General features: G+C 50.0%; 5 protein-coding genes across 10 annotated transcripts; 1 reads left to right on the forward strand and 4 right to left on the reverse strand.

Moving 5' to 3' along the window:
• Positions 1 to 5,939: 5,939 nt before the first annotated feature.
• On the forward strand, positions 5,940 to 19,158 carry FCER2 (Fc epsilon receptor II). Of its 3 annotated transcripts, none has more exons than XM_084763432.1 (12): positions 5,944 to 6,206; positions 9,000 to 9,116; positions 10,300 to 10,419; positions 10,622 to 10,675; positions 11,879 to 11,941; positions 12,144 to 12,206; positions 12,400 to 12,462; positions 12,571 to 12,633; positions 12,762 to 12,851; positions 16,792 to 16,943; positions 17,081 to 17,187; positions 17,586 to 19,154. In XM_084763432.1, the coding sequence occupies exons 2-12, from the start codon at positions 9,095 to 9,097 to the stop codon at positions 17,785 to 17,787; spliced, it is 999 nt and encodes a 332-aa protein (XP_084619558.1). In that variant the 5' UTR covers positions 5,944 to 6,206; positions 9,000 to 9,094; the 3' UTR covers positions 17,788 to 19,154. The 3 variants fall into 3 exon arrangements, with proteins under 3 accessions (XP_084619559.1, XP_084619558.1, XP_084619557.1); XM_084763431.1 differs by having other exon boundaries at positions 9,004 to 9,116; XM_084763433.1 differs by lacking the exon at positions 12,762 to 12,851 and having other exon boundaries at positions 5,940 to 6,206; positions 9,004 to 9,116; positions 17,586 to 19,158.
• Positions 19,159 to 19,513: 355 nt separating this feature from the next.
• On the reverse strand, positions 19,514 to 24,487 carry TRAPPC5 (trafficking protein particle complex subunit 5). Of its 2 annotated transcripts, none has more exons than XM_084763434.1 (2): positions 24,357 to 24,487; positions 19,514 to 21,476 (listed from the first exon to the last, which is right to left on the reverse strand). In XM_084763434.1, exon 2 carries the CDS (start codon positions 21,465 to 21,467, stop codon positions 20,901 to 20,903), a length of 567 nt encoding a protein of 188 aa, XP_084619560.1. In that variant the 5' UTR covers positions 21,468 to 21,476; positions 24,357 to 24,487; the 3' UTR covers positions 19,514 to 20,900. The 2 variants fall into 2 exon arrangements, with proteins under 2 accessions (XP_084619560.1, XP_084619561.1); XM_084763435.1 differs by lacking the exon at positions 24,357 to 24,487 and adding an exon at positions 22,077 to 22,864.
• Positions 24,488 to 30,814: 6,327 nt separating this feature from the next.
• Positions 30,815 to 34,891, reverse strand: MCEMP1 (mast cell expressed membrane protein 1). The gene is made up of 7 exons (XM_084763003.1): positions 34,732 to 34,891; positions 34,455 to 34,544; positions 33,371 to 33,502; positions 33,195 to 33,245; positions 32,955 to 33,101; positions 31,487 to 31,540; positions 30,815 to 31,398 (listed from the first exon to the last, which is right to left on the reverse strand). The coding sequence occupies exons 1-7, from the start codon at positions 34,784 to 34,786 to the stop codon at positions 31,385 to 31,387; spliced, it is 543 nt and encodes a 180-aa protein (XP_084619129.1). The 5' UTR covers positions 34,787 to 34,891; the 3' UTR covers positions 30,815 to 31,384.
• A 5,956-nt stretch (positions 34,892 to 40,847) lies between these two features.
• Positions 40,848 to 42,699, reverse strand: RETN (resistin). Its single transcript, XM_084761716.1, has 4 exons — positions 42,545 to 42,699; positions 42,267 to 42,403; positions 41,387 to 41,464; positions 40,848 to 41,121 (listed from the first exon to the last, which is right to left on the reverse strand). Exons 1-4 carry the CDS (start codon positions 42,682 to 42,684, stop codon positions 40,976 to 40,978), a joined length of 501 nt encoding a protein of 166 aa, XP_084617842.1. The 5' UTR covers positions 42,685 to 42,699; the 3' UTR covers positions 40,848 to 40,975.
• A 13,067-nt stretch (positions 42,700 to 55,766) lies between these two features.
• STXBP2 (syntaxin binding protein 2) lies at positions 55,767 to 68,195 on the reverse strand. 3 transcript variants are annotated; one of them, XM_084763187.1, is made up of 19 exons: positions 68,071 to 68,194; positions 66,971 to 67,020; positions 66,688 to 66,769; positions 65,827 to 65,903; positions 65,229 to 65,307; positions 65,036 to 65,139; positions 64,509 to 64,657; positions 63,530 to 63,614; positions 63,288 to 63,418; positions 63,097 to 63,204; positions 62,809 to 62,866; positions 62,621 to 62,686; positions 62,456 to 62,536; positions 61,529 to 61,667; positions 58,560 to 58,669; positions 57,376 to 57,471; positions 56,755 to 56,840; positions 56,520 to 56,677; positions 55,767 to 55,919 (listed from the first exon to the last, which is right to left on the reverse strand). In XM_084763187.1, the coding sequence occupies exons 1-19, from the start codon at positions 68,171 to 68,173 to the stop codon at positions 55,834 to 55,836; spliced, it is 1,848 nt and encodes a 615-aa protein (XP_084619313.1). In that variant the 5' UTR covers positions 68,174 to 68,194; the 3' UTR covers positions 55,767 to 55,833. The 3 variants fall into 3 exon arrangements, with proteins under 3 accessions (XP_084619313.1, XP_084619312.1, XP_084619314.1); XM_084763186.1 differs by having other exon boundaries at positions 56,520 to 56,680; XM_084763188.1 differs by lacking the exons at positions 55,767 to 55,919; positions 56,520 to 56,677; positions 56,755 to 56,840; positions 57,376 to 57,471 and adding an exon at positions 57,498 to 57,759 and having other exon boundaries at positions 68,071 to 68,195.
• Between the last annotated feature and the right edge of the window lie 262 nt (positions 68,196 to 68,457).

Raw genomic sequence — 68,457 nt, forward strand, 5'->3', positions numbered from 1 at the left:
CTCTGTTGGCTCCCTGATTGTGAACTGGGTGAGCTGTGGAGCAGGCAGAAAGATCAGAGAACTGCTCCAGTGGATCTGCTTGCCTCCAGGGGTCAGACAGCAATGTACAACCCTAATAATTTAGGAGCCCACAACTCTCTCTGGGCTCCAGGGGTCAGCAAATTGTGCTCTTCTCAGGCAACCCATAGTCAGATCCTGGAGCATGAGAGTATTTGAAGGAAGCAGGGAAGTTTCTGTAAATTTTCCTGGGGACCTGAGATCACAACCACCTCTTTTCTATGCTATGGGTTCTTTTATTGTCAAGCAGCCCCAGACACTGGAGTTCACACAGTCTACGGCTCTCTCTGGGTCCTGGTGGCCAGAAGCTGCACTTCTGCCTGGTTAGCCTCTGCCACACCCTGGAGCACAAATGCTGGCAGGGGCCAGGGAACTTTCTGTGAATTGGCCTAGGGACCTGAGTTCAGGTCTGCTTGTTTTCTAGGCTATGGGGGGCTCTGCGGTCCAGCAACCTCAAATGCTGGAGTTCCAGAAGTCTACAGCTGTCTCTGAGTCCTGGTGTCCAGGAGCTGCACTCCTGCCTGTCTAGCCATGGCCAGACCCTAGAGGATGCATGTGCCTGACAACAGGCACTAGGAAAGTTTTTGTGAGTTAAGCTGGGGACCTGAGGCCAGAACCACTTGTTTTCTAGCCTGTGGGGTCTTCTGTGGTCCAGCAACCACAAACACTGGAGTTCCAGCAGTCTACCACTCTCTCTGGGACCTGGTGGCCAGAATCCATGCTCCTGCCAGGCTGGCCGAGGCCAGATCCTGGAGCATGGGCATGTGCAGACCAGGGATCTTTCTGTGGGTTATCTGGGTGACCTGAGTCCAGACCCCAACCATGCTCTGCACAGTTTGCACCCCTGGGGTACAACAACACTGGTGTTTTGTATTTCTCAAATCAGCCCCTAGGTTGCTGTACAGTCACTGCTGTCCTGCTGACCAAACAAAGTGTGAACTCATCTCGGCCATCTTGGATCTGCAGCCCACTTTGATATTTTATACCTTTTCAAATGGCTAAATACAAGTGACAGCTTATGCTGGAGAGGATGTAGAGTAAAAGCGAAATACTTCTCTATTGCTGGTGAGACTGCAACCTTGTGCAACCACTGTGGAAATCAATGTAGTAGCTTCCTAAGGAAGCTGGGAATGGGTCTGCCTCAAAAGCAAGCTTTACCAGTCTTGATATTGCCTTAGACACTGTTCTATTGCTGTGAAGAGACACTGTGACCAAGGCAACTCTTATTAAAGAAAGCATTTAATTGGGGGGAGGGGTGTCCTTACAGTTTCAGAGGTTTAGCCCATTATCATCATGGCAGGAAATATGGAGTTAGGCAGGAGACAGTGGAGCAGTAACTAAAAGCTATGTCCTGATCCATAGGCAGAGAGAGAGAGAGAGAGAGAGAGAGAGAGAGAGAGAGAGAGAGAGAGACTCCGGGCTTGGCATGGGCTTTTGAAACCCCAAAGCCCATACCCAATGACAAACTTCCTCCAGCAAGGCCACACCCCCTAATCCTTTTAATTTTCTTCAAATAGTGCCACTCCCTAGTGGCTAAGAATTCAAATATATAAGCCTATGGGAGCAATTTTTATTCAAACCACCACAAGCATATACCCATCCTACTACAGAGACACTCCTTCGGCTATGTTTATTGCTGCTCTACTCAGAATAGCCAGAAATTAGAAACAACCCTAGATGTCCATCAACAAATAAATAAATGAATGAGGCTTGGCAACCTACGCTATTGCCAAGGCTATTGGTTGCTCTCTACAAACTGATCGTAAGGCCCCATTGCTGAAGACAACACCTACATAACTCACTGGACACGGGGAATTCAAGCTGGTGTCAAACTAGAACCTTCAGCCGCACTGACTAGTGTTCATGGTACTGGAAGATACTTCTGCACACTGCCAGAAGAGAAGGGAAACCACCAGCTCAGCTACAAGCCCTGTGGCCCACAGTGGTGACCTTTCTGAAAGAGATGCTGGTGCCATAGGTGGCACAAAGTTTGTGGGAGTAACAACCACTGTGTGTACTTAAGTCCAAGGTGCACTCTGTGAGATGGAACCCATGCCTAACACTGTTTGTTTAACCAAGAACCTGAGACTGGATACACCAGAGGACTATGGAAAAACTAAATGATAGTGTTCTACTAAAGGAACATGGCAATAAAATGACTCCTAAAAACATTCTTCTGTGCTCATAAATCGATGCGTTGCTCGCCCACCATCAGAGACGCTTCTTGCAACATGTTGGAATGAATACAGAGATTCACAACTAGACAGTGCGCAGGGCATGAGAGACCTTGGAGCACGCAGGCTTAAGTGGGATGTCTTCATCAAACCTCTTCCCCACTATACAGAAGAGGAAGAGAAAGGTTTTTAAGAATGGGAGGTGTATGGATGACTACAAAGAAGTAATGTCTTCCAGACACAAAAGAACTGATGCACACATGAACTCACAGAGACTGTGGCAGCACACGCGGGACCTGTGCGGGTTCAAACCAGGAGTCTCAGCACTGAAAGTGGGAAACTGACACGGATTCCCACGCCCACAAAGAAGCCATCTGAAATTGATACTCACTAGCAAAGGAAAAGTTTGTTTTCTCCAATGGCGTCTCACTGGGTATATGAACCATACATACTTCAGAGCAGGCCCCACGGCCTGGAGCAGTTGGGCAACACACAATAGACTCAATCGTATTTTTGTAGTCTTTTTGTCTCATGTTGCTTTGTTTGGGTATTTTTTTTTTCTTATTAGGCTTTTGCTTAAATATTTTTGGTTTCTATTTTGTGGGTTTGTGGGATGGGGTTTGCAAGTGTGTGTGTGTGAGTGCATGTGTGTGTGCGTGTGTGAGCGTGTGTGTGTGTGTATGTGTGTGTGCATGTGTGTGTATGTGCGTGTGTGTGCATGTGTGTGCCCGTGTGTGTGTGTGTGTGTGTGTGTGTGTGTGTGTGTGTGTTTGCAGGGGTCCAGCCCTGAGTGATGACAAGGTCGAAAACAAGGTGGATGCAAGGCTGGTGAGGGAGGAGGCACGGGGGATGGGAAGAGTTTTGCGGCCTGACTTCCTGGCAGTCAGGGTGCTTCTTCATTTATACAGAACTCAGTCATCAGGGATAGATTCATATTGTTCCAAAATACAGATTATATCATTTTTGTCCCCAGACACATGTTTCAACTTCCTCTTGGTCATAAGTACAGTCATCATTGATAAACTAGGACAGAACAAAATTATCTTGTTCAGTCGTTTCCCTTCATCAACCCCACAACTCAACTTTTAACATTCTTAATGTTTCAAGGACATTAGACAGAAAGAAACTCTCCAAGCCATCCTGGGCAGATTGCTAATTGTCATTAGGCCCAGGAAAAGTCTTCATCCCAAAGGCGCTGCAGTTATTACTCAGTTTCTGCCATAACACAATGTTTATTTTTTAATATATCTGTAAATGTTATTTATATGTCTAATCTTGGTATTCTTTTGCTCCTTGGCCACAGTTTATTTTTTATATATCTGTAAATGTTATTTATATGTCTAATCTTGGTATTCTTTTGCCCCTTGGTCACAGCGGGCCTGTATGAGTTAACTTTTTCTAAGAAAAGGGAGGTCTTAATACTTTATTTTTTTTATCATTTGTCCACCCCATTCTTTGTCCATCAGTAGGAATAGGAAGAAGCTTTTGATTTGATCGGCTGCCAGTTTCTCCAGCCCACTGAATCTTGTTTGCCTTCTTAGGTTTACTTTGTTCTTGTTATCTTGTTCCTCAGTTAACGCGGGCGCAGATGTTCCGAGAGCATCTTGGAATCAGAGGAACCGTGAGAAGGTCTCTGGCATCTTTGAGTCACAACCTCCAGGGTGTAAGGAAGACCTTCAGGTAGACCCAGAGAAGGATCTCTCCTTTAGAAGCAGTACCCGTGGAATAAGGTGTAAATGACTGCGTTTCCATCGATCCAATACCCCCAAGTTGTACAAATAATAAAAGTCCCCCAACAAGGCAACATGTGGCGATCAAGACCAAAAAGGCGGGAGATGACACTATAGCAATTGCATCACTTGGATCAGCTTGGCAGGACCTTTGTCAAGGAGCCGTGCTGGCTTGATGACTTTCGCTGCTTCCAAAGATATGGCTGCGCCGTTTGTCTTTCAAGAAGGAGAACGGGCATGGAGTTGGGTAGATGAGGAGGTGAGGAAGATCTGGGAAGCTGTAGGGTAGGAAAAGCATGATCACAATATTTTCCATTTAAAAAAAATATCTTGACAAAAAAATTAAATCGAGCCGGGCATCATGTTACATGTCTTTCATCGCAGCAATTGTGAGGCAGAGGCAGGCCTATCTCTGTGAGTTCAAGGCCAGCCTGGTCTATGTAGCAAGTTCCAGGATAACCAGGGCTACGTAGAAAGACCTTGTCTCAAAAAAAGGAAGGGAGGGAGGGAGGGAGGGTGGAGGGAGGGAGGGCAGAATGGGCTGAATCTATCTGCATCAAATAGCAATCAAGACAATTCCCCAAAGACATTCCCATAGGCCCATCTGATGTAGCTAAGTCCTCACTAAGACTCTTTTCCCAGGTGTCTCTAGGCTGTGTCAAATTGGCATTTGAAACTCACCATCATAGCAAGAATGACAGGCCGGGTGAAGTGTCATGAAGTACGCGTTAGTGGAAGGCTTGGTAGTAAGTGCCAATATTAGGGATATAGGTGTCCTGCCCACCCTGCCTAGGTTCACATGCCAGCTACACAAGTCACTAAGAATTTTCCCAGTCTTAAGTTTGCTTCTAAATTACGTGGGTGGCCACATGATTGTCAATATTGGTTGTTTTATTGTCTTAACTTAGAGCTTTCATTTGCACTGTGATAAGTTCTTCTATGTACCCAGGCTATCCTTAGATTTACTGTGTAACTCAGGCTAGCCTTGAACTCACAATCCTTCTGCCTCAGACTTCAAGTACAGGGATTATAGACCTGCATCACCACACCTCTGTCTGTGTGTGTGTGTGTGTGTGTGTGTGTGTGTGTGTGTGCATGTGTGTGGTATATGTATATTTGCATGTGTGTGTGTGTGTATGTGTGTGTGCATATGTGGTGTGTGTATGTCTGTATGCGTGCAATGTGTGTGTATGTGTGTATATTTATGTGTGCATGTGTGCCCGTGTGGTGTGTGTATATGTGCATGTGGTATGTGTATATGTTTATGTGTGGTGTGTGTGTGTGTGTGGTGTGTATACTAGTGTGTAAGTAGTATGTGTGTGTGTGTTTTACATCTCCTCTTCCTTCTGTCTCTGTCCCCCTCCACAGCATGCCCTTCTCTTCTCTTACCTCTTCCTTTTATGCTTCCTCTTCTATCCTTGTCCCTCCTCTCTTTTCTCTTTCTTCTGTCTCTTTCTGTCCTGTGTCTTTCTCACTTATCTCTTCTCTTCCTCCATCCTGTCTTCTTTCTCTTTGTTTACATCTCCATTGTAGCTCTCTGTCTCTCACACTCCTCTCTTCCTCTTTCCTCCTCTCTTTCCCTCTCCCTCTGTCTCTCCTTTTTCTTGTTCTCTGGCACTCTTCTATTTCTCATATATATATATATATATATATATATATATATATATATATATATATGAATATATATATTCCCATATCCTCCCTTTCTCTCCTTCATGTCTGTCTCACGTGCTCCTTCCCCCCCCCCCGCCCCTGTCTCCCTCTTTCACTAGCTCTCTTCCGTCTTTCCTATCCACTCCTCTCTCTCTTCTCCTTCCCTCTCCCTCCTCCTCCTCTGCGTCTCCCCCCATTGTCGCTCTATCTATCTCTGTCTCCGTCTCTCCTCTCTCTCCCCTCACACTGTGATTCAGCCCATCGTAGGTTTGGTTCATATCTAGGCTGGGCCACTTCCTTCCTTCTGCATTTCAAGAGTGCTGGCTGCCGTCGCTGGGTCTCTCTTACAGTTCGTTTACCTGAGAAATAAAGGTAATAATAGCCCGGACTTCCCCCGGGTTCCGCAGAGCACCAAAAAAAGGCCTTTATGTGCTGAGGTTGCCCAGGCGGTGAGCCCGTAATTAGATCTATGAAAAGAGAAAGCCGCCAGTGAGCTGCTCACAGAAGAAAAGTGTCTCTCCCACCCTGGCCCTGCTGCCCTCTCCAGCTGGCCCTCATACACCAGGAGGACAAGGACAGCCTCCAAGTTCAAGTGAGTTTGTATCTATATGTGGATTGTGTGTTTGTATGTGTGAGAGTGTGTGTGCGTGCATTTGAGTGCACATATGTCTGTTTGTCCATGCATGTACATATGTGTATTTGTCTTTAAGTGTGTCCACATATGGGAATGCTTGTCCATGTGTGTGCATATATGTGTGCGCATATGTCTGTGTTTGTCTGGGTGTGTGTGTTTGTATGTGTGTGTGTGTGGTGTCTTGTTTGTCTCTTTCTATTAGAAGCTACTTGTGGGTACTAGATAGAAAAGGCTCCTTGAAAGAAACTACCGTTGACTAAGCCAGGAATGACCAACAACAGAGCCCCGTTGGCAAGCAGAGGCAATAGTGTAGAAAGAATCAAGAACCATATAGGCCTCAGCTTTGGAGATGAGCCCAGGCCTCAGGGATCCAGACCTGGGCCTGAACTAGGCTTCTCCTTAGGTGAGCAAATTGGTTTACTTATTTACAAATGGAGTAAGCAGCAATTTGACTCTATTGTATGAAAAACACAGTACACCCACTGATTGGTACCGGGAGGTTGTTACTTATCTAATAAGATACTGCAATCTAGCATGGCCGAGCAAAGAAGATGAGACGGGTAAGCTAGAGGCTCATCAGTGAAAGCTATGGGGAGCCATAGAAAGTTTTGTCTAAGAGCAAGATTTTCTCAGGTCAGAGAAACACTCCGGGTGATGAGGTTCTGGTACTCTGACTGTTAGCAGCAGCCTCCCTCATAAGGCCAAGTTATCAGACAGTGGAGAGACAGGGACACAAGATTCAGTGTTCCACTTTCACCATGTGTGAGGTGGGCAGATGGCTCACACTCTGACACTTTTGATTGCATGAGTAAGGCTAGACTCCTCCCAGTATCAATCAATCAGTGGTGTACTGAGCACCCAGTATTTGCTATGTATACAAATGAGAGTCAAATTGCTGCTCAGCCATTCTGTAGATGAATTGGAGAAGCTGGTTCATTCCAGCCCAAGTCCGGCCCCTAGGGCCTCAGCTCCAACTGCCCAGAAGCAGTGATGCCTCTGGCCTCTTCCTCAAATGGCAGAATCAATCTAGGATGCTTTAAAGCAAAGAATGGCTACCCCATGCCATTATGTCCCTAAGACTCAGAAGACAACAGGCAGTCTGCCCATAGTCACACAGCAAAAGCAGTAAGTACAGTTGTTGACTGCCAGGCTTGCTTGTGGCGTGTACTGCTTGCTTTAAAGTCAACGTGTAAAGAACCAGGGCTAAAGCTCGGTTGGTAGAGTGCTTACCTTCATGCATGTGTGAAGCTCTAGATTCCATCTCAAGTGCTACATAGACTGGACATGGTGGTACACACTGGAGATCCCATCACTTGAGAGATAGAGACAAAAAGGTCAGAAGTGTAATGGTCTCGGTTACATGAGACATTAAAAAAACAAACAAACAAAAAAACACTGTCAACAAGAATTGAATTCAAACTGTGTTTTAAATGTAAGAGCCAAAAACTCGGGAGAAGTGCTGAAAATGCTCTCTGGCCGTGACACAAACAGAACCCTTAAGCAAGACTTTAGTCAGATGCAGTGGCGTTTAGAGTGCTAACCATGGATGTTGTTCAAATGGGCTTCCCACAGCCCCATGGCATTGCTAAGTGTGCCGGGCCAGGCTGGGAGGATGGTTCAGTGGGTAGTTCTCATGCCCTTCAAGCATGAGAGCCTGAGTCCAGATCCCTAGCACCTACATAAATCCAGGCCTAGTTGTGCATGCCTGGAGTCCGAGAACCAGGGAGGTGAGCACAGAGGAAGCCTGAGACTTTCTGGACTTCCTGCCTTGCCCAGTCCACAAACTCCAGGGCACTGAGAGATCCTGTCTCAAAAAAAAATAAACAAACAAACCCTCTAGGGTAAGGACTGAAAGCAAGGCTCAGTGGGTAAGTGCTCTCACTGGGCAAGCAGCCCCCACAGATAGATGGATAGACAGACAGGCAGACAGGCAGATGGATGGATAGACAGATGGATGCCTGGATGATGGATGGATGGGTGGATGATGGATGGATAGATAGATGGATAGATAGATAGATAGATAGATAGATAGATAGATAGATGAAGGTAAGCAAGCCAGGTATGGTCATATACAAACATGAAAGTGTGCCTGTAATCCTAATGCTGAGGTCAGAAGGTGGAGAAGAGGATTGCTGGGCTTGCTGGGTGCTAACCTAGCTCCAGGCTCAGGGAGAGAAAGTGATAGAGCCAGACCATGATGTCCTCCTCTGGCCTCTGCCCTAGCTCCAGGCTCAGTGAGAGAAAGTGATAGAGCCAGACCATGATGTCCTCCTCTGGCCTCTGCCCTAGCTCCAGGCTCAGGGAGAGAAAGTGATAGAGCCGGACCATGATGATGTCCTCCTCTGGCCTCTGCACACACGTGCACAGTCATGTACACTAACACACAGGCACAAGCTTACGATGCACACACGCATGCACTACAGGTGCACATATACATGCCCACCTGCACACACACATGTTCCTGAATGCACACGTGCATACACACAGACGCAACCTCCCGTTTTACTGTTAAGGAAGGCATTTCTAGCTTCAGTCAGCAGCTGACACTGCACACGTGTGGAACACCTGTGGGATATGTTCTGGGTATTCAGTTTGTAGTCCCCGGCTTCTGAGACTGCGTCTATTTCCCAAGATCATCACCACATTCATTTTTTAACTTCTGAACTGAACAAAATCAGCCAATGCTCCTGGAATCTGTTCTACACCCATAACGAAAGCTTGACACCTTCCTTACCCTAATGTCCTCTGAAGCCAGGTCACTCCGGAGCTGTGACGACCTGTGGAGTGAAAACTACCTTAGCAGGTAGTGTGTGCCCCGTCACAGAAAGAACACAAGCAGGATTGCCATGGAGGAGAATGAATATTCGGGTAAGAAGGTGCTGCTGATGACACTCATTTTCCCCGAGGAGAGGTGGGGGCCTCTTCAGTCCCTCTTTACCCAAGAGGGTGAATTTCCAAGAAAGTCCAGGATGTAGGGTAAATTGGGGAGGTGAGAACTGACTGGTGCCAGAGGCACAGAGCCAGGTGGAACAGGGAAACTCAGGGACCCTCCCTTCTGTGACTCAACACCTTCCCAGCAAAACTCTACCCTAGCTGGAGATCTGGGGCTCAGAGAGAGTTGAAGGCCAATTTGAGCAGGAACTCGGAATTCAGAATGAGTTCTCAAGACCAGGGTAAGGAAGAGCTGGGGGCCCTGCATGGGGAAACATCAAGATAGAGTTGGGGGGGGGGCGCTTGGGTATTGGGGTGAAATTTGGAAAGTGTGGTGTCTGGGGATTGGGCTTCAATATGAGGCAAGAATTGGGGTGTGGTGTCTTGTAACTAGGGAGGGGCTCAGAGTTGGGGAAAATTGCCAGAGTAGCTAGGACGTGAGGATCAAAGTGTAAGCTTAAGGAGTTAGAAGTCAGAGCAAACTAGGGAAAAAAAAATCCGAGCCCGCTAGAAGTGAGGCTGGGAGAGCCAGGCACTGCAAGAGGGAAGGGTGAGTCTCAGCTCCTGGCTTTAAGTCTAACTCTCTGGAAATGACCTGGACTGAAGTCAGACCTATTGCTTGCTGGAGTGTGGACAGACTCTGGCTGTCCAGGCCCAGAGAGGTAGACTCAGAGGTACACAGATAAGACATAGATAGAGCAAGCTCAGGAGGACTGATAGATGTGCACCATACAAGTAGACACAGTGAGGAGCAGTTTGCACATGGAGAAAAATGAGAAAGGAGAAGCCTGGGGTCAAGAAGAAACTTATATCCTAGCATCATACTCAAGGGGAGGAGGTCCCCCATCAGTCACAGTCATAGGGAAGGGGAATGAGGTGAAAGCAGGGTGGGGGGAGGAATGGGAGGATGCACAGGATGGGATAGCAATTGAGATGTAATATGAATGATTTTATTTTTTCAATAAAAGGAAAAAAAAGAAGCCTGGGGTCCACCGAGACCCTCTGCTTCAGGTAGGGCTCCAGATAAGCTCCTTAGATGTTGAGACTGTGAGTTATGGGGGGACAAGGGAGGAGCCCACAGTCTCCTGTACCCATCAATACTCCTGCATGCTGCCAACAGGATACTGGGAGCCTCCTAGGAAGCGCTGCTGCTGTGCAAGACGGGGGACACAGCTCGTGCTGGTGGGGCTGCTGAGCACAGCAATGTGTGCCGGCCTGCTGACCCTGCTTCTTCTATGGCGTAAGGACATCCCCAGCCCGCGTAGCTCTCCAGCCCACCGAGCCACTCAGCTCCCATCCCATCCCACCTGATCTCCTGATCCTCTGTTCCATCCGAGCATCCCTAGTTCACCTACACCGCCACGCCCAGCTGTCAGGTGTGAGGAGGCAAATAACTGTTCTTCTTGTCTGCTCCTCTTCCTGATGATCCCCCCCCCCTCTAGACTGGGAGACAGAGAAGACTCTGAAACAGCTGGGAGACACTGCCATCCAGAATGGTATGAAGGGGTCAAAACGGGATAGCGGAGGTGCAAGGTTGGGGTGGCCTGCTATTGTCATCTTCTTGCCAGTGACCACTGTGGGGGCTGCCTCAATGCCACCCTCTCCCCGGGGGAACCAAATGGGCAGGCTGCAATACCTCTCTCCCGGTAGGAGACTTTTTCAAAGTCTAGAGAAGCAGCATTGTCTGTTACCTGATTTCTGTTCGGATTTCAGGGTTCACAGAATCCCTTGGGCCTCCCTTTGCCCCTTCTGTAACATGGGTGCGAGCTAACAAGTAAAGAAAGATTAAAGCCTCCAAGGCTGGGGGGTGTAGTTCAGCTGGTGGAGGGCTTGCCCTGGGTCCCATCCCCAGAGCTACATACAGTGGCCGCTGCATACCTGGCAATCCCAGCACTTGAAATGTCGAGGCAGAAGAGTCAGAAGTTCAAGGTCATCCTTGGCTATATAGTGAATCCCAGACCATCCTGAACTACATGAGACTCTGTCCAAGAAAAAGAAAGAAAGAAAGAAAGAAAGAAAGAAAGAAAGAAAGAAAGAAAGAAAGAAAGAAAGAAAGAAAGAAAGAAAGAAAGAAAGAAAGAAAGAAAGAAAGAAAGAAAGAAAAAGAAGGGAAGGAAGGAAGGAAGAGGAAGCAAGGTGGAGAAGAAAGTCCTCAGAAAATATGGTCACTGTTCTCACATTTACATATACAATGCTCTGCCTGCATGTACGCCTACATACCAGAAGAGGGCAGCAGATCTCACTATAGCCACCGTGTGGTTGTTGGGAACAGCCGCTGCTGTTCACCCCTGAGCCACCTCTCCAGCCTCTGTTCTCATATTTAATCCTGGAGAACACGCCTGATTATTCAGTTCTAGCCTGTACCTCCTATGTTCTAGCTCTCCCCTGCTCCACCCAAAATACATACTCTTTAAAGCCGCAGTTGTTGTGATGAGGTGAAAGAGGCCCCTGCACTGAGGACCGGGGTGAAATACGATGATACACCTTAACTGGGGAGGGTGTGCGTGTTGGCCTGTGGGGGTCAGGAGTCGGAAGCAAGACAGCTGTGAGAGTGATACGAGCCGCATATCAAGGGAAGGGGAAAGGATGGGAGGGGAGGAGGGAAGGGAAGGGAGGAAGAGCAAGGGAAAGGGAAAGGGTGGACTGAACGTGGGGCTTCGTGATTAAAAACTCCTCTCTTCTTCCTCCCTCTGTCCCAGTCTCTCGTGTTTCCAAGGACTTACAAAGGTACCAGAGTAATCAACTGGCCCAGGAATCCCAGGGTGAGCACGTCACCTCCTGTCAGTCTGGGATGGGGAAGGAGAAAAAGACTGTGGAGGCCTTGGATAGTTAGTGGTGCCCAGCCATGCCCTGCTGCAAACCATACAGGAAGCAGGGAGCCCAATGGAGAGAAAGGGAGGGGGGAGGGGGGAACGGACTCTCCAGGAAGCTTCTTACCACCAAGCTCTTCTGTTCTATGGGCAGCTGCTCAGATGTCACAAAGCATGCAAGAGCTCCAAGCCGAACAGAAGCAAATGAAAACTCAGGGTAAGACAGCGGGGAACGAAGCAGGAAGTCGTCCCCCCTCCCCCACGCTGCCCCAAGAACCACAGGGACACATGAAGCTGGAGGCCAAACTCGGGAATGGGGGTGGGGAATGAAAGGAAGAAGGGGGGGGAAGAGGGGAAGGGAAGGGATGACCCATATGCATCATCACTGAGGCCCGACATACCCCTTTCAGACTCTCAACTGTCCCAGAACCTGAACAGAATCCAAGAGGACCTAACCAACATCGAATCCCAGAGTGAGACTCGGAGCGGCCAGGGGAAACGGGCAAACCGAGCAGGGAGGGGGTGGCGCTGGGAGATGCCAGTCAGTCTCTGAACGCTGCACCCGTCTCCACGCCTTTCAGACTCTGAGCTCTCCCAGAACCTGAACAGACTCCAGGAGGATGTAATCAATGTCAAATCCCTGGGTGAGACCCGGGAAGGGCCAGGAGAAGTGGGCAAACTGAGCGGGAACGGGGGGGGGGGGGGGGGGTGCTGGGAGGTGCCAGGCAGTCACTGAATGCTGCACCCTATCCCTGGTCCCCCCCTCCCCAAGGCTTGAATGAGAAGCGCACAGCCTCAGATTCTCTGGAGAAACTCCAGGAAGAGGTGGCGAAATTATGGATAGAGGTACTAATGTCGAAGGGTGAGTCTGACCTACCTTCCATGGTGGCCCGTAACCACATACTGTGACTTCCTGTGTGTGCCATGTAAGGTGGCTGACCTGACACGACTGTGTGGCATCGTGTGACTGAGGTTCTGTGTGATGTGCATGGATCCCAGTCTATGTTGGGACCAAGACAGATGGGGACATAGAACACCCTTTGTTGAAGCGGACAGAGTCCACGCTGGTTCCCTCCTCCAGGGGTAACACTAGCCACCACTAGCTTCCCTCCGTTCCTGTTGTGTGCCCAGTCAGACTTAGTGGGAGATGTCGTCATCAGAAACCGTATCGGGGTAGTAGGGACAAAGAGACAACTCCATGCGGTGAACCCCAGGAGCAGCTGGGGAGTTTCCCTAACCCTCTAGGGATCTCAACTAAGATAAAACAGAATCTTTGTCTTCGATTCAGAGAATTTCAGGACAAGCCGACATGAAGCAGAATTGGAGTTTGTCCAGAAAGATTTTAACGTGCATTGCAAAAATTATTTTTATATTTTATTTCTTTTGTCTGCGATATGTAACACAAAATGGATATTTTTTTTTTTTATATTTTGGATGGAGCAAGTGAGAGGCAGAACACATAAGGCACAGGCTAGAACTGAACCATCAAGTATGTGTTCCTTTTCCTCCAGGATTAAAAATGAGCACAGTAGCCATATTTTCTGAGGACTTTCCTCTCCACCTCCCTTTCTCTTTTCTTCTTCTCCTTCTTTTCTTTTTTTTAAGACAGAGTCTCGTGTAGCTCAGGATGGTCTGGTACTCACTGTGGAGCCAGGATGACCCTGAACTTCTGATTCTCCTGCCTCCGCTTTTCAAGTGCTGGGATGCAGGCATGCCCTGCAGTGCCCAGTGTATGCAGCGCTGAGGATGGGACCCAGGGCAAGCAAGCCCTCCACCAGCTGAACTACGTCCCCGTTTTGTGGTGGGGGGTATACAGGCCATGGCACATGTGTGGCGGTCAGAGGGCAACTTTCAGGAGTTGGCTCTCTCCCTCTATGCGTAGGTTCTGTGACTTGAACTCAGGTCTTCAGACTTGGCAGCAGGCTCCTTTAGCCGCTGAGCCATCTCATTAACCCTAATGTAGGTTTAAGCACAGGTGGGATTTGGTGGGGTTTGAGGTTATCTCAGAGGCCTGCTAAAGATAGATCTCTTTTTTAAGTGTGTGTGTGTGTGTGTGTGTGTGTGTGTGTGTGTGTGTGTGTGTGTTGGCAGTGACAGGGTGGAGTGGGGGTTTGTAGTGTAAATGGTATCTGTATGGGTGTGTGTGTGTGTGTGTGTGTGTGTGTGTTGGCAATGACAGGGTGGGGGTGGGGGTGCACATGTGCCATGGTACATGTGTGGAAGTCAGAGGACAACCTCATCTCTTGCTGTTAGCCACTGCCTATGCCAGGCTATAAGGATGCTGAGATTACAGGTGCAAGCTGCCAGGTCCATCTTTAGTTGTTCTGGGGATCCAAACCGAGGTCCTCATGATCAATGAGATCACAGGGCAGCTCCCAAGAGGGTTACAACTGGTCACAGGGGTGTAGGAAGCCAGGACATTCTTACTGTAAACAGAACCAGCGGTCATGTTTGATAGTCCTAGACCATAGCTGGGCGAGGAAGGAAGTACCACCTGAGAGCGCTGTTCAGTGTTGTTTTAATATAAAGTATCCCCGTGTGGAAAGAATACAGTGATATCCATGTCACCGTCTCTATGCAGGCAGCCTTCAAAGCAAATGCTAACTGTGCTGAAACGCTTGCCTCTCTGCTGTTGAGAGGCTCCTCCCAGACTCCAGCATGAGGGGACCTTTTCCTTGTTCGTGTCCCACCACAGCAGCCTGCATAGACTGCCCCACTCAATGCTCAGGGCCATGACATCTCCACCGGGGATGGCACAGATGGAAATAACGTTGATCCCAGGAGGCCAACAAGCGTGCAGCAAGAGCCACTGTGGTGCCTGTAGCATGGGATATCAGTGAGATTGCAGGGCGGCCCTCTTGGCACCAGTGCCTCACTGCCCTTGACTCCTTTGCCTTCCACATCTGGAAAGTCCCAACTGCCCCAAAGGGATAAGATTAGAGGAAGGAACTTTGCTTGGTCAGAAGGAGTCCCCATCCCCTGGGACGTGCAGCTCTGGGGATCCCAGCAGAAAACCCCTGGGGTTTCTTGTGGTAGACAATGAGGGGACTCTAGGGCGTGTTCAGTGCCCACAGATTTCTAACCTCTTACCCTTTCTCTGAGCGTACACATGATACACACCACACATAACTCACATATACACACATATATACCATGGGCACATCACACATACATATCAACACACCATACACACAAACAGCACACTTCACATATACACACATACATCACACTACACACACATACCTCATACACAAACATACTACATACACTCCCACACGTATATACACACACAAAACCTACACACACCACATACACACATACCACATACACAAACAACCTACACACACACACACCACATACACAGGCCAACTACACACCCATCAATACACAGACCACATTCACACCACCAAATATACACACCACATACACACACACCACATAGACACACCACAGACATGCCACATGCACACACATCATATACACAGACCAAATACACACAGACCACATACACAAATGCATAATACACGCACACACATCAGATACACACCCTGGTCACACACACACCACATGCACACACACACATACACAGACCAAATACACACATGTCACATTACACACACCACATACACAGACCAAATACGCACATGCCACATGTACACACACTCTACTTCTCACGTTACCACAGAACTAGAAGTGCAGATGCATTCATCCACAAGATCCAAATTCAGGCCCTGCTGCTTGCTCAGTGCTTTACTCACTGAGACATCTTCCACATGCAAATCTGGCCCCACACCCTGGGGTCTAAGCTCAGCTCTGGGACTGTCCCTAGGTATGACATCCAGGAAATTTTCCCCGTGTGTCTGTCTGTCTGTCTGTGTCTGTCTGTCTGTGTCTGTGTCTGTCTGTCTGTCTGTCTGTCTGTCTGTCTGTCTGTCTCTCTCTCTCTCTCTCTCTCTCTCTCTCTCTCTCTCTCTCTCTCTCTCCCTCTCTCCCTCCCTTACTCTTTCATTTCTCTTAATACCTACTTTAAATTATGGGGGGGGGGGTACTGTGCAAGTGAGTTCAGTGTGCCTGCAGAGACCAGATGCATAGAGCTGCAGTTACAAACAGTTGTGAGCCAACTAATGTGAGTGCTAAGGAACAGAATTTGGGTGTTCTGCCAAAGCCATACATTGCTTTTAATCTCTGCTTTGACTGGAGGGGGTGCTGCAGTGTCTATAGGGGTGCTGCTGTGCTGAGGTATCTGTTGGGGGTAGCTGAAGTATCTGTGTGGGTGGGAGTAGCTGAGGTACCTGCGAGGGTGGGGCTAGTTGAACTGTATACGGGGCTGGGGTAGCTGAAGGGTCTGTGGGGAGTAGCTGAGGTGTCTGTGCTGGTGGGGTGGCTGAGCTGTCTTTGGTGATGCTTCTGGTAGCTGAGGTATTGCTAGCCATGGGGGTGTTTGTTAGATGCTAGTAACTTTGGAACTGGGAATGTTTCACATGTTGGTGGCTTGTTGTGGCTGGCCTTGGCTGTTTCTTGCTGGCCCTAACAGTTGAGGTATTAATAATGAGGTTAGTGGCAACCGTCATTCTGCTAACCGCTGAGGTTTTTGTGGTGATTAATGTTGGTGGCTGAGAAGGCCCCACCAAGGAACTGGCCAGTTTAGGGGATCCCATGCAGAAAGCAATCTGCAGACTGGCACTGTTGGGCTCTAAGCTCAGAGGATCAGGACAGTTCTTCCAGCCCAGATCCCCGGATGACAGCGGGAGAGACATTACACACCACAGCACTCCTGAGCCTTTCTTTATGTGTGGCCCCAGGAATTTCATGCAACACGTGCCCCAAGGGCTGGCTCCATTTCCAACAGAAGTGCTACTATTTTGGCAAAGGCTCCAAGCAGTGGATCCAGGCCCGGTACACCTGCAGTGACCTGGAAGGGCGGCTAGTCAGCATTCACAGCCAGGAGGAGCAGGTGGCTTGAGCTCCATATAGACTATGGGCGGCAGGGGGGAGTCGGTGGGGGTTAGGGGGGCATGGGGGGGAATTGGAGGGTAGATATCCCACTCTGGCCATGGACGGACAGGAAGGACCATACACATCTCCTTCTAGGATTTCCTGATGAAACACATCAACAAAAGGGATTCCTGGATTGGCCTCCAGGATCTCCATATGGAGGGACAGTTCACATGGATGGATGAGAGCCCTGTGGTTTACAGGTAAGGGGGCCTCTGGGAAACAAGTGAGGTGGGAGAAACACCAAGGAGGGAACAGGCTCCTGAGTACCTCGTGGCAGAGTCCAGGGCTCAAGGAAAGGTGCTACAGGCTACCGATGAAGGAGAGCCCTGGGTTCTGGACTTCTTACCCTTCTTAGCCACAGGGAAAGGATGAAGGGCCAAGGATGTGAGCAGCAAGCACAGACTGGAACGGTGGGCCTTGGGCTGCATGGGTAGGAGGAGGCGGCCCAGGTACAAATGGCCAAAGGCTATGAAAGGAGGAATGGGCGGGGCGGGGCGGCGGGGCGGGGCGGGGCTCGCATCGCTCAGGATTGAAAGACCTGCAGAGAAGGGAAGCCTCCCTCATCACATCCTATGGCTGGAAGTGTTTCTTGTTCCAGCAACTGGAGTCCAGGGGAGCCCAACAACTCGGGCCAGGGTGAGGACTGTGTGATGATGCGGGGATCCTCCGGCCGGTGGAACGACGTCTTCTGCCGTGACTACCTGGATGCCTGGGTGTGTGAGCAGCTGGCCACGTGCGAGCTAGCTGGCCTCTTAGCCTCTCCGAGTCCAACAGGAACCACTCCAGGAAACGAACCCTGACAAACCTCTTCCCATCTGCTTCTAAATCTCCTCCTACATTCATCGTGGAAACAGCCTGGCCCCGAGGACACCCCTACCAAAGCCTGGGCCCCTCTCTGTGACTAAAGGCCTCTGTGCTTATGCCCCTACCCACATTAAAGCAGCTGGTGGATGCCAGCTCCTGCTGGATCCCCAGAAAGCCTCTATTGCTCTCAGCTAAGGTGAGCATCCTATTCCCTCTGCCCTCCCCTACCGCCATGCATGTGGGCAGCTGAGCAGGGCAGGGAGCTGATGAGAAGACAGATTTCTCAGGCTTCTTCTGCACACCCCACCTCCTCTCAATTTTTCCCCTTCCTCCAACACCAGAGAACAGTGTGTGGTCCCCCTGCCCCCCTCCCCCCGCCTCCAGGTCTGGGAGTGAGTCCTCCCATCAAACTTGCTTGCATCAATGAAATGGGATCATGGCTGCTCCCCACGACCCTCCTTGGAGGCTACACCAGGTGTGCTCCTGGCGCGGCAGGCATTGAAAGGACCCTGGCGAGCTGGGCTCTGAGAGGTCTTGCCCTTCTTTCTCATGCCCTCTGCCTTGCTAAAAACTGTTAGATCACATCCCTAAAACTAGCCACCAAGGTCTAGCCCCTTATTTGGCCACTTCCTCCTCCTGAGGCTGACTACCAAGGTTCAGCTATTAAAAGTATTGAAGTCCAGCAATCAAAAGCCCCCTTGGTTCACCTAGTTAACATGCCCACTCAAAATATACCAACTGCATCCTAGCCCTTTCTAACACAGCCCTTCCCTTTTCTGTTTAAAAAAAAAAAAAAAAAAAAAAAAAAAAAAAAAGATCACACCTGCAAGGTCACTGGCTGCTATTTTTCTGAGTCAGAAAGCAGACACTTTAACTTTTCTTTCCTCCTCCCCTCCCTGCTTAATAAAGGATCACTGGGTGGAAGCAGGTGTTTGGGTGTGGTTTGTGACTAACCCGGGGTCTGGGAGGGAACCCCCGCTGTGGAAGGGTGTTCCCCTTTAGGTATAAGCTGACAGTATCAGGGACCTGGTGCCCTCTTTGAGAATGCAGCATAACTGATAAGGAACTTACACTTGGTTATTTCTCTTTCTGCATCATTTTAACATGCTAGGTAGGGGTGGGAGTGACGCTCAGAAGCATGTGATCTCAGCCAGGTGGGTTGGTGCTTGCTTATAACCCAAGTAAGCTTGGACTCCACGGCTTTAGGCAAGCCTGGCCAAATCCATGAGAGCAGAGTAAAAGTAAGAGGAGGGTCAATCCCTGAATCTCCTGAGTCTACGTATGTAGTGGAAGGAAAAAACCAAGTGCCCAAAGCCAGCCTCTCGCTTCCACACTACCCTGTGGCACGTGCAGCACCACACACTTAAATAACATAAACACATTTTTTAAAAAAGATGTTTAAGGTGAAATGCAACTGAGGAAGACATCTCACGTACACCTCTGGCTCTACAGGCACACACAAGACAAATAAATATAATTTTTAAAGATAAAGTAAAGGGGCTGGAGCGATGGCTCAGCAGTTAAGAACTCACTGCTCTCCCTAAGGATGGGAGTTCTGACCGCAACACTCACACCAGACGGCTCTCCACCTGCAAGGGCACTAGGGGGTCTGATGCCCACTTCCGGCCTCCAGTCACCTGCATTCAAGTCCACAAGCCCACATACAAACAGACACATAAATAGAAAGTCTTTTTTTTTTTTAAATAATAATAATAGCCTGGGTGGTGGTGCACAACTTTAATCTCAGCACTAGGGAGGTAAGCAGACCTCGGTATGTTTGGGGCCAGCCTGGTCTACACAGTGAGTTCCAGGTCAGCCAGGACAACATAGTTGAGACTCTGCCGAAAATAGTAATGATGTTAGTAATATAATAATGAGCCACTAAGTTAAACACCTAACCTAAGGTAGAGTCATCAGGGTTAGGAATTCACCGTCATCCTTAAATATGGAGCAAGGCTGAAGCTGGCCTGGGCTGACAGCAATCTGTCGCAGAATAAAATTTTTAAATGTCAACCTTAAAACCCTCCAAGCTTCCAGATGATTCTGGGCCCTTCCCATTTTGAGAGGCTGGTGTGCCACTGTTCTCAGTGTGATCCCTGGAGCACGTGGCAGCTCTCCACAACGTACCAGAAACAAATTCTTAGGCATACCCCAAAACTCCAGAATCTGACCGTAGGAGTAAAACCTACAGTGTTTTGGTTCGTTTGGTTTTTGGTCGTTTTTAAGTACCTGAGTTTTAAAAAGTCCTCCAGGTGACTCTGATGCCCTGAAGTACCCGCTTCTCAAAATGAGACCCATGGACACCTCTGGGATGGGGCTGGGATGCAAACTCTCGTCCAGTAACTCTGCATGTTGGACAATGATGCTGACACTTATAATGATGCTGGTGTTGGTGCTGATGCTGACAGGAATGATGCTGGCATCACTGCTGATGCTGACAGGCCACAGGCCACTTTGAGCAGGAAAAGTCTAAAGTCTCCATGATTTAGGCACAGCCACGCCAGCTACTTTACTATCCAATTTTTTTTTCTTTTTTAAAGAGCAAAGGTGGATTAAGGAAAAGTGAGTTTCAAAGGACGAGTACCCCTGCCTGACACTTGTTTAACAAAGAGTCCGATCCTGTCAAAACTGGTCTCAAACTTGCTAGGTAGCAGAGGGTGGCCCTGAGCTTCTGATCCCACCCCACCCCCTCTCTATTCCTAGTGTTGTGATGGGCAATTGGACCACTATGCCCAGTTTCTGTGGTTGAAGGAATCAAACACAGGGCACTCTAACAACCAGGCTGCAGCACTGGCACTTTGCCAGGCCCTGGTCCTTCTTAACCTCATATCCCTGCCCTCCCCCTCCAGCCTGCAGGCTCCAACGATAATCCCACAGATGCCCTATGTCCCCAGTACACCCAAGCCTCTAACCTCATCTGAATGGCAGAAGCCAGCTCAGCCAACTGTCCACTTCTCCGCGCTTTACCTATGCCTGGCAAGCTTGCCTCCATACTCTCTCGTCCTGGGACATAGGGCCAGGATCAGGGTGTGGGCAGATCTGACACCCCTACACAAGACACAACACAGGCTTGGGAACGGGATCTGCTCATCCTTTATCTCCTATGGGGTCAGCGTCCCTCCAAGGCCCGATCTCGGGCAATAACAGCCTCTTCGAACTTGATCATGAGTGTGGTCCCCTTGTGCCAGTGTGCTGTAACCTTGGCGGGGAAGCCGCTGTGCGTGAGCACTGCCTCCACGATGCCCGCTGTGAAGCTGGCACAGTTGAGCGTGCTGTTCTCCTTGGGCACCGAGATGTACGTGTTGATGAGCGGCTCCCTCTCAATGATGTAGAAAGTGCGGGCATCATCATTGGCCTGCTCCAGCTTATCCGCCTCCTTGCCGAACAGAGCCTTCCACACCGGGCCCTTGACGAACAGCAGTGCACCCAGCACCTTGGTCTCGCGCCGGGCACCCTTTTCGCGGGCCACCAGGGCATCTAGGACCCGAGCGCCCACCTGGCGGCCCAAGGCAGCCAGTCGGGCCTGAAGTTCGGCCACGGAGAAGACACGACTCTGACAGTGCTGCACCAGCTCAGAGAAGAGAAGGGCAAAGGCGCTCAGGCTCACCTCGGTGCGCGGCCGCACCAGCGCACGCTCGAGCAGCGCGGACTTCCCGCGCGTGAATCGAGCCTCCATGCCGCAAGCCTGCGGGGAGAACAAAAGGCAGGGCGATGGATGAACGGATGAGGCTTAGCAGCAAGGACCAGAAGGAGAAGCAGGAGGGAACTCCGGGACACCCACACAACCCACCTGTCCCAGCGCCGAGTACTATAGCGCCAAACAGATGACAAGGAAAGCGGACACTCAAAGTGCTGGTACAACACACGCAATAAGGGTTGGCAAAAAAAAAAAAAAAAAAAAAAAAAGCACAAGTACTCGAGAACTTTACAATCTTGCCTGCCAGCGGAAGAGAGAAGAGGACTAGAGAAGACAGAGAGCTGGCTCAGCACTTCAGAGCATGTACTGCTCTCGCGGAGCACTTGAGATCAGTTCCCAGCACCCACTTGAGGTGGCTCACAACCGCGCGTAACTCCAGCACCAGCAGACATCAATGCTTCTGGCCTCTGCTGGCACTGCAAATCCCATGCATAAACCCACACCGAGGCACGCATGTGTATACGTAATTAAAAATAAAAACGGAAAAGAAATCTTGAAAGGGGACTAACAGGGAGCAATGGAAGCCACCCCAAAGTTGGAGACCCAAGAGATTTCTTGGGGATACGGCTCAGTCGGTACACCGCTCACCTAGCACGCATGAAATCCTGGGTTTGAGTCCCAGCACTGCACAAAGTCATGTACACTGGCACACGTCTGTAATCTCGGGACTCAGGAGGTGGAGGCCGAAGGAGAAGGATCACGAGGCCATCCTCTGCTACATGTGGAGTTTGAGACCAACTGTCTCAAAAAAAAAAAAAAATAGCCGGGCTTGATGGCGCACACCTTTAATCCCAGCACTCAGGAGGCAGAGGCAGGTAGATCTCTGTGAGTTCGAGGCCAGCCTGGTCTACAAAGCAAGTCCGGGACAGCCAAGGCCACACGGAGAAACCCTGTCTCGAAAACCCTCCAACAAAAAAAATAAAAAATAAAAATAAAAAGAGCTGGAAAGGTGGCTCAGCAGTTAAGATCATGTTTTGCTCTTAGAGGGAGATCGGGTTTAAATTCCAGCACCCACAAGGTGATTCACAACCATTTGTAACTAGTTCTAGGAGACCCTCTGCTGAGACACACGCATGATGCACGTACATATGTGCAAACAGAACAGCTGTCACATAAAATCAACCCTCAGACAATTAAAGTGCCTTCCTCAAGAACTACCAATGGCACTGGCAAGACGATGGCTCAGGGGGTAAAGACATTTGTCTGCTAACCCCAGTGTGATCCGAGAACCCAGAGAGCGAAAGGAGAAAACTCACTCTCAAAAGCTGTCCATGTATACTCATATATGCACACAAATGCCGGGCGGCGGTGGCGCACACCTTTAATCCCAGCACTCGGGAGGCAGAGGCAGGCGGATCCCTGTGAGTTCAAGGCCAGCCTGGTCTACAGAGTGAGTCCTGGACAGCCAAGGCTACACAGAGAGACCCTGTCTCGAATAACTAAAAAATAGAACAACAACCTAAAAAAAAAAATGCACACAAAAACACACTGGATAAATAAAAATGTAATTTTTAAAGCTGCTAGCACGTGGCAGTGGGATGGTTAAAACTGAAAGTCAAGAGAATATAGAGACGTCATGAAGCTGACTATGGAAGTGCCCAACACCTGTAGCCCCAGCCTGAGGCAATAGGATGGCAGAAAGAGGCCAGCCCAGGTTCCAGGACTGCTGAAGCCACAGTGAGACCCTTTTCATCACCAAGATTTAGAATCAGCCGGATTCACATGCCTTTAATCCCAGTACTCAGAGAGGCAGGGGCAGGCGGATCCTTGCGAGTTTGAGGCCAGTCTGGTCTACAGAGTTGAGTTCCAGGACAGCCAAGGCAACACAAGAGAAACCCTGTCTCAAAAAAAAAAAGATTTTATAATCACCATGAAAACACATCTCTGGAATTCCAGACAGGTTTAACTCAGGGAAGACCCACTCTGTATGTGGGCACCACCACCCTAAAGCTGAATCAAAAAAATAAAATTATCTGGTGCAACGCTGGGCACCAGCACTCCTCTCTTTCTGCTTTCTGACTAGATGCAATTCGACCAGCTGCCTCACTCTATTGCCACATCTTGTCGATGGTCAAATATAACAGACCTGTTCTTCTGGTTGCTTTTATCAGATATTTAACCACCGCAACGATGAGAAAAGCTCTAATACAGCCTGCCTTTAAAGCCGGGGGTGGGGGGGGGGGTCATGGGGGACGAGGGGGGGGGGAGGCGGGAGGTGAGGAATGGAGAGGGAACAGAGGACAGTCAGTGATGTTCTCCCTAGCTGGCGTCCAGCTCTGACTGCCCTAGAGATCCTCCTGCACAACCTCCTTCCGGAAAGCCAGGGGAAAAAGTAAATGACAGTAAGAGGCTGGGGTGACTCAAAGCCAAGTCAAGAGCGAGTGCAGAAAAACCCCAACCCTATATCCTCAGTGGGGAGGGGGGGGGGGTCGGAGAAAGGTGTCTGTCTATTTATCACTAAGGAATCCGTCTCCACAGTGACCCTTAACTCTAAGAGATATTCGTACTCCCACAAACTCTCTGGAAAGCTGCACCGATCTCGACCTCCCTGCAGCCGGGAGCCGCAACCGTGCAAGGAGACCAAAATGGAATCCGGAGACTGAGGGCCCTGATGCGTCTCCAGGTGAAGCCCTCGTCACTTCTGGAGGATGGCTTGGAGCCGACAGCCGGCCGCTACAAAGCACGACCCAAGGACTGGGTCTTGGGGGACTAGGATTGGACCTTCCCGCACCCCAGCTGGGCAGGGGACCGTGCAGAGAGAGCCACTCGGCTGCAGTAAGAAGCTAGGCTGGGCTGCTCAAGGTCCGGGACACCGGAACTCGCATCACCTCCCCCCTCCCCCCCCAGGAAAACCCAAAGCCGACTGACCCGGGAACGCTGCTCGAGATGCACAGAAAACAGACGAGGGCCGTGCACACCGGACTAGGTTCTCCGGTATAGAGAGGTCTCCACCGGAACTCGGCTGCCGTACGTTCAGCGGAACTTCCTGATGACGTTGTCAAAAAGGCCTCCTAGTGCGCAGGCGTGTATGGGTTAGATGGGGCGCGCACACGGAAGGCGGGGCGACGCTGTGACCCAAAGCGGACGCCAGGGGGCGCGCGTGCTCCACCTCAGCGACCCAGAGCTCCTCCCTGCAGTGGGCTAGGAGGTCTTGCTTTGTGGGAGCTGGCCTTTGAACTAGGGGGTGGCGCGCGCAAGTACTCTGTCCTAGGAGAATGTGCATGCCCCACGTTTTCTTATGTATATTCTTGAGGTGTGGGCTTGATGTATTTACCCGCAATTTGCCCCTATAAGTGATTTTTACCCGCGGATGAAGGAGGACACTTGATCTAAGGGGTGTTTTTCCATCTTCCATAGAAGGTGTAGATACCATACTTTAGTTAGTAGTAGTAACAGCAGCAACACTAATAGTCATTCTACCTACGGAGGCATCTGACCCCCTTGTATTTCCTTTGTGTGTCTGTGTGTCCATGTGCCCAACACTCTTGGGTGCAGAGGCCAGAGGCTCTGGACCTTATTTTTAAGACAGGGTCTAGTTACTGAACCTGAGGAAAGCATTTCTTTTAGCTGGCTAGCATCTCAGGGAATCCTCCTGTCTGTCCCACAAACACCCCATTGGCAGCAGCTCTGGGGTTAAGGGTGTAAACCAACACACCCAGTTTGTTGTTGTTGCTTTGTTTTGTTTTGTGGTGTGGGCACTCAGGATCAAACTCAGGTCTTTACACTTTTACTTTATCCGTACACATACACACACACACACACACACACACACACACACACACACACACACACACGAGCCCCTTAACTTTTTGTGCTGTTTATCCGTTGGTTGTTGGTTGTTTGAAACAGAGTCTTGCTATCTACACAAAGTCAACGTGACATGTGTGCCCAGCTCTTCCCGCCTTTAGCTGACTTTGATAAGAGGAGCTGCAAAAGGCAGAAAGAATGTAGGCCATTTTCTCCTAGAATGTATTCATTTCTCCAGGAGGCGTAAGTCAGCCGCACGTTTAACTGATCTGTTTCACCATCCTGGGAATGAAACCCAGGGCCTCACACATGTTGGCGAGTGAGTGCTACGCTCACCTGAACCAGGCCCCCAGCCCACAGTGTTCAAGTATAACCTCCCAGCTGCCTCATTGTAAAAGGCAGAAAGCAGTAAGCTAAACTGTTTTTCTTTGTCTGTGCTAGGGATGGAGCTCAGGGCCACGGGGTTGGACGGGTAAGCGTTGTATTGTTGAGCCGCGCCCACAACCCCAACCTGATTTTAATACTTAACTCTGTTCGTGAGTGCAGATACATTCAGAAACGTGCATGGAGCCAGGCATAGGGACACACCCCTTTAATAAATACCAGCTAGTGTAGTCCTAGGCTCGCAGACGAGAGCCCAGCATAACTGTCGTAGGGAGGCTTCACCCAGCAAGGTGACGGGAACCGGTGCTGAGACCCATAGCCAAATGTTAGGCAGAGCTCGAAGGATTCTGCCGAAGAGGTGACGGAAGGATTGCAGGGGTCGGGGAGCGTCAAGAACACCACGCGAGAACGGCCCACAGGATTAACTAACCTGGACCCAGAGCGACTCACAAAGAATGAAGTGACAGAGCCGGGCGTGGTGGCGCACGCCTTTAATCCCAGCACTCGGGAGGCAGAGGCAGGCGGATCGCTGTGAGTTCGAGGCCAGCCTGGACTACAAAAGCGAATCCAGGAACATGCCAAGGCTACACAGAGAGACCCTGTTCCGAAAAAGCAAAAAAAAAAAAAAAAAAAAAAAAAAGAAGTGACAGTCAGGGAGCCTCTGCGCGCTCAGACCTAGGTCCTCTGCCTATGTTGTGGTCGCGTAGTCTGGTGGTGTTCTTGTGGGACTCTTAACAGTGGGGGGTGGGGCCTGCCTCTGTCTCTTTGGCCTGCTTTTGGGACACTTTTTCTCCTGGGTTGCCTCATCCAGCATTAATACGAGAATGAGGGAATATGCCGAGCCTTACTGCAGCGTGATGCCATGTTCGGTTGACGTCTCTGGGAGGCCTGGCCTTTTCTGAAGAGAAACAGAGGCGTGGGTCTTGGGGAGAAGGGACGTGGAGGGAAAGCAGGAAGAGGGGAGAAGGGAGAGGAAGCGGCATTTGGGGTGTAATATATGAGAGAAGAGTTTTAAAAGAATTAGAAATGTAAACAACAGGGGCCTCTCTGGATAAAGAATTCAAAAAAAAAAATCTTTTTAATGAATAAATAAACACCGGCGTTCAGGAAGCAGAAGCAGGTGGACTCGTTGAGTTCAAGGCCAGCCTGGCCTACAGAGGGAGTTCCAGGCCTGCCGGGGCTACATAATGAGATCCTGTCTAAAGCGGAAGAGGAAGAAGCCACGTGCCTGTGGAGGTCAGAGGTCAACCTTTCGTGTTTAGACCAGGCTGGCATCAGACACAGGACCTGTCTCTGCCTCCTGAGTGCTGGAATTAAAGGCGTGCTCCTCCACCCCTGGATTTGGTTTTATCTTTGAAATAGAGTCTCTTTCTGAGACTTGGAGCTCCCTAACAGCTGACTATAGACCCCAGAGACCGGCCTCTCTTCTGGGGTTACAGTCCTGGCCTTTCACGTGGGTTCTGGGAATTGAAGCCAGGCCCTCATACTTAGGCAGAGTGGGTTATCCCCTGGCCCAAAATATAATTTTTTTTTCAATGTTTTCTTACATTTTGGGTCTAGAGAAATGGCACAGTGGTTAAGACCACTTTTGCTCCTGCAGAGGACCAAGGTTCAAGTCCCAGCACCGACATGATTGTTCATACAACCATTTCAGGAATTCACTGCTCTTTCCTGACCTCCACGGGCGTAACGCATACAATGCGGTACATACAGGCAGGCACACGTGCAGTCAAAACACCCATAAAATAAAATGAATAAATCTAATTTTTAAACTTTAGTCCGCCTGTTACCTGTTTGTATATTATGTGTGCACGTATATTTGCTTGTATATATGTGTGTGCCATGGTGTAAGTAGAGGTCAGAGGACAACTTCTGGTAATCAGGTCTCCCACTAGAGACAGAGCGCAGGTTGCCAGCTTTGGCAGCAAACACCTTTATCCGTGGAACCATCTTGCCAGACCCAAAATGCTATTTATTTTTAATTAGTATAACACCTTCCTGGTGAGAATTTCGCAACTAGACACACAAACCTAGACACACTTGAGAAGAGAGGCCTAGATTGAGAAAACGCGTCCACCAGATCGCCTATAGGTGTGGGAGGACGAAGCTCACTGCAGCAAGTGGTCCTGGGTTGTGTCAGCAAACGGGTTGAGCAAGCCAGCAAGTGGGAATCCTCCATGATTTCTGTTCTGTCCCTGGCTTTCTAAGATGATGAGTGGTGAGGTGAGCATGTAAGCCAAATACCCCCACTCCTCCCCAGGCTGCTTTTAGGCATGGTATTTTATCACAGGAATAGTAACCCTAATGAAGAAACAACCTATTATCAATTCATCACATAGAGGCTGTTTTTCAATCACTAAAAAAACTGGCATGATAGTATATACCTGTAATCCCAGCTACCCAGGACGCTGAGGCAGGAGGGTTGCTCAAGTCCAGACATGTGAGGCCAGCCTAAAGCAATATTACCAAGACTCTGCCTATAAATAAACAAATTTTAATACTGGATACTGATGGAGCATTTTTACTTCCCTTCCCCCTTTTTCCTTTTCCTTTTGCTTTGCCTCTTGTCTTTGTTATTGCTGTTCCTTCCTAGGGTTAAAACCCGAGTGTGGCCGGGCGGTGGTGGCGCACGCCTTTAATCCCAGCACTCGGGGAGGCAGAGGCAGGCGGATCGCTGGGAGTTCGAGGCCGGCGGATCGCTGGGAGTTCGAGGCCAGCCCGGTCTACAAAACAAGTCCAGGACAGCCAAGGCTACACAGAGAAACCCTGTCTCAAAAAAACAGAAAAAAACAAGTGTGTATTTTTGAGGTAGACACAGCTCAGCTCATACTGCCCATCCTTGAAGGACACAAAATCTGCCACTGCACAGTATGACTGGGGAATGTCATCATTGTCTCTCTTTCAAAAAGAGGCTAGCTGGGTGAGGTGCTACGTGCTTTTAATCCCCCGCAGGCAACAGGCAGAGAGGCAGGTGCAACTTGTGAGTCTGAGGCCAGCCTAGTCTACATAGCAAGCTCCAAACCAGCCAAGGCTGCATAGCAAGACCCTGTCTCTCTCTCTCTCTCTCTCTCTCTCTCTCTCTCTCTCTCTCTCTCTCTCTCTCTCACACACACACACACACACACACACACACACACACACACACACACACACCACTATGCCCCACCCCCAGGAAGAGAAAACCCTGGTCCAAGGACTGATGCCTGTAGTATGGGCATTTGGGAGGCTGAAGCAGATTGCCCTTTGAGGTCAACGCCAGCCAAGTAACTAGAGTTAGACCCTGTCTCAGAATAACCAATGAGAGAAGAAAAAAAAAAAAAGGGTTCGGCTCCACGGATAAGATGGCTTGTGTCCCGTGCACAAAGCCCTGGATTTGTCAGGGAGCTGAGAACTGACCTCAGAGTCCTCTGGAAGACCAGCAAGTGCTCCCAACTGCTGAGCCATCTCTCCAGCCCCAGCATGCTATATTTCCGTGCCATTCATCATGATGAGCTCGTTTTCTATTAATAGGCAATGGCAGATATACACTGAAGCTGAGGTGAAAAAAATAACCCCCACTTGCTATTTCTTTGGGGGGGGTGGTGGTGGTGAGAGACTCTTTCTACAAAGCCCTGGCTGGACTAGAACTCTAGATGCCAAACTGGCCTTGAACTCAAAGCTATCCACCTGCTTCTGCTTTCTGAGTGTTGAAATTAAAGACATGTTCTAGCATGTCTGGCCTAAGGTAATTCCCCCATTTTTTACCTTCACCAGCAGGGGCAATATAGAGTCTTTCCTCGGGTGCCTTTGATGTCTTTCTATTAGAACTGGCCATGGGGACAAGGAGACTTGTGTGAGTCTGGGACTTTACTCCATGCCCCCTCTAGGCTCTGGCTTATGTGTATTTGTCTGCCCCTCCATGCCTCCAGGGCTTCTGTGATTTGGATTACAGATGGTGGAAGGAGACACATGATGCTCAGGCACTGTCAGAGTGTGCTTAGCTACACATATGCCCTCATGGGCACAGAGACACTTATGAGTACACACACACACAGAGGCTCATATATAGCCAGAGTTCGGGGACAGTTAGGGACGCATTACACTTCTTGGGCGACATGCTCACAGAGGCACACTTATGTGCATCCTGGAGCATAAAGGCTCTGTCATCCCCTGGGGACATGTTCATGTACATTCAGAAACCTACTCTGAGGCATTCGTTCTTTTAGTGGTGTTTTGGATTAGCTTGCCTTATGATATATTCATACAGGTTAACTATTCCCTCAACTCCCTGCTCCTCCATATAACCGACCTCCAGCCCCACTTAGATCCTACCATCCCAGTATCTTCCCTTCTACTTCCTTACTGCACGTGTTCTAGTAACTTCCCCACCCCTCTCCTCTGAGGCCTCTCTTTCCTCAACCCCTCTCATGGGCTCTTTCCATCTCTATGGCTTCTATATGCACCCACTCCCATATAAACACACACACACACACACACACACACACACACACACACACACATATATATATATATATATATATATATATACACACACACACACACATATACATAGACCTCACATATTAAAGACAGTATACAGTCTTTGTCTTTCTCATTCTGGCTTATTTCACTTAATACAATGATTGCCAGTTCAATCCATCTTCCTACAGATTTCATTATTTCATTTTCTTTGGTGCTGAATAAATTCCATCATGTCTATATGCACCCTTTTTTTCATGACTCATTCACCAGTTGATGGCCATCTAGGCTGTTTTCATTTCCTGGCTGTTGTGAATAGAGCATCAATAGCTCTATTCTATCATCCTTGCGTGTGTGAGCAAATGTCTCTTTAGTAGGATACAGAGATCCTCGGGTCTTTTATTTTTATTTTAGTATGTGAGTGCATGTGCCTTGGTATGCATGTGAGGCACAGAGGTGGTCCTTTTCTCTCACTGTGTAAATCCCAGGGGTAAAACTCAGGTGCCTTTTGCCTACTGTACCATCTCACTACCCGACCCCAACCGCTTTTGTAGCCAGAGCTGGCCTTGGATTCATGATTCTCCTACCTCAGCCTCCCAGATGATGGAATTAGAGCCCAGCTGCATTGTGCCTGTCTTTACAGCATTGAGTGTTTTGTTCCATCCCCAGATCCAAGCCCTACATCCGGTCTCCCACCAGGTCCCAAAGTTGCGTCCCACAGGCATCACAATAACAGCTCTAGAACCAAGTCATTTCCCTTGGCATTTATCTTCATGAATCATAAAATACAAGTGCAGAAAATGATGGCTGCATTTGTGCACATGCTCTGAACACATAAGGTGGCATAGCCAAGCACACTAGGAATGACCCGTGCCATGATACATCCCCAGGGTGTCCAGTACCCACCACTGCAGTGACACACACACAAAGTAGCCAGGCACACGAGTACATGCTCAAGCTAATGGGGAGGCACATCCCATATCTCACCTACACCCACACTCACAATGACATATTTTGGGGGCTTCGCGGGAACAGCTACCCACCAGGACATGCCTATGCTCATATATGTCAGGCCATACACCTATGTGGCTCATAAAGAGTAACGCCTGCTGTGACTTCCACGTTCTCCTTGAATACATGGAAACTCCATGTGCCACAAAAGGCTCATTTGCATACACACCTCTTCAGCACTCATTGCCTTGGATGGATAATTTTTTTCTATGGCAGGTTCACACTCTAGCTAGGGTACGCCCGTTTGTCATCTTCACTAGCAGGTGAAATCCTGGGGGCTCCCAAGTGGTGTCCTCTTATTTACTGGGTTCTGTCAGAGAGGAGAGAGACTTGAAGTCAAGCAGACCAGCACTAGATCTGGGACTCCACCCCAGACCACCATACTGCCCCTGGCTTACGAGCTTGCGTCTTCTTCTCTAGTGCCTCAAGGGTTTTCTTGATCTGGGTTATATCTGGTGGGAGGAGAGGACACAGGTAAATCTGGGATGGGGCCACAGACAAAGTCCTGACACCGTTAGCCGTTTCCGGTTTGAGGGAAGCTGATTCCTTGTAGCTGAGGTTCACGGTAACGGAGTGGTGTGTGTGCAAGACGCGTGTGTGGGTTCCGATGGGGGGAAGCTGGCTGAGGCTTGTTCTGCGACCCAGTCACGCAGAGCAGAGATGGATGTGGCCGCGTGCCCTTACATTCTCAGTCGGGGTGGGAGGTGGCGCCTAAATTCCCACTCCTCTATTGGGGCGAGGGTGGGGGTGGGGCGGGGAAACGAAGCTCTCTGTTCTCCATCTCTCCGCTCTGCTCCAACACCCCAGGCTTGAGAAAGCGCAGAGCAGCAGGCTCTTAGCTAAAATGAAACCCCAGGAGACTGCGTCTCTTCCAGCGGGGGGGGGGGGGGGGGGGTTGGGAGGTGTGGGGGTAGGGAGCTCCAGACTTAAGAGAAATCCGAATAGCCAAGCTCAGTTAGTCAAAATAAAAACAGCCTAGAGTCAGAGAGCTAGGTTTTAATTTACTAAACGAACACTCTACCCAAAGTTAAAGATAAGAGAAAGACAGGGTCAGGGAGCTAGAACAAAAGAAAGAGGGTGCACTTCCCACTCTGAGATCCCTGGGTTTTAAGCAGGAGGCTTACCCAGGGACACCTCCTCCGGGAAGCCCCCAGGATCATCCAGGGCAGCTTTGATTCGTGTTTCTTCAAAGTCTTTGCTGTTTGCTTTGAAATGTGTCTCTGAAGGGAACTAGCCTTTTGACACCTTTTGGGGGGCGGGAGGGCAGGGGGCGCGCCGCTAGCAGCGGAAGAGACTCCTCCCATGGCCAGCTCAGATCAGGAGCTAGCTTACCCAGAGTGGGTGTCTCACCTCAACCTGCAGATGAAAACCCACAGGGGTGTGTGTGTGTGTGTGTGTGTGTGTGTGTGTGTGTGTGTGTGTGTGTGTTCATATGTGTTTGCACTTGTGTAGGCAAATATGTGAGGAGGTCAAAGGTTGACGTCAGGCAACTGTTTTCCTTTAAGGCCACCTCTCACTGAGCCTGAGGTGTCACCCATTTGGCTAAATTGGGTGACCAGGAAGGCACATGTGGCAGCCTGTCCCTACCACCACCACCCTTCCCAGCAGCTGGGGCTACACACCTGTGCCACCATGCCCAGCTTTTGTGGGAGTCCTGGAGACTTAAACTCAGGTCTTCCTGTCGTACTTTCCTGACTGAGCCACCACCACAGCCCCCCTCCTCTCGCTCAGGGGAGACTTCTATCGCCCCACTTCCAGACCCAGAGAACAGGGCCCCAGCTATCTCCTCCCTGAGTAGCCAGCAACCCTATTTGTTCTGAACATCCAAACAAATTCATCCAAAAGGGGCCTGTCTGCAAGGGGTACCTTCGGGCACCGTCTTCAGTTTGTTGTTTCCGTTCAGGACGTTGTTCGAGACCACAGCAATGCTGCTCTTGACCTCCTGCATAACCTTCTGAAGATCCTTCCAATAATGCGTTTGCTGATCCTGGCATTTCAGCACCGTGCTTGAAACTAAGGGTATAGAGTTTGAGGTTGCTCAGGCGGCCACTTCTCTCCTGTTTCCCCACCAGCACCTGGGTGGCCTCCTCTAAGACTCCCACTCACCGTTCGAAAGCGCCTGGTTCAAGCTCCACAGCTCCCTGGACATTTCGGAATCTGTTTGGGAAAGGGTAAGAATGCTTTAAATCTTAGTCTTGCTGGAAACGGAGTTGAGGGGAGGGGAGAGGGGTCGGTGGGAATTCTGCAATCCCATCATCACCCCGGCTCCCAGGATCACTTACTTTTCACCAGGACCAAAGCGGAGAGGACGATGCAGGATGAAAAGATGAGAGCAAGGAGAACATACAAGACCATAATGGTTCTGTGCAGCCAGGGGGGGACTTGGGCTGTGTCCTGGGACGGCTTGAACGCGGCTGGGACAGAGACACAGGACACGTGAGCTCCACAGCCCAACCCCACCAGCCAGGCCATCAGCACTGTCACACCCATCAGCTGCATCAAGAACCACCAAGGACACGCTCAGCCAGTCAGCATCAGGACCACCAACTTGTATTCCTCACATTGGGACTATCACATCCCTCTCGGCGAATTCTGCCCCCCTAAGATGAAAGGCACAGCCAATAGCACTGCCAGAAGCATTTTCAAAAGCCCTGCCTCCGTCCTCTCAGCCTCAAAGCTCGCCAGAGTACCATAACGGCGGTGTGTGTGTGAGAGAAAGGGACAGAGACAAAGAGAGAAATCAGGCAGGCAGGTAGGCAGGCATGCATGGATGGATGCAAAAACCAGAAGCACAGAGTATCCACCTATTCTTTGAGGCAGGGACTCTCCTGTTTATTCACCTAGGCTGGAAAGTAGCGTGTCCCAGTAACCCTCTTGTCTCTGGCCCCTCGGTTCTGGGGTTATAGGCATGCGTAGGATGCCTAGTTTGTTCTGTGTGTACTGGAGTCTGAACTCTGGCTCTCTTGCTTGTGCAGCATCGCTTTTAACCACTGAGTCACCCACCTCTCCAGTCCCACAATCTAGTTGGTTGGTTAGTTAGTTAGTTAGTTCGTTAGTTAGTTAGTTAGTGTTTCCAGTATCCCAAGCTAGCCTCCAACTCTCTTATATAACTAAAGATGACTTGACTTTCCACTTTGACCTCCCAAATGCTAGGATAATACGTGTGCACCCACACCCAGTTTACACAGAGCCGGGCACTGAACGCAGGGCTCTGTGCATGCTGGGCAAGCTCTCTACCAACTGAGCCACAACCACGGGCTGCATCACCATCTTGAGCGCCACCAAGACCACACTCCCCAGGACTCCGCCCCCTCCACCTCCTCCTTCAGGTTGGGGTGGGGGCGGGCGAGCAGGTGGTCAGCTCACCTGGTTTTGTGCGCGCTGGTTGACTGTGTTTGAGCTGGTCCTTGTCCCTGAAGGTCAAGGTTATGTTCTCATAGTCAGGATTGGGGCCACCTGGTGTGATTTGGTGAGAGAAGGATGCTGAGACTCATCCCGGGTACCACAGCTCTCAGTCCAGGGGACGGTTATGTAGTGCCCGGCGTTTGTAGAGCCCTTCGAAGGAAGGATCTCTTCCGTCCCTGACTGCTCCCACCTCAAGCCAAACTTCTTCATTTCCCCCTTTCCCACCCCATGTTCTGACCTTCATTATGGACTGGCTTCCTCCGGTTCTTATCCTGGGAGGCCGACGCCTGCATCCTGCTTGGTTGATTCACGTAGATTTACCACAGCCTCGAGCCCCTGCACTTCCCAAGTGTCTACACATCCCCCACCTACCGGAAGGTGTCATGACAGATTGGGAAATGTGGGGCGGATGGGGAGGGAAGAAAGGGTTCACCTCCTCCTTCCAGGGATCCATTCCACTTCTCCTGCCCTGTGGGCATCTTCCACTTCCACGTCAAGAGAGAGTCTTCAGAGAGACAGACCTTTCATCGGTGGCCAGGAAGCAACACCAGCCATGGGGTCAGAAGAGAGATTTTTAAGGAAGCCAGAGGGTCTGGGCCGAAGACAGACAGATGAAACAGACAGATGGAATGTGCCTGACTTAATCTGCCTGACATTTTTTATGTATAGGGTGAGAGGCAGAGGAGAACGTTGGCTGTCACTTCTCAGGCACTGTCCACTTGGGGTTTTTTTTTTTTTTTGGTTTTGGTTTTTGTGGTTTTTCGAGACAGAGTTTCTCTGGTGTAGCCTTGGCTGTCCTGCAGTTCACTCTGTAGACCAGGCTGTGCTCGAACTCAGAGGTCCACCTGCCTCTGCTGAGATTAAAGGAGTGTGCCACCACAGCCCGGTGGTGTGGGCTTGTTTTTTTTAAGGCAGCATCTCTCACTAGCTTGGAGGTCACCAAGTAGGCTAGACTGGCTGCCCAGCAAGCACTGATAATCCGCTTCTTTCCACTTCCTCATCTGGTATTACAATTGTGCCCCATACGCCCAGATTTTCATCAATGTTTTCTGTCTACACACACACACACACACACACACACACACACACACACTATATCAACTCAAGAGTTTGACTTTTAGAACAACAGCTAAGTTTCCCTGCCGCCAACACCTTCCCTCTCCAGCCTCACTCCACAGTTCACCCCTGCCCTACCCAAGTTCTACTTTTCATAAAAGGACCACATGTTAACCGATTGCATCACCGGAGCCAAGGTGGAACTTTCTGAGGCACCACAGAGAGCAAAACGGATGTTAGGCAAGGAGGAAAAAAAAACCACTGTGACTACACAGCTGCATCTGATGCTGACTGAGGTCAGACCCATATCCTTAACACTTGCCCTGATGGGGACCTAATGCTATTCTCCCCTCCACGTGTACACAACAGAAGAAAAGAGGCACTCCCTCCAACTGTCTGCTCCCCTACCTGGCTCACACATTATGCGCACACATGCTCATTCAAACCTCCAGATACCTCCAGTCACAGCTCAGCTCATAGATGTGAGCCGAAGATCCATTCACATTCTTTTGTAAATAGGATGCCCATATGAATATTCACATATAGTTGCATGTTTAGCATATCTATACTCTATGTGATGTCTGAAACTATTTAAGGCTTTCTTTATTTAAAGAATTACTGGAAGTAGCACCCTCCCTGACCTCAAATTATATGACAGAGTTATACTAATAAAAACAGCATGGTATTAGCACAAAATAGACATGCTGTTGATCAATAGGGGCCTTGATTGAAGGCCCAGACATAAATTCACATATCTATGGGTACCTGATTTTGGGGGAAAAAATGTTATTGTTATGCCAAAGGAAGGTAGCAACAAAAGGTCTCCTGACAACATTCCGCAGGACCCAGAGAGCAGTTTCTTGTTCAGCCATCATCGGAGAAGCATCTTCTTGCAGTAGATGGGGAGCTAACAAAAAGACCCAAACTGGACAGTGTGCAGAGTCTTAAATCGAATGTGTTCATCAAACCGGTCCCCCTCAGGGCTCAGGCAGCTGTGCAGAATAGGAGAGGAAAGATTGTTAAGAGCTGGAAAGGATGGATGACAACAAGGGAACCGTGTCTTCCAAACAAAACAGGACTCACATACATACGGACTCACAGAGACTGTAGCAGCAGCACGCACAGAATATGTGCAGGTCCAAATCAGATGGAATGTCAGCACAAAAAAAAGGGGTGGGGGAAGTAGACATGGGCTTCCACCCCTAGCCGCTTGACAAGTATATACACTTGACAACTGCTTGCAAAGGAAAAAAAAATTCATTTTCTCAAATGGAGCCTCACTGGTTTAATGAACCAGAAAGAACTCAGTGGTGTTTTTTGTAAAACTTTTGTTTCATATTTTAACTTATCGGCCTTTCGCTTGTACTTTAGGGCTCCCAGTGTTGTGGCTTTATGGATTTGGGGTTCGTGTTTTGGGACGTGTGTGTGCGTGCATGTGTGTGTGTGTGTGTGTGTGTGTTTCTTGTGCTTTTTCTTTCTTTTTTTTATTATCATGGGTTTGGTTTTTATGTTGTTGTTGTTGTTGTTGTTGCTTTCTGTTTGTTGTTTGCCTATTTGTTTTCTAAAAAGAGGGAAAGATGTGCCGTTGGATGGGTGGGGAGGTGGGAAGGGGAAGCCCTGATCAGAGTATATCACATGAAAATAACTTTCAACCCCAGGATGGCAGGAAGTACCAGGACAACACCTTAGTCCCGAGCCCAGCCCTGGCCTGTGCAACGGGAAGTGAATAAGTAGGCGATGGGGAGATGGGAGAGAAAGAAGCAAAAAAACAGGTGGCAGAGAAATGGAAGTCTAAGTAAGAGTATCCCAGCAGTTTGTGCACTACAGATTGAGGCAGAACCGGAGATGAGAAGGCGGATGCTGTTCCCGCTCCTTGGGAAGTGGCAACTCGCACTGTCCATCAGCAGAGCCAGTAGCAAAGCCAAGTGCTAGTGGGTCTGTGTGTGTCTTCTTCCTTTGAGAAAACCAATCACTGCGTGAGTCGCTATGACTGCCGGAGCTGCATGCTAGCCCAGGAAGAAGAGCAGTGCCCGCAGAATGGAGACCCACAACTAACTGGACACGCCCTGCTGTGTTTACTTTCTCGTCCGTCATTGGCCTATCTGCTGATCTCTCTAGTTGGTTGTGGTAAGGGTTCAACCAGGAGGCTGGAAAACTCCATGCTGAATTACAGTTTTACTGTTTTCTGTCTAACTTTGGCCAGGGATTTATTTCCTTTGGAATCGTTGGGTTGAACAAACATTTGAAGACACCCAGAGGCCCCGCCCACTGCCACACAGAGCAGGCAGGAGAAAGACACCCAGAGGTCCCACCACTACAGTGTGTTAAGTATGGAGTGCAGAGATGGGAGATAAAGTAGTGGAATGGTTTTGAGCACTGCGAAGAGAGGCAGCTCTAGAGACTCCAGGGTAGAGAGGGACACACTGATGTGAGTAGCCTGTGTGCGATGCCACCTGAGGCCATAATGAAGCCCTGGCCCATGCTGCCATTGAGGGTCATGTCTGGGTCTGGGTCCCTGCAGCAGCAAGGGCGCCTATTACTATCAAATGCTATGCGCATCTTCCTGATCTGGGCTGCCGCGTAGGACCATGCTGATGTCCAAGGGCTGTGCAGCACTCAACAGAGCTGGTCTCACCCCTCGCCAGCTGCAGCACTCCAGAGAACAGCCCCGCACTTCGCCTGGGCAGCACAGGAGAGCTGGCCCTGGTGGCAGAGATGATGGTGAGCGAATTCCCCCAGGGCATGCTGAAGCTTTGGGTGAGCTGGCTGGGGGCAATGCTGAAGAGCCTGGCTCTGGTGGCGAGGGTGCGAGAGAGCTGGCGGGCTGACCAAGCCAGCTACCGCCCAGGCCGCACTCTTGCTTCAGTCCGGTTACCCTGGTTACCAGTTCACAAGGCCTGACAAAGTAGTGCATGCTCTTAATCACTGATCCATCATTCCCCGGCCCTCTGTTGTTTTTTTACATTTAAATTTATTCTATTTTGTGTGCATGTGTGTGTATACACACGTATGTAAGCACATGTACCATGATGTACCTGTGGAAGGTCAGAGGACAACCTGTGGGAATCTGTCCTCTCCCTCTACCATGTGAGCGTCTGGTTTGGCAGCAGGGGTTTGTACCTGAACCCACTGAGTCATCTTAACAGTCCATAAGTCTCTCTCTCTCTCTCTCTCTGTCTCTCTCTCTCTCTCTCTGTGTCTCTCTCTCTGTCTCTCTCTCTCTCTGTCTCTGTCTCTCTCTCTCTGTCTCTCTCTCTCTCTCTGTCTCTGTCTCTGTCTCTCTGTCTCTCTCTTTCTCTCTCTCTCTCTCTCTCTCTCTCTCTCTCTCTCTCTGTGTGTGTGTGTGTGTGTGTGTCTCTCTCTTTCTGTCTCTTTCTCTCTCTCTCTCCTGTTTTGTGTTTGAAGACAGGGTTTCTCTGCATAGCCCTGACTGTTCTGGACCTGACACTGAGAACCAGGCTGACCTCAAACTCAGAAATTTACCTACATCTGCTTCCCAAATGCTGGGATTAAAAGCGTGTGCCTCAGATGGGCATAGTGACACACACCTGTAATCCCAGCACTTGGGAGGCAAAGGCAGGTGGGTCTCTGTGAGTTCGAGGCCAGCCTGGTCTACAAGGCAAGTCTAGGACAGCTAAGGCTACACAGACAAACCCTGTCTCAAAAAACACAAACAAACAAAAAGTGTGTGCCTCTACCCAGCTTATCTTTTATTGTTTTTTAGTTATGTATAGGAATGTGTGTGTCTAACCGTGAGTATTTGCACATGAATACAGGTTTGTGTACAAGTCAGAGGTGTCAAATCTCTTGTAGCCAGAGATACAGATGGTCATGAGCCACCTTGTTGTGTCAACTTGGCACAAGCTAGAGTCAGAGGAAGGAGCCTCAGCTGAGGAAATGCCTCCACAAGATCCAGCCATAAGACATTTTCTCAATTAGTGATCAAAGGCAGAGGGCCCAGTCCACTGTGGGTGGTGCCATCCCTGGGCTAGTGGTCCTGGGTTCTATAAGGAAGCCGACTGAGTAGCTACAGGAAGTAAGCCACTAAGCAGCACCCCTCCATGGCCCCTTTATCAGCCTCCAACTTCCTGTCTTGTTTGAGTTCCTGCCTTCCTGCAATACGGGAATGTAAGCCAAACAAACCCTTTCCTCTCCAACTTGTTCTTTCGTCATGGTAACCCTAAGACACACTTCATTTGGGTGTTCAGAAATTAACTTGGTCCTTTGGAAGAACAGCAAGTGCTCTTAACCTCCGAGCTACAGGCCCCATTGCTGTTGTTCGTGTGTGTGTGTGTGTGTGTGTGTGTGTGTGTGTGTGTGTGTGTGTGTGTTTTGTAGATGTGTGTATGTTGTAGATGTGTGTTGTTTATGTGTATGTGGTGTGTGTGTGTGTGTGGTGTGTGTGTGTGTGTGGTGTGTATATTGTGTGTGTGGTGGTGGTGGGGGTGGGCACACGACTTAGAGGTGGCTGTCAGCTGCCCAGCATAGGCACTGGGAAGCCGACTTAGGTCCTCCTCAGGAGCAGCAAGTGTTCTTAATTCTCTGAACTCTCTCTCTCCAGCTCCCACTTTCTCCCTTTTATTCAGTCAGGACCTCAACAGTGAAATGGCACCAACCACATTCAGGACCTTCTTACCTCAACTAACCCAATTTACCAACTCACTCCTAGGCATGCCCAGACGTGTGTCTTCTAGGCAGTTCTAGAACCGGTCAAGTTGACCATCGAGATTAGTTTATTAATTAAACAAACATCTTCGTTGCATTTACTCTTTGTTTGTTTAAGACAGCTTGCAGGAGTCAGATCTCACCTTCAGCCATGTAGCCTCCAGGAATCCAACTCAGATCCTCCACCTTGGCAGCAAGCATCCTTCCCCACCGAGCCATCTCACTGGCCCTCATTCGACAGACATTTACTAGCACCCAGGATATGCTTTATTCTAAGCTCAAGATACAAGGAAAAGGATATCCTCTGCCCTGGGCTTTTGTATTGTAGTATTCACGGGGGTGTAAGTGCCCTGGGTGCCTTTGATTTAAAATAGGTATTTGACCCTGCATCCACAAAGGTGAAAATGGACTTGAGTGCTAAGGATCCCTGGTCCTGTGAAGGTCCTGTCTCATCTATGACGTGAGCATTAAGGCCAGCCTGGGCTACATGAGACTCTATCCAAAAGGTGGGGTAGGAAGAAGGGAAATAAAAAAAGAACAGAGAGTGTGATAGATCGGAAGTAAACGCTTCAATGCCGAGTAGGAATTCCCATATGCCCCCTTCTCCACTAAGGAAGTCACCCAAGGCCCATGTCCAATTCATCATGCATCTTTATTATCACCATCAGCAGCGACATGACCGTCATCTCATTCTTAGAACTGCCCCAACCCCGCTCTCTCCCCATCCCTCTTCTCCAGCACATGGCAGGCAAGCTCAGCTCTCAAGACCTCGGGGCACCAACCCACAGGGCACAGCAACGGGCCGCTGTCCAGTCTATGCCCGCACACTGGCAGTGACATGTTTTTCCCTCGCGAACGTCCCATGAGCCACAGGCAGAGCCGCAGGAACAGCCCGTAACTGCTTCGCCTGCAAGGAGAGAAGCCCCCACAGGAGCTGGAAGACTGCAGTCGTAGGAGGTAGAGATGGGGTAAGGGGTGGAGGCTGTTACCCTGGAAACAGAGTGCAAGATGTCTAAATGGGGCACTGATGGAGACCTGGGCCTGGACTGGGAGGTGAGAAGACTAGAAGTCTGGGACAGAGCCCTAAGGACGTAGATATTGATGCCTCAGACAAGGAAGCCAGAGGAATCTCAGGGGACTTCCATAAAGTCTAAACAACAGTTAGGACTCACCTTCCCGGCAGGAGGCCAAGTCCCCTCTGGAGGAGACTGTCCGGCATTGTATGCCAATGTTCATTAATGCTTCTGACACTGCAGAAAGGAAGATGGAAGGGATTATACAACTGCATCCTTGAGCAGGGAGATCTTTGAGTTTGACACTAACAATGGGTTCAACTTCCTCCCAGCAGGACTCGGTGGCTAAAGAGCTTGACTTGAAAGTGCGGGGAGCCCCAGGACCCACCTAAAAACCAGGCATGCGTGGTGTTGGTGGGGGGGACACCTATCCAGGAGACAGACTGACATGGGGTCCCCAGAACAAGATGGCTAGCTACACAATCACAAACGCACAAGCCCTGGCTTCAACTAACAGACTCCACCTCAACAACAAAAAAAGTAGAGAGTGGAACAGTGGCACTACATCACCTTCAGGCCTATACATGACTATACACACACGCACACGCACACACGCACACGCACACACACATGCACCTTCATACATGTGCACCACATATATAAACACATATACACAGACACGTACAGGAAACATGTTACAATAAAAATATTTTGCCCTTAGAGAAGCGAGCATGGTGGCTCACACCTGTACTCCAAACACTCAGGAGGCTGAGGCAAGAGGATTGGGGACTAGGCGCCTCCCTGGGCCACAAAGTGAGGCCTTTTGGAGTGAAGGGAGATTTGGGGTGATGGTTGGAAAAAGTTAAGCTGTGGGCTGGAGCCATGGCTCAAGGTAGGACAGAGCGAGGTTGGGCTGGAACTTGTAGACAGGGTGAGTTTGAGGCTGGAGGTTAGCCTTGCAGCTGGGTGGGTCTGTTCCCCGTTAGACATGAGATAAGCCTTTGAGGCCTCCAGCAAGAGGGAGTGGAGGGCTTCTCACATAGGGAGCTGAAGCCTTGCTTGATCTTCTTGTCGATGGCTTCATCCACGGAACACTGTGACAAGCTGGAACCCATCAGCCCCAGGACAGGGAAGAGGATGAAGAGGAGAAGTGAGAGGTTCTTCATCCTGTAGGTACTGCAAGAGATAGCCAAGAGCCCCACCTTAGACCAGTCAGACCACAATGTCCTTCTGCCCCTGTGGAGTACTGGGATGGCCATTCAGTGGTCCAGGGTCCCCCCACATGGGAGCTCCGACTGGCAGAGGGCTGTTACTTACCGTGGGCAGCAGACTCCCAAGACGCAACTCAGTTGTGGACAGGAGCTCCCGGCCCACAGCCCCTTCTTGTTAACCTCTGGATGGGGCCCAGCCTGCCTTGGGTAATAAGTCCCTTGGCCCTTTGCCCTCCATTGCCACATCTGGGGCCAAGAGAGGCAAACGCTACAGGCCCCAAGTGAAGGGGCATCCACCTCCTGCCCAGCCCTTCCTGCTTTAGCTCCTGTTCAGGAGGTGATGTGGAGACAACACCAGGGACCATGGTGGCAAAGGCAGGAGTCAAGACTTCACTTTCAGGGCTGGAGATGCAAACTGAGACACCGTCTTTGTTTGGTGGGGATATACAATGGAGTCGAGCCGCCCTACTGCCTAAAATCCAGGCAAGTGCTCAATTGCCGAGTCACATCTCCAGACCCTCACTAGGGAATTATAAATAGACTCCCTATCTCTGAACCATGTCCCCAGCCCCTCACTGGCAGACTGTAGGCAGGTATTTTACATCCGAGCTCCACCTCCACACCCTCAGTGGTATATCCTACACAGATAGTCTACCACAGAGCTACAGCCCCAGCCCCTCACTGGAGGAGGCTAAGCAAGAGCTCCTACCACTGAACCAGCCCCCCCCCATCCTTTCCTGGGAGGTCTCACCCGTCACCTGAAGCACCTTACTGGGGGATTCTAGGCAAGAGCTCTGCTTTCTGGTGCAAGGAGCAAGGGGCCTGTCACTCTGGGTCCTTTGGAAATCTCTCTTTCTCAAACATAATTTACATGATAAATACTGGGTGGTCATAGTTCCAGCCCACATACAGAATATTTATGTGTATAAATGACGCAATGGAACCCGGTCTCTGCCTTTAAAAATAGTATTTAGTTGTTATTGCATGTGCATGACATGTGTGGTTGTAGATGTGTGCCTGGCACAGTGCGCATGTGCAGGTCAGAGGGCAACTGGAGGTTATTGTTTTTAAAATTATCTGTACTGCCTACAGGCCCGGCTAGCGATCAATTAAGACACAGACACTTGTTATATTTTAAAATAGCCTTAGTTAACCTGGGGCAGGGCAGATATCAATCCTCTAAACTACCTCCCATAGTGGGGCAGGTATGGGATCCCTGCCTCAATCCCATGCAATCTGCTTCTAATAACTTCTATCAAGCTACCTCCCATCCACAATCCCAAATACTTGTTAATGTTTTTTATCTGGGCCAGATTTTTTATCCATGTCAGCAATGTTTGTCTCCTAGCCCCGCACCTATCTTTTTTGCCCTGTCCAGGTGGGATGGCTTTTTATTAAGCAAAAGGTAAATTACAGAGACAGTAAGCAGTAATTAACATCAAAATATATCAGACCATCCCCCAACAGGAAGTGGCTATGCGTAGCGTATTCTAGGTCTAGGGATTGAAATCAGGCTAGCAAGCAGTTAGTTGCACTGCCTCTATCTGTCTTTTTTTTTTTTTCTTCCCCGGAGATAGGGTTTCTTTGTATATCCTTGACTGTCCAGGACTCACTTTGTAGACTAGGCTGGCCTCGAACTCACAGTAATCCGCCTGCCTCTGCCTCTGCCTCTGCCTCTGCCTCTGCCTCTGCCTCTGCCTCTGCCTCTGCCTCAAGTGCTGGGATTAAAGGTGTGTGCCACCACCGCCCGGCCTCTCTGCCTTTTAATTAGATAGTGGCTGATACAAAATTGAGAGCAACAGAGGAAATTATAAGTTGGATAGATGAAAAGACTCTAATATTCTTATTTAGACCCAAGCTCTTACGTAGCCCAAGCAAGCTTGACCTGCGTAGCCAAGGGTGGCCTTGAACTCATGACCCTCCTGCCCCTCCCTCCCGGATGCTGGGATGGCAGGCATGCTCCACTCTAAATGGTTTTGGGGTTCTAGAGCTTGAGGACAGGAAGGACCTCGTGCCTGCCAGGCACTCTAACTGAGTCACATCCCCTGCCCTGGTTTTTGCCTCTTTCTTCTTCAGTGTAAGTGGATTCCGGCGGTGGCGGGTCTCTTCCTTCCCACCTGGTTTCTATGCCAATGCGGCTTTAGTGGCCATCACGTGGCACACTGTGACTTTGTCTGGCAGGATCTCCATCCACAGGCATCGCTAGGAACCGGAGGAGGGGCAACTTCCTTTTAAAGGTCCGAAGTACCTGGTCTGACACAGCTACTCAGTTCTGTCACTGATGTGCAAAGGCCATCAAAATGAGAGGAGCTGGGGGGTGGGGGGAAGGGTGTGAGGATCTGGCTCAAGGGTAGGGCTCTTGCGGGCTTAGTCTCCTCGCTGTTGACACCCATCTGTCCTTGAAGCCCTTACTTGGAGAAAAATGTCTAGGATCACTTAGAAGCTGTTGCCATCTTCCCCCAGAAGTTGAAGCTTCTGAATGGCTGTTTATTCAGTGGTAACTTGCTGCTCTGGTGATGAGGTTGCTATGACGGGTGTTTCCACCAATCACAGGAGAATCCTTGGCACTAGCTACCTCCCTGATGAGAAGGATAGAACACAAAATGAATGCCTTGGGAGATTCTTGGCTCATTTACTAATGTTATGTTTTCATATACACAAATATATATATATATGGTTTAAAATCTAGGTTTCACGTGACTTCCACACATGCACTGTGCATGCACCCACACCCAACCCATGTACAAATACATATAATGAAAATTTTTAAATCATGCTGTCTTGTAACTAGGGCTGGAACTAGGGTGATTCTGTTGTAGGGTATTGGAGTCTCTTGCTGTACAAACCTGTAGAGAATATGGCTAACCACGGGACAGGGGTGAGGCATGCTAACTTGCTTGATGACTGTATGCACATCACTGCTGTCTGTGTTTTGAACCGTGATGAAATACATAAACAGGAAAACATACAAAAGACAAAGGAAAGTTTTGGAAATATCATAAAAATAACTACCTACCTTTGTGCTAGGAATGGAACTCAGGGTCCTGTGTAGGCTAGGTGACTGTTCTATCACGAAGATAAACCCACAGTGTCTGTCTGTCTGTCTCTCTTCTCTGTCTCTGTCTCTGTCTGTGTGTGTGTGTGTGTGTGTGTTCATGAGTATGTGCATGTGTTCATATACATCTGTGCATGTGGAGTCTAGAGTCAACATTGGGTGTCTTCCTTAATCATTTTTCTTTTTTCTTTTTTTTTTCTTTCTGGGAAATAGATTCTCTATGTGGCCCTGACTGGCCAGAAACTTTCTATATAGACCAAGCTAACCTTGGACTTACAGCAACCCACCTGCCTCTGCCTCCCAGGGCTGATATGCACGTGGCTTGTTACATGGTGTCTGGGGAATCTGAATTCAGGCCCTCATGCTTGTTATGTAGGCTAAGCTATCTCCTGAGACCCCCTTACCCTATATATACACTACCACCAGTATATGCATGGGGGAACTAGTGCAGCCACTATATACGGAATTGTTTTTAATTTACTTACTTTAAGTGCATGCGTGTTTTGCCCTCATGTATGTATGCGCATCACATGTATAACTACTGATAGTTGTGAACCACCATGTGGGTGCTGAGAATCCAACCCTAGTCCTTTGTAAGAACAGTGAGTGCTCTTAACCACCAAGTCATTTCTCCAGCCTTATATGGAAGCTTTAAAAATTATAATCAGAGCGGATCAGATGGCTCAACAGGCTGCACAAGCCTGATTGATGATCACATGGCAATCTCCAGAGCCCACAGAAAGTAAAGGAGAGAACTGGCTCCACAAAGTTGTCACCTGACACTTCCAGGTGCCCATTCACACGCATTATCTGAGTGCACACATGAACATGTATATCTACACACAGCAAATGAATTAAACCAATTAAAATTAGAACTACCATATAATCCAGCTATACCACTCTGTATATGCCTAAAGGAATCAGTCAGTATGGCACATGCATATATGTGCATCCATGTTTATTGCTGCACTATTCACAATAGATAAGGAATGGAATTCGCCTACATGTACACCAGCAGTTAAACAGATATTGAAAATATGGTATCTATCCATTATGCGGTGTATAGAGACCACTAAAAGAAGAATGAAATGATGTCATTTGCAGGAAAATGGATGAAACTGGAGATCAACATGTTAAGCAAAACAAGCAAGACTCAGAAAGACAAATGTCACATGTCCTCACTCATGGGGACTGTAGATTTAAAATATGTTTAAGACATGAAAGTAGAAGAAAAAATATTTGAGAAATGAATTAATGGGAGGGGCTGGTGCAACAAGAGAAGGTAATGAATTTTTCTCATATATATATATATATATATATATATATATATGTATATGTATATATATATATATATATACACACACACACACATATCTGCATATGACATGAAACAAAGAGAGAGCCAGAGGGAGGAGGAGGAGGGACAAGAGAGTATAATGGAATATCCTATCCGGTAAATATGAGCCATGTTTACTAATATGTGTGTATTATAATATCATAATAAGACCCAGCATTTGAAATTTTTTTATTGATATTTGTGTGTATGTGTGTATCTCTGTGTGTGCCATTTGCATGCCTGGGTCCCAGGAGGTCAGAAAGGGGAATCAGATTCTCTAGAGCTGAGTTACAGGGAACGCGTTGCCTTGTGTGGGTGCTGAGAACTCAACTCCACTCTTCTTCAAGAGCAGTAAGTGTTCTTGACCACTGAGACATTTCTTCAACCCTGAAAACACCTATTTTATTTGGTAATATTTTTAAAAAAAAATACTAATGCAGAACACCCTGGGCTGAGTATGTAGCTCAGTTGATGGAGTGCTTGCCTAGTGTGGTGGCGCATGCCTATCACTTGGCAGGTGGAGGCAGGGTGATCACGGCGCAAGCTGAGGACATGGCCTCTCCAAGGTATAGATGGGTTTTTCTTGTAGATATGTGTTTCTATGAACCGGGCCATGAGAGTAGAGACAGAGGGGGAGAGTGAGAAAGGAAGAGAGGAGTGAACAAAGAGCAGAGAGCGCCGGGGGCGGAGGGTGGCCAAGAAGACCAACATCCAAGAGGATGCATGGCTGAAATAGCAGGGTTCTATAGGAATGAACATCTGTGGGAAGAGAAGCCCATAAGCAGAAAAAGTTTAGGGTAGGGATGGGGTGAGAAGAGCTGAGAGGAGCCAGGAGGCCAGCATGGACTTTGCAATAGGGGCTCATGATGCTGAGCCAACACGGAGGCCAGCAACATGGGCTTCACAAGACCCCAGTGTCAAAACCAGCCAATCAGCTAGGCAGGAAATAGAACCAGCCTTGACACTTGTCACAGTACAATTGGATGAAAATGTGGTACAGGGCTGGGACATAACTCAGTGCATACAACAGTGGCTATACACACAAAAGGTGGGCAGGTGTTGTAGCACACCCATGAGCATGAGGCAAAGATAGGGGTGCTACCTCCTCCCCGAATCTGGCTCCAGGTTCAGTAACAGATCACACCTCAGTAAATAAGGCAGAAAGCAATGAAAAAAAAGACATCCTACATCAGCCTCAGGTTTCCACATGTAAACATATTCTACCATGTGGGTCCCAAGTATTGGACTCGGATCCTCAGGATTGGCTGCAAGTTCCTTTACCCAGTGAATATACAGTATTACTAAGCAGGTCAAGGCATACACCTATAATCATAACACTTGTAAGGTAGAGGCCTGAGGCTCAGGAGTTTAAGGTCGTCCTTAGCTACATAAGGAGTTCCTGGCCAGCTTGAACTACATGAAACCCAGTCTCAAAAGCCTGATATTGGAGTTAGAGCCACTGAGATTACCACTGTTTTCCTGCAAGGACTGCTGCTACCATCACTGACAATGCAGCTATCGGTTAAATAAAACCTTAGCTGGGGTCAGAGAGATGGCTCAGTGGTTAAGGGTGCTTACTGATCTGGAGTACTCAGTTGAGGCAGCCACATCAGATGCCTGCTCATAAACACCTGCAAACACCAGCTCCAGGAGATCTGATAACCTCTCCTGGCCTTTGCGGGCACCTGCACTCGTGTGTGTGTGTGTGTGTGTGTGTGTGTGTGTGTGTGTGTGTGTATAAATTCCTTAACTGGCAGGCCTATTGTCCTAGATGTTGAGCCCAGTGACAACATCACGTCAAGGCACCCCCAGCCCCAAGCAGCAGAAGCTGATCTTTGCCAGAAAGAAGCTAGAAGATGGCCATGCTCAGTGTAACTACAACATTCCAGAAGAGTCTACATTATGCCTGCTTCATCTCAAAGGGGCGAGGGTGTTAAGACCCTCACAGGTTAGCCCATCACTCTGGAAAGGGAGCCCAATGACACCACTGAGACATCTTTCTCAATACAGCCCTCTGTGCACTTCCTCCTGGCCTGGAGAGAATGTATCTCTTCCTCCTCCACCGCCCCCCCCTCCTCCTTCTAAGAGTTATTTATTTGTTATGTATAGTGTTCTGCCTGCATGTAACACCTGCAGGCCAGAAGAGGGCACCAGATCTCATTATAGATGGTTGTGAGCCACCATGTGGTTGCTGGGACTTGAACTCTGGACCTCTGGAGGAGCAGCAAATGCTCTCAACCTCAGAGCCATCTCTCCAGTCTGCCCCCACCCCACCCCCACCCCCGGGGAAAGTATCTTCTTTTCTCCTCTTCTAAGCATTTGACAAGTTTCACTGTACTTGTAACAAAGTGTTTGCATTCCCCTGCCTTCCACAGTATTGTCTATAGCCCTCATGTTGCTGTTGGGTTTAAAGATTGCTATTTAATAACGAAAGGCAGAAAGGGAAGACTTCCTCAGTAAGACCACACTGGGGAAAGTGACGAAGTGACCCAGTTTTGGTTGTGATTTTTGTAATTTTTCACTTCTGGTTATGGATCTGCATGAGTGTGTCCCTATGGGAGCCAGAAGAAAGCACTGGGTTCCTTAGAACTGGAGTTACAGGTGTTTGTGAGTCACCATGTAGTGCTGAGAACCAACGTTGGGTCCTCTGCAAGAGCAGCCAGTGCCTTGTGTTGGTTTCCGAATTGTTTGTTTGTTTGTTTACACAAGGCCTCATGTATCCAAACCTCGATTTGAACTCCCTATGTAGCCTAGGGTACTCAGAGTAACCTTGAACTAATTTTCTTTAGGTTTATTTTTTACTATGTGTATTTATTTTTTATTTACGTGTATAGGGGGGCTGTGGCCCTCAGCGGCCAGAAGAGGCCATCAGATCCCTTAGACCAGGAGTTACAGGTGGCTGTGAGCAGCCTGACACGGATGCTGGGAACCAAACACAGGTCTTCTAGAAGAATAGCAAGCATTCTTGGGCCACCTCTCCAGCCCCAACCTTCTGATTTTGACGGCCCACCTCTCAAAGGCTAGGATTACATTTAGGAGTAGGATTACTCTTAGCAAATTCCATTTGTGCTGGACTGTTAAGCTTCTAGACTCTTTGCCCTGGTTTGTTGTTGCTTTGTTTTGTTTTTTGGGTTTGTTTGTTTTTTGTTTTTTGTTTGCCTGACACCTTGTATTCTCCAAGCTACACCTCCACTTCCTCTTCACCTTAATGTAACAAAGTATGCTGATGTTAAAAGGAACTTTAAAAAAGCACACAACTTAGCCGGGCGGTGGTGGCGCACACCTTTAATCCCAGCACTTGGGAGGCAGAGGCAAGCAGATCACTGTGAGTTCAAGGCCAGCCTGGTCTACAAAGTGAGTTCAGGACAGTCAAGGCTACAGAGAAACCCTGTCTCAAAAACAAACAAACAAACAAACAAACAAGCCAAAAAACAAACAAAAAACAGAAAAACCACACAACTTTATAAAACACGTCCTTAAATTTATCTTGTGTGTGTGTGCTGTGTGTGCAAGATTGTGTGTGATGTGTGTGTGTGTGTGTGTGTGTGTGATGTATGTGCATGTGTGTGCACAGGTGCATTGTCAGGTGCCCAACTCTGTCACCCTCAGCCCAATTCCCTTAACTTGTGATCTCTCACTGAACCGGACCTAGACTGACGGCCAGTAAGCCCCAGCAATGCCGCCGTGCCCCTCTGCCTCGCTGCTGGGGCTAGAGGCAAGTACACAGCTACACGCAGCTTTTTCACATGGACGCTTCGGATTCACACTCAGGTCTTTATTCTTGTGGATCAAGAGCTCTTACCCACTGGGCCATCTCCCCAGCTGCCTTCCTTGAATTTCTACAGCCAGGAGTGAAAAAAAAAAAGGGGGTGGGGGTGGGGGTGGGGTGGGGTAGGGGGGCATGAACTTACGTAGCAACTCAAGACTTCTTCCAAAAGAGGAAGTGTGGAAGAAGGGAAGGGGGAGGGGCCAGGACCATCTGGTCACTGTTTCCGGGGACGAAGTTGAGCCATCCTCCTTCCAGCTCCCATCTCTTCAGCTTTACCATTAGACCCCATGACTACACATGCACCACAACGTTCCCTCTTAATTCTTGCAACAGTCCTGTGCAACTTTACAGATGGCACAACTAGCGTCACGTGAGGTTGGCACACATTCAAAGGGTCACCCTGTGTGCTTTTAATCCTGGTCTTGGGAGGGGGATTGGGAGAGGAGGAGGAGGAGAGCCCCTGCCTAGAATCCACCAGTAAGAAGCTGGGGGCGTGGCTCAGGGGTGGGGTTCTTGCCTACTGTGCCAAAACCTTGGATTCTATCCCAAGTACCAGACCTATACACAAAATAGAACCGCAGGCAGTTCTATTAGATTAGGAAAGCCCACTGCTAAGATTTCCTTGTCCCACTCAGTTGCTAACGCTGAACCCTGGGGACATCATCTTTGCCCCCAAAGAGCACAGCCTTTTCCCTAGCAGGCCACCCCCTCACCCCAGACACATTTTCACAATGTTCTTGGCAGCAAGGAGCTGTTGGTCAACTTCTATTTTCAGGTTTTAGTGATTCCACACAACAGAAAAATGTTCTGGATGGAGAATTTGATGGGTATTTTTTTTTTCCTTTTCTTTCTTGTGTGTGCAGCGGCAATAGTGAGAACTGAATCTAACGCCTTAAATGTGCTAGGCCAACGCTATACAGCTGAGGCACACTCCCAACCTCACTCCTGGATTCTAGGCAGGGGCTCTACACCTGAGCCTTGTCCCTAGGCCCCTAACTAGGGAAGCATTCTATTGCTAAACCATGCCTTTAACCCTGCCTAGCGTCTTACCTGGACAGTTACTGAGGGCTCGGGACATCCCTGGAGAGGACAGACCAGGCCCTTTGGTACCAGGCAACAAGAAGTCTCCAGCAAGCACATCGCTTTTCTGGCTACTGACCACTAAGTCAGATTTAAATGGATGCTGTGGTTCTAAGGCCCTGTTTGTTACAGGGAAGACAGGAAGGCAGGGGTAGAGATCCATAGATGCTGGAAGATCCATTACGGATGGTGCCAAGGAAGCCACCAACCAAACTCAGAATCTGGGACATTCCACAGGTCGGGAAAAGAACCTCAAAGAGCATGAGGCAAGTAATGGCAAGTGGTGACACCCGAGCTAAGGGGAGGTAACAGGTAGAGAGCTGCAGGTACAAAGGCCCTGGGGCAGGAAGGAAGTGTCACTGGTTAGAGGAAGGTCAGCAAGGCCCCCTGAATGGTATACCTACATCACACAGAAAACAAGACTGGGCATTTTATTCTCATAAAGGGGGGGGGGGGTTGTCTTAACAATTCTTTGTAATGTGGGTTAATTGCCAAGAGACCAGCTGAAGGCAGTAGGCATGGGGCGATAAATACTTGCACAATCAATATGTGTATTTGGTATAGACACTGTGCTGGGTAGTTTTATGTCCACTTGGTACAAGCTAGAGTCATCAGAGGAGGGAGGCTCAGTTAAGAAAATGCCTCTAGGGGGCTGGAGAGATGGCTCGGAGGTTCAGAGCACTGTCTTGTTCTTCCAAAGGCCCTGAGTTCAATTCCCAGCAACAACATGGTGGCTCACAACCATCTACAATGAGATCTGGTTCCCTCTTCTGGTGGGCAGGCACACACGCAAGCAGAATATGTATAAATAATAAATAAATAAATAAATAGTAAAAAAGAAAATGCCTCTATTAAACTATAAGGGAGCCTACATCAGAGATTGGTGTGGGAGGGCCCTGCCCATTGTAGGTGGTGCCATCCTTGGGCTGGCAGTCCTGGGCTCTATAAAAAAGCCGACTGAGCAAACCAGTAAGCAGTACCCCTCCATGGCCTCTTCAACAGCTCCTGCCTCCAGGTTCCTGCCCTCACTGTTTTTGATAGTGAACTGTTATATGAAACTGTGAGTGAAACAAATCCTTTCCTTCTCAAATTGCTTTTGGTCAGGATGTTTCATCACAGAAATAGTAACCATAACTAAGACAGACACATTATTTCATGTGGGTATCACTACATGTGAAGGTGTCCAGGGGTAGTGGGGTACACATTTAATCCCGGCACTGGGAGCTAGCCTGGTCCACATGGTTCCAGCCAGCCAGGACAAGACAGTGTGATGAGATTTTTTTTTTTTTTTTTAAAGAAGTGAGAGTAATTTGGAGCCGGGTGTGGTGGTGCAAGCCTTTAATCCCAGCACTCCAGAGGCAGAGGCAGGAGCATTGCTGTGAGCTCGAGGCCAGCCTGGTCTACAAAGTGAATCTAGGACAGCTAAGGATACACAGAGAAACCTTGTCTTAAAAAGCAAGAAGAAGAAGGAGGAAGAGAAGGAGGAGGAAGAGGAGGAGGAGGAGGAGGAGACGACGACAACGACGACGGAGTGAGAGTAATTTAAGCAACAGCTTTGTTTCTGCTGAGAACTACCGAATAATCCTTAGCCCACTTTCCAGGCTTCTCTGATAACTAAAGTCACCCAAGCTCTGGTTACGATCTGGAATGAGCAAAGCAAGCGGAAATTTGAGCCGCAGCGCCCCCTGGTGCTCACCTAGCTTATCTACGCAAACAGATCGCGGAGAGAAACAGTTTGCTGCCGGGATCTTAGAGTTTGCATTTTAAACTTTAGAATTACCTCCCATGCCAGACAACTCCAGCACTTCAGAGCCTGAGGCAAGAGGACTAGGGAGTTCCAGGCCAGCCTGAGCTACAAAGCACACAAAAACACCCTTCGCCTCCCTCTACCAGTTCCTTCAGCACTGAACCCACGAATGTCATGATCTTTCTCTCCTGAGTTGCGGCACTCAGAACAATCCAATTAAAATCCCAGGGGCTCGTGTTTTCAACCATTCTGGGAAATGTCTTTAGAGTCCCTCTGATGAACTGAAATTCAAGAGGGTCCTCCTTGCTCTGTCTGCAACTCTGCACGGTTCATATGCGCAGACAGAACTCAAGAAAAGGAAACATCACTCCGCTAGGGGGCACTGTGCTCGGCTTCCGGCCCAGGCTACTCTCATACTTGGAGCACCCTTCTTAGCCTCCCTGCTCTGCACCCTTCCTTCCATGGTGTCCAGTTGCCTGTAAGTTCCCACTTAGTTCTCAAGACTCTGCCGCCTCCTCCGTTCATCTTATTCTACACCCACGGACAGAACCCAGGCCTTCCAGTAATGCTAGGCAAGCTCTATGGCTCCGGTGCGCTCATCTCCGGTCAACACTTCGCTGTCTGACTCAGCATGTGGCATCCTGCCATGGCTTTGCCTTTGCATCACCACCTCCAAATGTAACAGTTTGAGGTGCCTCCCATCGCCGTAGCCTCTTTGCCTGCAACACCTGCCTGGTTGTATCCCCAGAAAAGAACCGTTCTGTGCTATTCACAGTGAAACACAACTGCTGTCAAATACTATGGGCTAAATTATATCTATTCCCCAGAGTTAGACGCTCATCTCCTGCCCCTTAGCATCTTAAGATGAATATATTTAGAAACAAGGTCTTTTTAAAGATAATTAAGTTCTTTTTTTTTTTTTAATGAGGCCACAGGGTGGGCTCTAATCCAGTATGTGATGCTGTAAGATGTGGAAATTGGGACACCTGCAAGAGGCAACTTATGTGAGGACACAGGGCTGGAGATGTGGCTCAGCAGCCGGAAGAGTGCTTGCCTAGCAGGCATGAAGAACTGTGTTCATCCCCAGCACTTCATAAACTGCACAGTGGTGCTTGGCTGCAACCCCAACACAGGGAGGGAGAGACAGGAGAAGCAGGAGTTCAGTCTTCCTTGACTGTTTAACAAGGACAGTCTGGGACTACAGGATACACTTTCTTTAAACAAAAGATAGCTACTTAACAAACCAACCGAGCCAACACCTCGGGCGAAGTCCAAGCCTGCAGAGCTGTGGAATAATAAATTCCTGTTAAGCCATGCAGCATGAAGTACATGCATTTATTTATTTTGGGATGTGTGTGTGGGTGTGTGCACTCATGTGTGTTCACGTGAGCCCATGCATGTATGTGGGCTCCCACTGAAGCCAGGAGAAAGCACTAAATCCCCCAAAGCTGGAGTTAACAGAGTTGTGAGCCACTCAATATGGGTGTTGGGAACCAAACTCTAGTCCTCTGTAAGAGCAGCAAGCACTCTTAACCTCTGAGGCACCCAGGCTCTGGGAATAGTTTTTACGTTGGCCCTAACGAACAAATATACCTCCACTGATAACTACGATAAGCCCTGCAATTAGGATCTAAGGGCAGCATCTTGGGACTAGGCGGGCCCGGTGTTTGAGTTTGCTATGTGTTTGGAATGCTGGCTGATTGCTGGCATGCTGGCTGCAAGCTCGACTTGTAGTTCCTGGAAGCTTGCAGGGGGAGAGTCAGGATTGAGGCCTAGCCTGCCCGCTTCTATTTCTGGGGCTGGAGAGATGCTAAAAGCACTGGAAGCTTTTAGAGGACCCAGGTTTGACTCCTAGCATCTACATGGCATCTCACAACCATCTGTAACTCTGGTTCCTGAGGACCCTGCAGCCTATTCTGGCCTCTGCAGGCACTGCATACATAGGGTACCAGACATACATGCAAGCAAAACACCCGTACACATAAAATAAAAAGATTTTTTTTTCCTTAATTCTAACCAAACAGCCTAAAGCATTTGAGTAAAAATGGGGTGCCAGCCCTACCATCCCTAGATCTGCACCTCTCTGCTGACTCCTCTGCAATTTGTCTACTAAAGTTGGGCCCTGGGTTTTGAATGGGGGACCCAGCGGGGGGGGGGGGCTTATAAACTTCAAGCCAACGTTGAAAGTACAGTCCAGGCTCTCAGCCTTCATGGTAGCTAAAGATACTGCTGCGGCCAGGGAAAGGTTCAGGCAGGATAGCAAAGTATTGGGGGTGGGGGTCTGCAGCATGGGTCTGGCTCAATATCGCTCCCTCTGGGAAGAAAATGAGGTAAGCCCTGATGGAAAGACAGAAAGGAAGAATTTATTTCTCTGGAACAGGAGGAGAGGGCAGAGGCAAGGGGCTGAGTCAAGGCAGGGCCATGTCTTCCAGCTTCTGATCCAGTGTCTTGAGGTCATCGAGGAAGCGGGTTGGAGTAAGGATGTGGGAAGAGCCTGGGCAGAAGGGGAAGGTTAGGGGGGTAGAGGTGCTTCCTGGGAGTCTGCTCCCCTCGGCTCTTGTCCTGGCTGGGGAGAACAAGTTCCTGCCCCTCTGTAGACCAGGGCCCTGTCTCCTCAATGATTCAGGAGTTCAGAAGCTTAGGATCATGGGTGCCCAGCCCCAGGTGATTACCGGGAACTCAAACCCCAGCTCCTTCAGACCCCAGACTCCTGCCCCCCCCCCAGCCTAAAACGTTCAGAGTCTAATCCTAGGCCTTTGGGGACTCTGAGGTCAGCTCCAGCCTCTCACAAACCAGAGTTCAGCCCCAGAACCCAAAGGATCTCAAAATCCAACCCTAGATTTCAACAGAGTCCAGAGTCCAGCACAGGACCCAAAGAGACTCCAGAGTCCAGCCCCCAGCTTTTAGGGACCCAGAATCTAACCACAGGCTCCAAGGAAGCCCAAGTCCATCCCCAAGTCTTAAGGATCCCCACATCTTAGGCCTTTGGGGACATCAAGCCTAACTGCAGATTCCAAGGGACCCCCAAGTTCAGTCCTGGACCCCAAGAGTCCCCAGAGTCATGCTCCCAGAGACCCCAGTTCTTGGTACTCACCTATAAGCACCTCCCACTTGCCTTCAGTGGCCCTGGTCACCTCATAGGCAGCCCTCATTTCAGACATGGCCACACCACCCATAATGCACACGATGAGCCTGGGCCCAGCCCGAGTCTCTATGCCAGCTTTGTTCTTATGCCAGTGGCCAAAGCGAGCACTGCTGGGGTGATGGGTAGAGGTCAGTTCAGCCTAGCTGCTCCCAGCCCCCAACCCAGGCCTCTCCCGGGCCCTCACCTGACAGCTGCCTGTGAGCTGGACACAGGGGCAGGGTCAGACACGAAGGGCCACAGCTTCCGGTCCAGCCGGTCCTCCACCACATCCTGAGTGACCAGACAGGAAGAATTAAAGGACCTTAGCCAGTGATGCCCAGAAACTGAAATGGCCACCGGCCACAGTACCACTGCCTACACCTCCTTGCCTCTTGGGGCCCAGGAATCCAAGGTGCAAAGTCGCTGGGCCCCCAAGCAGGAGGTACCAGGGCATTCCAAGGACTGGTAAGAACAGAACCCCTGAAACATTACTAATTGATATTGAAGCTTTGGGGGTGTCAGGGAGGGCAGATGCCAGCATCAAAGTAGCTTCTGGGAGACCAGGATACAGATTAGAGGAAAACACAGGGTGTAGAGAAAGCAACAGCCTCTAGCAAGGAGTTCCTGTGATGCCCCAGTTTCTCGGGTGCAGTTTAGTGTGTCCCTTCCCTGCAGAGCAGACAGGGTACCAGGGGTATGCTGATAATGAGGGATTTTCCACTAAGCCCCAAGGCTTAGCACTGAGAGCCCAGGTGGGCGGGAGAGAGGGCTTAGTTGCTAATGGGATCAGTAGAAAGGAACAGGGCCCCCCCTCCAACTTATGTACCTCCATCACATCCTTGATGACTGGGGACCAGCGAGACAGCTGGTAGGTGGGCTCCAGGCGCTCTCTCCGCTCCAGTCGGCTAGAGGTCCCTGAGCCCTACACAGGGGCCGGGTGGGGACAGAACGGGGTTGGGAAGGGAAGGAGGCCCGTCACAGAGAGGAGGGGCTATGAGGCCACACAGAAAGAGAGACGTGGAGGAGAAAGAGAGACAGAGACAGGGGGAAGCGGCGGCTAAAAGAGACGGAAGAGATGGAGAAACAAAGGCAGAGAGGCAAAGAGACTAAGAGAGATATAGACAGTCAGAGACAGAGACAGAGGTAGAGACAGAGACACACACAAAGAAAGATAAGATACAGACAGAGAGACAGGCAGAGACAGACAGAGCTGGGAGATAAGAGGCGGAAAGACACACAGACATAGAGATACAGAGACGGGCAGAGGGGCAGGGAGACGGAGGGATAGGGATGGGAAGGGAGACAGCAGAAACAGAAGTGGGAGGAGAGAAACAGAACAAAGAAAAAGAAGGAAGATGGAGGTGAGGGTCAGGTGAAGGTACAGAAACAGCAAGTGGCCAGGGGCGGGGCAGGGGCGGAGGCTCACATCTACATCCCAGGTACTCAGGACGGTGACGCAAGGGGATGGCCACGGATTTGAGGCCAGTCTGAGTCATGGAGTGGGTTTAAGACCAGCCTTGGCTGCTGCAGAGTAAGTTCAAAGCCAGCCTGAGCCACAAAGTGAAACTTGTCTCAAAAATAATGTGTGAGGGCGACAAGACCAGGGAGGGGCAACGGACATCCCCACAGGCCCACAGGGGGGTGCGTGATCAGACAAAGCTGGACACACAGGTCGGGAGAGGCAGACGACAGAGCGGAGCACAGGAAGCCACCATGTGTACTGGGTGGGGTGAGAAGTCTAGTGAGGCCTCCAAAGCCCCTAGTTTGACCCTGTCTCTCCCGTTAATGGTGACTCACTCTCCCACTTGCCCCTGAAGACTCAGGCCTGCACACCCACATTGTACTAGCATCTAGGGGCCCCATAGGGGCCATCATGTTAAGAGAATTAGAGAAGGCCTTGGTGTTCTTGGTCCCCAAAATGCCACGCCATGCTTGTACACACAGGCTGGGCATACACCATCCCTGATCCTGTAAGGGCCAAGCTCCACGGCTCATCAGCTCCCCACATACCGTGGAGTTGGTGACAGTGCCCCCCAGCTGCTCCAGGTTCCGGATGAGGTTGCTGTAGGCCTGCACATTGGCATGCTGGATCAACTTGGCCAGGTTTTCCTCACTGACACCTGGGGTACAGCAACAGGGTTAATGAGAAGCGACTGCCTTGCGGGCTCCTGTGTGAAGAGATTTGGCCTTCCATTTTGTTTGGGGGGGGGTGTGTTGTTTTGTTTTGTTTTGTTCTTTCTTTGTTTTGTTTTGTGTTTCGAGACAGGGTTTCTCTGTGTAGCTCTGACTGCCCTGGACTCACTTTGTAGACCAGGCTGGCCTCGAACTCACAAAGAATCCGCCTGCCTCTGCCCACTAGAGTGCCGGGATTACAGGTGTGTGCCACCAATCCTAAAGGGATATCCTTACAGCTAGGATGCCTCCAAGACCTAGGGGCTTCTGGTGCTTAGAGAAAAGGGCATCGCAGACAGCTATCTCTGTAGATATCTCTAGGATTAGGAACGGGTACATCTGAATGACAGACCGGAAAAGGTAGAGTGCGGGTTCTTGCAGAATTAGTTGAGGGGAGCTAGAGGTGGTTGAGTGGGTCAGAGCACTTGCTGCACAAGCATGAGAGCCTGAGATCACATCCATAGCGCCCATCTCAAAAGCAGAACATGGCTAGATGTGCCTGAGAGCAGTGCTGTGGGAGAAACAGGAAGATCCCTGGGGATGTCTAGACCCCAGCCTAGGTCAGGTTCAGGGAAGAGACCTGTTGCCAAAACTTCAGAGGCTTGGTGCCTGACCTGACTAGGAGCAGTGAGGAATGAAGAAAAAGACATTGAAGAAATGATAGACTTGTCCGGGCGTGGTCGCGCACACCTGTAACCCTAGCACTCAGGAGGCAGAGGCAGGCGGATCTCTGTGAGTTCAAGGCCAGCCTGGTCTACAAGTGAGTCTAGGACAACCAAGGCTACACAGAGAAACCTTGTCTCAAAAAAAAAAAAAAAAAAAGAAAGAAAGAAAGAAAGAAAGAAAAAGAAATGATAGACTGGGCTGGAGAGATGGCTCAGCGGTTAAGAACACTGTCTGCTCTTCGAGAGGTCCTGAGTTCAATCCCCAGAAACTGCAACGGTGACTCACAACCATGCCCTCTATTGCCCTCTTCTGACATGCAAACAGAACACTCATATATATAAAATAAATAAATAAAATCTTTAAAAAAAAAATAAGACACGTGCAGAAAAGCTGGGGTCTAATAGCCTGTGCACACTCTGACGGAGTGGCAGTTCCTAGTTTTTGCCCACAGTAGTCAATTGTTTGTAAACACTTACCTTGCCTTTGGATCAGAGGAAGGTCTTGACATTCCAAGCCTGACCCAAGAAGTCCCTGCCACCTCATGAACCTGAGGCACTGGGTCCTTGTCATGGCTGTGCCCATGTCAACAATATCCATACAGGACTTCCCCAGCTCCCCACGCCCTGTCTCAAGAGGGTACTGATATTCTGCAGGACACCCAGTGTCATACTCTGGTCTTCCCACATGCTTGCAAAAAGACCTGAGTTCAAATCCCAAGCACCCGGTACTTACAGGTACCTGTAACCCAGTGCTTCAGGGATGGGGACAGGATCGTCACAGGCTTACTAGACTCCAGCCTAACATAACATCCAGGGAGAGACCATGTCTCAAAGGAATAGGAGTGGGAGTGATAGAGCGAGGCACCCCATGACTTGGTCTGGTCTCCCACATGTGCATAGAGCACATAGAGCTACACGACACAGACATGCCCAGAATCAGCTGAGGGAACGCCAACTGTATAGGAGCCACGAGCCACAGGTGTGGAGTCTTTTCTTGGCCAACCTTTCTAAAAGGAAAGTGTGTGTGTGTGTGTGTGTGTGTGTGTGTGTGTGTGTGTGTGTGTGTGTGTGTGTCACCTTTTTTATTCTCTCAGTAGCTTGGAGCCTACCAATTCAACTAGACTGGCTAAACAGCAAGCTCTTGGGATCCTCCTGTCTCTACCTTCCAAGACCCAGGATTACAGGTGGGCATCACATGGGCTGGAAAGATGGCTCAGCAGTTAATAACACTGGCTGTCTTTGCAGAAGATCCAAGTTCAGTTCCCAGGACCTACATGGTGATTCACAGCTAGCTATAACTCCAGTTTCAGGGGATCTGACACCCTCCTCTGGGTTCCACAGGTACTAGGCACACATATGGTACACAAACATACACGTAGGCAAAGCACTGATACATATAAAATAAAATAATTTGTTTTGTTTTGTTTTGTTTTTCAAGGCAAGGTTTCTCCACGTAGTCCCACCTGTCCTAGGAGTTGCTCTATAGAACAGGCTGGCCTCCAACTCTGAGATCCGCCTGTCTTTTCCTCCAGGGTACTGAGATTAAAGGTATATACCACCACTACCCAGCTAGATAAATAAATCTAAATAATAATATTAATTAATAATTAGAACAGGTTGGCCTGTGGGCATGCCTGTGAAGTATTTTCTTCATTTCATTAGTTGAGGTGAAAAGACCTGCCTACTATGAGTGGCAACATTCCCCAGATCCTAAACTGTGTGAGAGTAGCCAAATAAGCCAGACAGTGATGGCGCACGCCTTTAATCCTAGCACTTGAGAGGCAGAGGCAGGTGGATCTCTGTGAGCTCAAGGCCAGCCTGGTCTACAGAGGGGAGTTCCAGGACAGCCAGGGCTCTGTTACACAAACTGTCTGGGGGGGAGGGGGAACAGAGCCGATGGCTGCTCTCTGCTCAGCTGTGGTTATGACCTTTAGGCTCCTGCCACCCTGACCTCCACTCAGTGATTACTATAACCTGGAACTGTGAGTCAGATAAATCCTCTCTCTTAAGTTGCTTTGTTGAGCTATTTTACCACAGCGACAGGAGACAAAGCTACGGCAGCCAGCACACTAGGTGATGAGGGCCTTGTAGCTGGGATGTTTCTAGGGCCTGAGTCCGCCCCTGGCTGGGCCCCTCACCCACCATTCCGCAGAAGGATGTAGAGCAACAGAACCCGGATCTTGTCATAGGGTGGCACTGAAGCATCCAGCAGCACTGGGACAATCAACTTCATGGCGTCCTTGATCTTCTCCCCCTCTGCATCAGAGCCCATGGCCAGGTCCTGCCGGAAGCCAGGGGACCGGGAGGGGAGGTGGGGGAGGGGGAGGGGGGAGGGGGAGGGGGTGGGGAAGGGAGGAGGAGGGCACAGCATAGGCAAATCAGGGGCTTTGATAAGGTGTTCCCACGCTGTCTCATCCTAGAAACTGAAGCTCGGCTAACTGAGCACAGGCCAAGCCCTCCCCATAATCTCCAGCTCTCACTTAGGTCATGTCTCTAGGCACAACTCAGCCACCTCTCTAAGACCCTCACCAGAGCCCACACCTCCTCCCAAAACCCAGCCCCTCCACAAGTTTGACCCTCTATCTGAGGCCCTGCCCTCCTCTAAGTTCTCCCTGCCAGAGGGCCCCAACCCTTGTGTGAGTGTGTACACACACACACACACATACACACACACACACACACACACACACATTTTGTTTTTGTGGGGTTTTTTGTTTATCCGAGACAGGGTTTCTCTGTGTAGCCTTGGCTGTCCTGGACTCACTTTGTAGGACCAGGCTGGCCTCGAACTCACAGTATCCACCTGCCTCTGCCTCCCCAGTGCTGGGATTAAAGGAGTGAGCCACCACGGCCGGCTTCCCATGTTTTGTCCCATGAAGGGCCCTGACCATCTCTTTCAGGCTTCGCTGCTCCCCAAGTTCTACCTCCTGGGAAGCCCCACGCCTCACTAGGTTCTGCCTCCTGGAGGGACTCCCCCCACCCCCACCCCCGTCTGAGACCCCACCCCTCCCTAAGTGCTGCCTTCTCAAGCTTCCAAAGGTCCTGCCCTTCCCAAAGGCCCGGCTCTACCTGCTCCACACCGCATAGCTTCTCCACCGAGCCCTTGAAACGTTTCATGCAGTCGTCTGCTAAGTGCAGGTGCGTGGAATACTGCAGGGTGGGAACTGGGTTAGGAGAGACAATCCAGTCAGAAACCGGACTGAATCCAGGTGGGGTCGACTGCCCAAGCTTTACCTTATTCAGCTCCTTCTGATACTGAGGCATCTTCTTCAGGATGTGGGACAGGTCTTTGATGTTGGCCTAACATGGGGGGTAGAAGGCGGAGAGGGTAGGGGTGAGGCCAGGCCCCGCCCTATACCAGGGAAAGTTCCACCCTGGCCTAAGGGCACAAGCTGAGGTCCTGCCCCACCGTGGAGCTCTACCTTGTCCGTGGTCAGCCGCTTGCTCTCACAGAATGTCTTCAGGAGCTCCGTGACCTTCCTAGCCATGAGCAAGGGCAGGGGGAAGGGAAAGGATGCTGAGACAGTTGGGGTGGGGGGAGGCCTCTTACTGCCAGCTGATGGGGACCCCTAGATGCATGTGCCGGTCCCAAGCCGTGGGGGTTGCACTAGGGTGAAGGGTGGCTAGAGGCAGGCCAAGGGTGCCCCTGAAGGATGTAACGTCTAGAGGGACAGTCACGAGGGATCCAGCCCCCGGGGCCACGCCCTCACTTGGAAACATCCGCTATGTGCATGTGCCGAAGTTCCACCCACAGGTCGTCATCTTCATCCAGGAGCACAGCCTTCTCCCGGGATTCACTCAGTCCTGTGGTCTCATACCTAGAGAAGCAGGCCAGATCAGAAGGCGGGAGGTTTACGCTGGCTAAGGAAGGCACGGAAGGCAGGCTCCTGGGTCTGCCTACCTGTACGTGTCCTGTTCAATGTCCAGAAGGTCATACGCCATGGCTTGGAATGTGAGCTCATGTAATAGTGGGGACACGGGGTCTGCTGCCCGGTCCATTATAAGCAGCTGTGAGCGTGTCTTCTCTGGGCCCTTAGGCAAGGAGAGAGAGGAATGAAAACACTGATTGGGACCCTACCAAGCCCCCTTGGCACCTCCCCAGAATCCCTCCCCTGGTCCCCCACCCCCCCACCCCCGCCTCACCTCGCCCAGACTGGGAGTGTCTGCCTTGAAGGCATTCAGCTTGGCCAGGACAGCATGAGCCAGCTGGGCTGTGTCTTCTGGACCCCTGGAGGTGATGCAGTCAAACACAGGGGCATCAGGACGTGGGGGCCGGAAGGACTGCGCACAGATTGGGAACACCAAGGTAGGGGTGAGGGTGGGAGTGAGGGGACTGAGTTAAAGACTGGACACTGGGAGCTGGGGAGGTGGCCACGTCAGTAAAATGACAAGTCATATAAGCATGAGGGCCAAGTTCAATCCCCCAGAACCCACGTTTCAAAGGTGTGCTTAAGTTTCCATCGCTGGGGAGGTGGAGACAGGCGATCCTTGGGGCCTGGACGGCTAGTCTACCAAGTATAGAAGTCTTGGCTAGGTAGGAACCTTGTCTCAAAAAGACAGCTAAGTGGTTAAAGGCTCAAACTGCTCTTCAGGAAGACCTGAGCTCAGCTCCCAGCACCCATATCCAGAGGCTCACGGCTCACGGCCATCTACAACTCTACTTCCAGGGGATTTGAACCTCTCTTTAGGACTACTTGAGAACCTTCGCTTGCACATACACACAAACTGGTTTTTTTTTTTTAATCTTAAAAAAATAATAGGGCCGGGCGTGGTGGTGTACGCCTTTAATCCCAGCACTCAGGAGGCAGAGGCAGGCGGATCACTGTGAGTTCGAGGCCAGCCTGGTCTACAAAGTGAGTCCAGGACAGTCAAGGCCACACAGAGAAACCCTGTCTGGAAAAACCAAAAAAAAAAAAAAAAAAAAAAAAATAATAATAATAATAATAATAATAAAGGTGGATGGTGACTGAGGAAGATGTCTGAGGTTGGACTCTGACCTCCATGCATACACACACGTGTACACACATGAACACATGCATACACACAAGGGGGAAACGGATGTAGAATGGGAGTGAAGGTAACAAGGTAGCATCGGGGTTGGGGGCTGGAGATGGGTTCCTACTTGCGGTAACGAATAGATGGGTATTCCTGGAGGGTGGCACATAGTGTGGCTATCTGCTGGGCCAATGCGTCAAGCTGCCGCGCCCGCTCCCCTGCTCGGAATGGGCAGTAAAGGTTGTAGGTGCTATGTGGGGCATCCAGAGAGAACACCTGGGGGGGGGGGAACAGAAGTGTCACAACCACCGCTATAGGGGATACCAACCCAACCTCCAGCTGCCGTCCCTGCATCTCCCAGGGGCCTTTGCTATCTTCTGGAACCTGTCCTGCCCTCCTAGAAGCAGGCTAGGGTAGCCCCCACTGATGCTGAAAGGGAACTGAGATGGCTCCTTGCTCCCTCACACTATGGGGAACGAGACAGTTCTGCCCTATACTCCACGCTGCCTGCTGGCAATGCACAGAGGGCCAGCACTCCAGGCAGGGGACTGTTAACTGTTCACTCCCTGTCAGTGCTGTCTGTCCTGGAAGGGAGCTTGGACTACTTGGTTAAGGACGGGTCACCCCTTTCCCCACCACAAGCTGGAGCTGTACCTGGGCCTCATAGGGGAGGAAGGCAAGGTGGATCTCTTTCAGTGTCTTCACAACCTTTGCCAGGCGAGAACGGCCCAGTTCGCTGAACAAGGGCTCAGGGCACGCTGCAGTTGGCGGGGAAGGACCATCAGAGCAATGTCACCGTACTCCCCACCTCATCACAGCACCCAACACCCTGGTTCTCCTTACTCACTGTCAGTGAAGAAGACATGGGCCGCTTTGTAGGTGAAGGTTGGTGTCCCCCGGAAGTCTGCAATCAAGGCCTGAACAGACTAGGGAGTACAGATCACTGTTGGAGCCAGACCCTGCACCCCAGATCTACCTTTTGCAGGAGCCCCCCACCCCAACTGATGCTCATCCCCCACTATGTGACTGTGGGAGGGACTCACATATACACATACATTGACACATGCATTCTGACATGTACACTCAGGTACACATATACACACGTACATTTTGACATGTAAATGCACAAATGCCTGAATTCTCATGTGCATACACATATACACACACAAATTATGACCCATACATACACATACATGCACAAACACCTGCATTCTGATGTGCATACATTGACACGAGCATGCATGCACAACATGCATCCTGAAGCCCGTATGCACATATACTGGCATATGCATACACATGCATGTGCGTTGTGACATGTGTGTACGCATGCATCACGTGAGCACACATACATTATGACATGTGCGTGCACGTTCAGATACAACCGGCACGTACACCGTGTGAGCACACACAAACCCACGCACGCCCAGGCCCACTCCTGTCAGCACCTTCTCTGTGGGGCTCAGCAAATAAATGGCCTCCAAGCTGGGAATGGGTTCTCGCCGTTTGTTAATGTCTTCCACGACTAAAGGCAACAGAGGAAGAGACACACATGGGTGGCACAGAAGAAAAGACAGGGGAGTCTTAGGTTTGGGGAACTGGACCCATGGCGGGGTATTTTAAAGGGCTGTACTACTCCCATAGGTTCCTAAATAGAAACATATACCTGAGAGTCCCCCACTTTAAAAGCTGCAGTCGGGGTTTGGCCCAGCCAGACTTTTGGTGTCTATCTACTCTTGAGAACCCAGAGTCCACCCAAGCTTTTTAAAAAGACACCTATAGGGGCTACACAGTCATTGCTTCGTTTGTTTTTGAGACAGGGTCTCATGTAGCCCGGGTGACCTTGTACTTGCTAGCTGACTAACTTTAAACTTTGGATCCTCCTGCTTCTACGCCACCCACCCCCCACCCCTGAGTGCTGAGGTTGTACACATTTGCCAACATGCCCATTTTATAGGGTGCTGGGGTTGAGCTCAGGGCTTTGCTCACGTTAGGCAATTACTCTGCCAACGCAGTTACACTCTCAGCCCGGGAGGTTTGAGTTGGTTACAGCCAAATGATGCTCTCCCGTTAGGGGGTGGGAGTCAGGAGGTCCTACGTGGAACCCCATGGACTTCCTTGTTCAGAGGATGCCCTTGGTCACATGCTCTGGGCTACGTAGGGAGAAGTCCGTGCCGACCCAATCTGAGGGGAGTCCCACACTCAAGAGCTACATCCAGAGGAACCGCGTTCAAGGCGGGGGTGGGGGGGGGGCGGTGTCTCACACTCAGGTTCAGTCTAGGGGACACGGGGAGCAGGCATCCACTCACTGGTGATGCCCTCCGCCAGGATGTCTGACATTTTACAACAGGATGACAAGATCCGCATGCTTGGGTGATCCATGATGAGCACCTGTCCAGATGGACGGACACACAGACACATGGACAGGTAAGCCATGCAAAAGAAAAGAAAAGAAAAGAAAAGGGCTGTAGCTGGTCCCAGGAGGATCAGAGGCAATGGGGCACCCAGGGGCCCCTCACGTTTCGGGGTCTCAGCACAGATCTGGGTAAAAGGCTGCCTCTGGGTACCCAGGCACTCTGCCTCAGCCCTTACCTTCCACTCGCCTTCCTTTTTCACACTCCGGATGACTCCACTTAGAATTTCTACAGGGAAGGGAGAAGCGGGGAGAAGAGGGCTTGGGAAACTTGTTCTCTGGGCTGGAACCTCAACCTGGATCCTGAGTGGCCACACCAGGCATTATCCCCAATTTACAGGTGGCCAAATTGAGGTTCTGTGAGGTCAGGTAACTTAGCCTCGTGTCCACACAGTACAATGCTCAGAGTACAGGTACATCTTAGAGAGCAGAATAACCGGGAATGAGGGCCTCCTGGTGTCCCTTTAGACTAGAATGCTTGGTTCCCAGATCTAAGTGTTCCTATTAACCTCCAAGCCTGGTTCCCCCATCTCCCACCAACCCTTGTGTGGTGGAAGTTCCTTTTTAACCCCTTTTCCACCAAACCTGTTCTGCCCTAAGGAAGGAGTAGGGGAAAGGAGGAAAAAGAGTGGCCTTGCCCAGAGCCTGGCCAGTGCGCGCCCGTGTGTCAAGTCCACTCTTATCAGGACGGAAGAAGCAGCTGAGGCCGGAACTACTGGAGGTGGGGGAGGGGCGTCTCCAAACCCTCTTCTCCCCACCAAGAACCTGAGCCTGCCAGGAGAAGCCGATCCTTGCAAGGATCTCTTAGGCATGATGCAAAAAGGGAAAGCTGTCCCTTCGTCACCTCCATGGGGCAGGTGCATATGAACCCCTGAGGGCTCATATATTTCTTGGACCTACTGACAGGGGCACTGTAGGGCACCACCGCACTCCACCACCCGACCCCACCCCGGGGTCTAGCTCCTGAACTTTCCGGGTTCAGACACTCGACAACCTGTTGCGGGGGCAGGCCCAGAGGTCTAGACTCAAGACTGCGCCTCTCTCTTATCACTTCGTTGAGTCCTCTCCGTCCCAACTTTGTTCCGCCAGCTGCACTAGAGGGGCAGGTTGGCCCAGCTGGGCCCAAGTCCCCCGCCCGTCCCCTCAAGAGTCAGGTGCTCTCCCCACCGTCAGGATCCTGGGATGCCAGAATCCATGCACCTCCCCTCTCCAGAGGTCCTCAGCCCCCCCAAAGGAGAGCCAAGGAAACACCAGAGCCCCGCCCCGGAGTGACACTCACTTTCCCCCACTACCGCCTTCAGCCCGGAGGGCGCCATCTTCCCCCAAAGAGTACTGCCGCTTCCGGGTCGGTCCCAAGGTGGAGGAGTGGCCTTACGCGTCATCCACGTGGGCCCCACCCCACGGGCTCCGGCCACGCCCCCTGCGCACCTGGTCCGCCCTGCAGCGGTCCAGTTTGTTCCATTCCGTGGCAGGCGCACTGACAGGGACTCAGATGGACAATCCCCCAGTCTGTGCGCACTCTCGAGGAATCCTTCATGAGAGTCAAGTGCTCCCTCGCTCACTCACATTGGGATCAGTTTGCTCAGCGTGATGGCAGAGTGTTAAAAACACCCATCTCCCCCGGATACCAGAACCACCCTGTCCAGAAGTTACTCTGTCCCACTCA

The sequence above is a fragment of the Acomys minous genome, assembly GCF_964271855.1.
Source record: "Acomys minous genome assembly, chromosome: 16".
NCBI classification, from domain to species: Eukaryota; Metazoa; Chordata; class Mammalia; order Rodentia; family Muridae; genus Acomys; species Acomys minous.

Excerpts from the sequence above, each read along its gene's own strand:
- TRAPPC5 (XM_084763434.1), bottom strand. The coding sequence starts at position 21,467 with ATGGAGGCTCGATTCACGCGCGGGAAGTCCGCGCTGCTCGAGCGTGCG.
- STXBP2 (XM_084763186.1), bottom strand. The coding sequence starts at position 68,173 with ATGACGCGTAAGGCCACTCCTCCACCTTGGGACCGACCCGGAAGCGGC. Across the intron at positions 66,770-66,970 it reads AAAAGGAAGGCGAGTGGAAG|GTGCTCATCATGGATCACCC; the intron begins GTAAGGGCTGAG and ends CCATCTGGACAG. Across the intron at positions 62,687-62,808 it reads AGCGGCTGACCACGGACAAG|GCCAACATCAAAGACCTGTC; the intron begins GTAGAGCTCCAC and ends CCCCCATGTTAG.
- MCEMP1 (XM_084763003.1), bottom strand. The coding sequence starts at position 34,786 with ATGCAGGCGTCGGCCTCCCAGGATAAGAACCGGAGGAAGCCAGTCCAT. Across the intron at positions 33,503-34,454 it reads ACCAGCGCGCACAAAACCAG|CCGCGTTCAAGCCGTCCCAG; the intron begins GTGAGCTGACCA and ends TCTCTGTCCCAG. Across the intron at positions 33,246-33,370 it reads CGCTTTGGTCCTGGTGAAAA|ATTCCGAAATGTCCAGGGAG; the intron begins GTAAGTGATCCT and ends TTTCCCAAACAG.
- FCER2 (XM_084763432.1), top strand. The coding sequence starts at position 9,095 with ATGGAGGAGAATGAATATTCGG. Across the intron at positions 11,942-12,143 it reads ACTGGCCCAGGAATCCCAGG|CTGCTCAGATGTCACAAAGC; the intron begins GTGAGCACGTCA and ends TTCTATGGGCAG. Across the intron at positions 12,634-12,761 it reads AATCAATGTCAAATCCCTGG|GCTTGAATGAGAAGCGCACA; the intron begins GTGAGACCCGGG and ends CCCCTCCCCAAG.
- RETN (XM_084761716.1), bottom strand. The coding sequence starts at position 42,684 with ATGTGGCAATGGAGGGCAAAGGGCCAAGGGACTTATTACCCAAGGCAG. Across the intron at positions 41,465-42,266 it reads GCAAGGCTTCAGCTCCCTAT|TGTCAGAAGCATTAATGAAC; the intron begins GTGAGAAGCCCT and ends TCCTTTCTGCAG. Across the intron at positions 41,122-41,386 it reads CTTGGCCTCCTGCCGGGAAG|GCGAAGCAGTTACGGGCTGT; the intron begins GTGAGTCCTAAC and ends CTCTCCTTGCAG.